Genomic DNA, 71,651 nt, shown 5'->3' with positions numbered 1-71,651 from the left:
ACCCATTAACCAGGGCTTGTGGTGAAGGAACAATCATGCAAAGTAATAAGATCTTGTCCTTGAACACTGCAGTCACTCACCTCATGTGCGTGGATATTTCCTGACATACATATTTCTCATGGAACCAAAGTCAGTGGCCGTTACTGAATTTATGCACAGGTCAAAGAAGGCACATAAAAGTTCCATAGAACATCCTAAAACACACAATAACCTGATAACCTGAGATTATTTCAGATTCATGGAAAGCTATTGATATGATGGGAGAATATTGTTTGTGTCATAGGAAATATAAACAGTAGCTTCACTAATTGTTGATTTTGCCTCGTGCAAGAAATTATAACCTTTATAAGCTAGCATGGTGGAGGTTGAATGCTCTCTGTCTACATAAATCATAATACAAATGTGATGTTAGTATAATGTGCTGCCTTTGTTCAGATAAAATATTTAGAAAAAAACCATGAAATTTTGTATGAATGGGACTGCTATTACATTATGAACCTCGTTTGCAGGTATTTCAAAATATTGGCTGGAACAAATAGTTGCAGCAGTGTTGCTATTAAATTGATCAGTACACTCATATTCATATCAGATTCCATGTTGCAGGAGCATTTAGAAATTACTCTCAATCTCTGATCACAAACCAAGTTCACAATCTGAGGGTGGAGACATTCACCCACTCCCCATGAGCTGCATTTTCTCATCAGCAATTACTTATTGCTCACTCACATGCAGTTTGTATCCTTTCCTGCTAAACAAACAAACAAACAAACAAACAAACAAATAAATATTTTTAAAATTACTTTTTTGCACATCTACAGTGCTGGCCAGCAACAGGTTTCTTACAGAGCTACTTGGAGGTGGAAGTAAAATGATGGTGGGCCAATTCCTCATCCCCTCAAACAGCCCATCAGCAAATTCTGTTGGGAAGAAACCACAACACAGTGGTAGAATATACATTTTACAGCTAAAAGTTCCACCCTTTACTCCCCATAATCTCCAGTTAGAAAAGATTAGGTCACTAGTGATGGGACAGATGTCTGTCAGAGACAGTCTGAGCTAGTCTAGACCAGTGTTATTCAACCTTGGATCCCTAGATGTGCTTGGACTGCAAGTCCCTTCATCTCCAGCCAGCTTAGCTAATGGTCAGGAACAATGGGAATTGTAGTGTACCAACATCTGGGCACCCCAGGCTGAAGAACACTGAGACAAGTAGTCTAATCTGGTATAATGCTTCCCATATTGTTGTTGCAGATTTTTCACCTCTAGATAGGCAACGGGGGAAGGGGTGGGAGAAAGTTCCTCTTTGGTGTCAGGATCTGGCCCAGGGGGAAATCAGTTCCTGGCCTTTAGTCTCTAACATCTCCCAGCCTGTCCCTCAAAGCTGCTCTCCAACCCACCGGACAAAGCATTACCACTGGAGGAGGAAGAGGAGTGCGGGGGGAGTGCACCGCCCCTGGCAGCAAAATCCTGGTGGGGTGCCTTCGTGGCTGCCCCCACACACACTGGGTGCCACGCCCCCAGGAAGTGTGCCAGCCCCCCCCCCCGCTTGCTCTCCACCCCCCCGGTGCCAGAGCGTGAAGCTCCGCCACTGGGCATTACCTGCCTAAGAGGCCATTAAAACACTACTTAGAGCAGAATTAAAAAATGATCTAACCTAGTTATAAAGTGACTGGAGCTGTAGCGGCCCAAGGGGCAGTTACATGGGAGTAATCCCTACTGAACACAGTGGAACTTTCTTCCCAGTAAGCATGCCTAAGATTGTGTGTCCCAACAGAGTGAACAAGTCCAATTGCTTTCAGTCACAACTAACTTCAGCTGAATAGGAAGAAATGTCTTGCAAATCAGAGTACCCACTTGCCTGGGATTAAACTCTATTGAACTCAATGAGATGTACTTCTCCTGAATAGCATGCATATGATCTCACTGTCACTGTTAGATATAAATGAATGAACGAAAGAATATCAAATCCCAGGTTGCTGGGAAGACACATATCTCTTACATGGCTCACCCCCTCTACCCAGATGTAGGGAGCCTTAATGTGGTTAGGAAAGAAAGAAAGAAAGAAAGAAAGAAAGAAAGAAAGAAAGAAAGAAAGAAAGAAAGAAAGAAAAAGTAGAATCAGATGCTTAGAAGCACATTTCCCCAGGCTACTTACAGAAAGATCTTTATTTGGAATAGCAGCCACCAAGCTGCAACTGGGAAGCTTATAAGTGTGGTGTGATGGAGATAAACTCATACCCCGATAGTTTCGGACCAGGGTGTGTAGATGACCACCTGCCTCATCTTCTGGGTGCCACACCTTCTGAGGTCAAGTGGGTGGTGACAAGTAGCAGGATTTCTTACTGGTGGTGTCCTCATTATAGACTGCTCCCCCAGAACATGCCTGCCTGGTGCTGACCTTATTAAGTGCAAGGTGCAGTATGAGAGTGGTGTGGCAAAATAACAAAACAGCTTTCTGTTTCTGTTATTAGTATGTGCACGCGTAGGACCAATGAACCAAAGCACTCAGGGTTAGCAGAAATAGCATCAGACTTTTTTCCATAGGCAATACTGTCCTCTGCTGGCTTTGATATGCTTTAGCACTCAAAGAATTACAAAGAATTTTGTTTAGTTATGGAAGTGCTTGCAAGTGATACAGATATTGCCTTCCACAGATTTCTTTATGTATAGTTTTCCAGTCTCTTTACGTCAGGAATATTTGAAATGTATTGCTATACTTATTTATTTGTTGACATATTTATATAGAGAATTCTTAGACTGTGCTCCTCAAATGCCTTAAACCTGGTCCAATTCAGCCAAACTTGACACTTGGATATCAGTGGTTTCCTTATTGTGAGGAATGGATGAAGGCAATGGGATTTTTGTATTTTTTTACAGCTGGACTTTGGAACAAATAACTATTCTAAATTGTGTGAAACTGTGATTTGCCATGAGACTTTGGATAGAACAACCCTATTCACATCTACTCAGAAGTAAGTACCATTGAGTTCAAAGGTCAGGAAAGATCACCTGACCTTTCTATAGATGCTCTCTCCAGCATCCAGTTTGAAGCAAGGAAATCTGTGTGTGAATGTGTGCTAAGTGATTTAGATTATGTGAATAAAGCTGCCACCGGCTGCCGCAATGTGGACGTACAACGTCGCACGCACATGCCTGCATGTAGTGCATGTGACAACACACACACTACGTGCAGGCGTGTGCATGGGACGTCACATGTCCATGTTGCAGCGGTGGCAGTGGTGGAGGAACCCTCTCCAGCACCCGGGGCAGGATGCCAAGGGGCGGGGCGAACCACCCAGTGGCGCACATGCAGCGTCCGTACGGACTGTGCATGCGCGGCAGTCCATATGGTCGATGCGCGAGAGCAGCAGCCCGTACTGAGTGCACATGTGCGGTATTCCACACGGAGTGCGCACGAGCAGCAGCCTGTACAGACACCCGTATGGATGGTGCATGAGAGCGGCAGCCCGTACAGATGCCCGTATGGATGGCATGTGAGAGCGGCAGCCTGTATGGACGCCGTGCAAGTGGCGCCCATACTGACTGCGTGCGCCCTCAGCAGCTCTACAGCTGGGGGGAGGCAGGGGCCATCTTGTCACCTCCCCAAGAGTGGCACCCGGGGCACACCGCCCCCTCCGCCCCCACTTTGTATGCCCCTGGGCGGTGGGCACCCACAATCCTGAGGGCAAGTTGGCACCCCTGACTGTGATCATCTGCAAGGGATTCCCATGCAGTGGGCTTAATGTTGCCAGTCTTTATATCACATTTGCAGACATCTTTGTAGAGTTGGTCCGCCTGAAGCCAGCTTCCCATCCCTGGGAATCCTGCCATCTTCCATTCTGTGTATATGACCAAGCCAGCATAAATGTCACTGAGACAGAAGTGTGAACATGCTGGACATGTGGGCTTGGGATGAGACTCTGTCCTGCTATCACTCGACACACACTTGAGGTGGTAGACAATTTTGTCAGCCTGGGCTCCACCATAACCAGCAACCTCTCTGTCGATGCTGAGCTGGACAAGCATTTTGGCAAGGCAGCTAAGGAAATGGCTCACCTCTCCAAAAAGGCATGGGAGACTGTGATGCTAACTTCCAAAACCAACAGGCTTGCATGTTGAGTGTACTACTTTATGGAAGTGGCAGGATTTCCTTTCCCAAAAGAACATACCCAAATTATCTTGCTTCTTCTATTTATTTTGTTCACACATAGATATAAGGAAGGCATATATGCCATCTAACATTTTATCTCCCTTAGCTGCCTGGGATAAATAATATGCAGTCAGACACAGAAATGCCAAGGTGCATCTGTGAAGCCTTTCAGGTTGCACTAGAGAAATAACAACTGTGGCCAGAAGAGGGCTACAGAACACAGTGGAATGGCAAAGGGAACACAAATAAAGTACAGTGGTACCTCGGGTTAAGAACTTAATTTGTTTTGGAGGTCCGTTCTTAACCTGAGGTACCACTTTAGCTAATGGGGCCTCCCGCTGCCACCACGCCGTCGGAGCATGATTTCTGTTCTCATCCTGAAGCAAAGTTCTTAACCCGAGGTACTATTTCTGGGTTAGCGGAGTCTGTAACCTGAAGCGTCTGTAACCCGAAGTACCACTGTAGACTGTTCCCACACACCTCCTCCTGTTCCATTAAAAACATCCAGGATTCAACATTACTGTATTCACAAAGTGCCCCAGTATGGACCAAACCTAACTAATCCACAGACTTACAGACAGGCTGCTCTTCTTTATTTCTTTATTTAGAACAAAAATATAAATTGCTTCCATTTAAAAGAATCTCTACAAGAATAATATATAATAATTATCATGGATTAAGTCAGTTAAAATATAAAAGTAAAAATACATAACTAACCTATGAATAGGTTCGCTGGAAATAATAAAATAATAATAATAATAATAATAATTTATTTATACCCCGCCCATCTGGCTGGGTTTCCCCAGCCACTCTGGGCAGCTCCCAACAGAATATTAAAAACACGATAAAACATCAAACATTAAAAACTTCCCTAAACAGGGCTGCCTTCAGATACCTTCTAAGTCAGCTAGTTGCTTATTTCCTTGACATCTGATGAGAGGGTGTTCCACAGGGAGGGTGCAACTACCGAGAAGGCCCTCTGCCTGGTTCCCTGTAACTTGGCTTCTCGCAGTGAGGGAACCACCATAAGGCCTTCGGCGCTGGACTTCAGTGTCCGGACTGAACAATGGGGGTGGAGATGCTCCTTCAGATATACAGGACCGAGGCTGTTTAGGGCTTTAAAGTAAGGTTACCAGATTTTTTTTCAATGAATCCAACTTCAATGGATTTTGTCAGGGGACTGATTTGTAAATCCGGGGACTGTCCCTGGGAAATGGGGACGCCTGGTAACCTTACGTTAAAGGTCAGCACCAACACTTTGAATTTCAGTAGAAATCTAAAACAATATATTGGGGGCACCTGCTTAAAATATCCAGAATAATATTTTTTAAACAGCTTTTTGGTTGTTGCAATGGTTTGTCCACCTTCTCCTCCATGCACTGCATTGCTCCATCAGACAAAAACAGTATTTATATTATTCCATTTTTATCTCTCCCAGGGCATGCTATTCCAACACACATTCATACTTGCGCAAGAGAGAATGAATGACACCGACTCCTGGGAGCTTTGGTGCTGAGCAGGAGATTTGAACCCGGGTTTCCCCAGTCTAGATCAAGTAGTATGATCTAGCACCACAGCACCACAGTGGTATAAGTCCACACCCACACCATACATTGATACCACATTAATGGCTGCTTGTGGGAAAATCCTGGGAACTGTCGTTTCTTATGGATGCTGGGCATTGTAGCTCTGTGAGGTCAATACCCTATACCTCATTACCTGAGAGTGAGCCCTATTGAACCCAGTAGGGCTTACTTCTGAGTTGGCATACAGAGGTTTGTGCTGTGAAGATCCCTCCGGATGAGAGCCAGAAATCCCATTTGGGACAGCCAGGTGAATGAGTGCCTGAATCTCTGTGGAGAAGAGGATATTTCTGCAGGTGTAGCTTTTCACGTGTGGCAGATAATGTATGTATTTTCATGTTTTGTGGTGTTTAATGTGCCTGTTTTGGTTTTAAGGTATTCCATGAGACTAGTTGCCTTGGGGAAAACAGGGGTTAAGTGAAAATGTAACTACAGTTACAGTTCTGGGCAGTCTTGGCAAGCGTTGCCAGGGGAGTCAGAAGTTTGGGTTGTGGGGGAGAGAAAATGGAAAACTAACACAAAAGCTTCAAGGCCAGGTGCAGGAGAAATGATAGTCTTGCAATGGTATTATATACTGGGGAAAAGTCATTTCCCCCCTCATTTATAGTAAAAGCTGCTTTAACAAAGGTCTTTTTGTAGGCTTTGAAATGCTCTTTCTAGAGTGCAAATGAGGAATTTGACTATTCTATCTTTCCCACATCATTTGGCATCATGCGCCACATATGCAATCTGCACCAGCTGACATGCCCACTTTCGACACAACTGTTAAGAGGTCCAGGGGTCCTGTCCTTTTTCTCCTTGGCCCCCTTCCTCAGGGAAACTGCACACTCATGCAGAGCTCTATGGCGCTCAGGTAAACACAGTTTAGTGTTGACTTTGGTTAAAAATAATTTGGGGTGACATTTAAGCAAATGTGCAAGTGACCTTTGTAGACACAATGGCTTCACGCAGCTACCCACCTCCAGAAAGCATGCTGAGTGATAACATAATTAACTGTTGACAGTGTTGCCTTGCAACACGAAATCAAGGGCAGCGACTGAAGCTTCAAAGTGATAGACTGGTTTGGCATCTCCCTTTGGAAGTACAACATCGGTGGAACACGATGTTTTCAAATCACAGTGCCTGGCTCTTTGTCGTTCTCTGTATCTGTAGTTCTGCATCTCTTCCAGCTGTTTTTCACAGGAAATGTCCTAGAACCTACCATAACCAGTTGGCAGTCTCGTTCTGAATGTTGTCGCTGAGATGAGAACAAACTACACATGACATTAAATGTGCTCCCCAGCCCTTTCCCTACATTTGGGGAACCCAGATGAATTTTGTGTCTCAGTTTTAACGACAGATTCTAACCCAATGATCGCAGGGACTAAATCCAAGTTCCATAGTGCAGCCATCAGAAATAGGCCATAAATATTAAAGAGAAGATGAGCTGTGAGTTAAAATTGTCTGTAACTTTAACTATTTTTTATTTTTTTTATAATTTTGTACTACTCTCATTTATTCTCATGTGTTCATGTATGTACATCATGTTTCTTGTTTGCTGTGGTTGTCTTGTTAACCCTACACTGTTTTTATGTTCATGGCCTGAAAACCAAAGAAACTGAACTTGAATTAAACATGGTGCCACTCAAACATTTGATTCTCCTCTCTGCCTCCAAAACATATAGGCAGTGGTGGAAGAAGAGGGGCGAGGGGCAGTCTGCCCTGGGTGCCATTGCTAGAGGGGTGACAAGAAGGCACCCTGCAGGGGGCTCACCCCGCTGACCCAGGAGCGGCAGCAAAAGCCACCGCCATCGTGCCACCGCAGCTGTGTGTGGAGGATCCCTCCACCGTCCATACTTTACCTCCTGAGACAGAGCAGCAAGTGGTGCTCTCCCCGGCCCGGCCCAATCAAGGTGCATAGTAGTTCATGGCTAGCCAAGTTATTTTTGCTCCTGAGACAGAAAATTCCATCAGGGTCTCCATGGGAGTTAAAATGCAACAATATTAAATTCATTCTCCTGCCCTTTTATGAGACTCAAAATCAGCTGCTTGAGGTGGCTACCTCATTCTGCCTAATGGTAGAACCAGCCCTGTGTGGTGGGAGAGAGGGGTTGCTGAACACATGCTGGCTTGGGTGGCAACCACACACCTAATGTAACACCATTTTGACATGATTTGGGCTCTGGTTTCGTGCATATGAAATTATTGCCTAGTTTAAGGAGATCTAAGGGGTTGCATCACAAGGCTGAGCTAGCTTCTGTTCTTTCTTTCTTTCTTTCTTTCTTTCTTTCTTTCTTTCTTTCTTTTTTAAAAAATACAACTCAGATGTATGGAGAAAGATGCCATTGCAGCCGTACAAATGGTGGCAGTGCCTATACCTTTGTGCAGCCCAGCTCATGCTGATACTTCTTTATGTGCTGCTGTACCCAAGAGAAAATAAACGCTCAGCTTGCCTATGTGAACCAACCTAAAGTCTCCATAGCTGGACAGGAGGCACAATAGCTGGACTATATGAGAGGAAGGAAAGTTTCTGTTGTGAGAAGAAAATAGGAAACATCAAGAGTCATGGGACTGGGCAATGCAGGCAGGAGAAAACGCCCAGAATAGATCAACAGCTTTTGCCTGCACCTGTCTCTGGAAGTGGCAGGGGGTGATTGGCAGGACTGGTGCTTCCAGAGACAGGTGCAGGCAGAAGCTCCATCCTTTTTCTTCTGCTTGCATCTCTTTCTTCAGCTTCTCTCTGTGGCGATCACACAGGGTCCCCGGACGTTTCACCGTCTATTGATCCCTGTGCCACCACTTGATTTCTCGCTGCCACCACCCAGACCCTACCTGGTACAATACTGAGTCCAGTCAGGTTTAAATTGGAACATAAACTTCTGTTTATTTATTGCAGTTTAACAAGCGTGTGGTTTCATAAACGGTATCGGTCAATTACAACCATAGGGTGCCTATCCAGACCTATAACTTCCGCTACCTGCTCTCACTCAGTAAACCACTTCTCAGATATTTATTTGTCTTCCTAGCTCCTAACTGTTCCTGACTCAGCTTATTTCGCTACACTAACTCAACCCATAGCTGTCAATTTACAGATTTGAAAATAAGGGACCAGCAGCCTTGAAAATAAGGGACCAGCAGCCAAAATAAGGGACGTGCAGCCTCACCTGTTCCAGGCACTCTAGTCTTCCTGTCCTCCTGCAGTCTGGTCAAACTCGTGCTGGTAGCTTCGAGAACACTGTCCAATCAACTTTGTAACCAGAAGTTCAACTGACTAGAATCTGAATCACATGCACCACAAGGCCTATGCAGCCTCAACTTAAGATGGCTCCCCGGCCTGGCTTTGCACTGCAAAGTTTGCAGCAGCACGTGCAACAAAATGGCATCCAGCATTCAAAAACCCCCTCAGCTTGCATTAACTAGCCTCACACAAGGCATGCAAGCTCCACCCCCCTAGTTGTTCTTAGACTTCTTATTGGGTGAGCAACACAGCCAAGCAACACAGTTGGAGCCTCCTTCCTCCCTGGCCAGCAGGGAGGGACGGAGAGGAGCTGCTTCCTTTGAAATTTAAGGGGCATCATTTAAGGGACATTTAAGGACATCCATCAATAAGGGACAGCAGCAGGGCATGGTGCTGGAATAAGGGACTGTCCCTTCAAATAAGGGACACTTGACAACTATGATTCAACCTACCCACAGACTCTATCCCAATTCACTCCCACTCCAACCAACCTCCCAACTCCCAACTAACTCCCCCTTCGCCCCTCCCAGAGCTGGTTTTATAGTCCCTCTGACTCCACCCCCCCGGGTTCTGATTGGGTAACTTGTTTAACTATTTTACCTCCAGCACTCTCCTATGTTAACGTCACACTCTCCTCTTGCCTTTCGCCTTTGTCTCTTCCCCATTGTTGATTCCCTGCGGGTCATGGCAGCTGAGAAAGTCAGGTACTCTGTACTCTTTCCTGTCTCCACAATCCCTGTTTTTGATTTTTTAACATTAGGGTGTGCTTTGGCACACACCAAATACCCTGTGTACACTCCCATAGTGATAAAGAAGATAGCATGATATTATTAAAACATTGTGACGCTACAGATGGTTTGGTTCTCATGAAAGCATTTTTTTTAATACTTGCAACAATGGTTGATTTGGCCTCAGAGGGTTAAAATATTAAGTGCTGTGAGTTTACAAAACGTTCACTCATAAGCAGATTTATTGAAAACATGGTAGATTTGCGGATTGCCTCCCAAACCTTTGGATTGCAGTTCATAAATGGTAATATAGTACCAGTTTGTTTCTTTGCATTCAGCTTTAAAAATAACTAAATTAGCAACTGCTGAAAAGGTAAAAATGAATCTGATGTGACCAAACAAAGGAAGGGGGAGTGTTTGGGGATTATTCATTCACAGACAGAGTATATGATTATTTTAAATAAGAAGAGTGTGGTACTTTGTGGTAGAGTCCTACAATATTACAGAAATATTTATTATACAGTTTCTGTAGGAATGGCAGATCATAATCAGCCAGTGTTGCTGCCTATCATAGGCTGTGCCTTGCTGTAACGGCTGACTAGCCTTCTTTTGTTCCGTTCTCAGTTCTGTCACAAACAAGACAGTTATTGTATAATGTGTGATGCATCTATGTAAACAGGGTAAGCGAGAGGCCTCTAGTGAGAAGCAATGTTGTCTCTGGAAAGGCTCTATTCACTTAGGTAAAGAGCAGAGATACATAACTATCGCTAGTGATAAACAGAATTAAAAAAGAAACAGCCAGAAAAGGATGTAAATAATGTTCATAACAGAGCCAGAATGAATTGTGTGTTGACATTTGGAATTAAAATGCTGGCAGGAACTTAACTAAATACTGAATCCCTGCTGGAGGAGCCAATTTACCCTGGATATAGTCACACCAAGACTCTGGTGCATGCTTTGGGAAAATAAGAAAGCTACATTTACTGTAGGAAATACATGCTTGATAGGAAAGACCCATCTAACTAAGGTGGAAATGCAATGAGCCATGCTTACTCAGCAGGAAAGACAAAGGAAGATGTCTCCTCTCCCAATATGAGGATGAAGATGTAGGAAGTGAGATCAGTAACCCTAAGGATATAAGGAGGAATCTACACACATACTAAAAACGCTGTGAAAATTCTTTTTTAAAAAAAGTTTTGAAAAAACATTGAATTTGGCATAGCTCACCATCTCCATCTAGTGTCACATTTGTATATAGAACTTTACAACACATTTAAACCATTTTATTTGCAGCTGTATAGTTGAGTCTAGCATCTGATAGGAGGTCAGCACTGGTTAGCTCAGAAATGATAGTCTAGATAACTTGGGGATTCCTCTATCTACTTTCCCCCATGCAGACACATCAGCCTTCAGTGCAAGCTGAGTTGCATCTTAATCCTTCCAGTATTAAGGATATATTGTTCTGCAGTTGAAATACAGGTACTGTACATAGTGACTTGGTATATTTACTTCCTTTGAAGGGCTCCTCCCACTGCTTTCACTCAAGAAAACTCATGGTTTAGTTCTGAATCGGAACAGGCAGGCTTTTCCATACATTGCTATTTGCTCTGATTTAGCGCCAGTGTTTTTTTTTGGGGGGGGGGGAGAAAGGCAAAATCCCTAAAAAACCTTATGTTTGAACCCCTGATCTATAAGAAGCAGCATCACTTAACAGACATACCTGAAAATCATCTTCATGTTACTTACTTGCCACAGTTATGCCATGGTGGCTGAGCTATTATGAAGATACTTATTCAAGAAACTCATCAATATTTCAGAGATCCCAGATCAGAGGCAAGGTAAAATAAGACCCAAAGAGCCCTTTTAGGAGTACCAAGGCTTATACACCTTGAGACATGTTACCTTTCCCTGCACCACAAAACAATTCCTTATATTTGGGTAAGGATGTTTCAAGCTACTCCAAGTTAATTTGGGGAGGAGGGTTTGGCTGGTCAAATGGCATAAGAGCAGCTCATGGAAGGAGCTCAAAAGCACCATCATAAGTGCAGAGCTCAGCACCTGCTTGTTGGATTGAAGCCAAATACTGCATTGCTTCACTCAGTCTTATACATTCAATTAGAGCATTCACAGGGTTGGAGCTGAAGTGTTTATTTCCAAAACAGAGATGTATACCAATGTCCAATTATAACACCTTTCTGAAGCAGACCTGTAATGAATAGGAATGAGGTACTCACATTTTGAGGTAGTAATTGTTGCTGTAACCACTTGCTTTTCAGTGTTTTCCCCAAGTTAGTCAAAACAAAACTGTGCCAGAAGAAATCCGGAAGAAATGTTTAGCATAAGTGTCACCAGTCACCCTGTTTCCCACATACATGCTTTACTTATAGGAGCGTCTTAAAAAGTGATGCCTGCAATCTTAAGTGGTCCATCCCATTTAATCTCCTCAAATCTTGCCAGCCTCATCCTGCTACATTTGTAGACCCAGCACAAACTTCACGGAACAAGGTAGAACTTCATGGGATATCTGGGGATAGTTGCTGGAGAAACTTCCCACTCCTTGTCATGAGATTCACCAAGTGTTAAACACAAAAGTGAGGAAAGAATGTGCTGTCTTCAGCTTTGCAGTCCCCCTGGGCAACACATCTATGGAAATCTAGGGAGCAAAAAGCATCTAGGGGGAGTCATTTGGATTGTAGAAGTGGCTGGGAGGGGAAAAGATTCCCCTCTGCTTCTGAGCTCCAAATTGTTCCTTCTGATGCATCTCTGTCTGTCTGTCTGTCTCTGTTGGGCTTAAGATAACATAAGAAAATGAGCAGCACTTCCCCAGTTGTGTTTCCCAGCAACTGGTATTCAGAGGCATAATGGACACCCTCACTTAAGTAGGGTGCTGGGTAACATGGTTGCCATAGGAACCATCTCCTAGGGGCCATGGGGGCTTTGGCTCCCACAATAAACTATTTTAGGGGGCCAGGCCCCCACAAAGTTGATGGGCATTTCCATTCAAATGATGTGTGTGCACTGCGTCATGTGATCGATCACGTGGAGGAGGACTCACCTGGGCGCCCACAATATTTTACTCAAGTGGGCAGCCCTGATAATTGCTTTTTTAGGTGTATTATTAGATAAATCTCACCCTCCATTCCCACAGCAGAAGTTCCCAATTAACTCTTTGCGGTAGCATTTATGTTGATCCAGCAGCAAAGTATTAGTTAGATGGAGGGGAACCTGTGACTGCTGAATCGTCACCCAGAGTAAGGATGAGGCGCTTTTAGAACAAAACAAGAATTTTGTTTATGCTCAAAGAGATTATTGTTTAGTGAGAAGTTTTTTAACACTTTGTTTCTTTTTTTAAAAAAACACCCTTTACAGAGATATTTAGGATATTCCTTAACTTCATGCTTTAAACCTGTCACTGGACAGATTATTTCTAGGATGACTACTGCCTTGCACTACCTGTAAAACATTCCCAGCACCTTCTAGAGCCCTAAACTTCACCAGGTAGTTAGAACTTTGCCCACAGACAATTCCATCTTTAACAGAGAGCCAATTTGCTGTCCCCGCTGACAAATAATCCCTATTTGAGTGCTCAAATAGCCAGACAAGCCTTCTGCCCACCCAGACAGAATGTTTCTATCTCTAATCCCAGATCCCTGTCTAACTCACAATCTCTGCCTGTGCTCTCTCAGGTAGCCCCTATCTGACTGTTAACTTAAATTCTGTTTCCTGATTGCCCAATGGACTGGCCAGCTCCCACTGGTTGCTGGGTCACCAGGAAGCAGAGTCAGATCCTCTCTATCCACAAATGCCTCTGACATTAGAGGTGGAACACAGGTATCGGTATCCTTGCTAATAGCCATTGATAGCCTTATCCTCCATAAATCCGTCTAACCCTCTTTGAAAACCACTCAATTTAGTGCCCATTACTGCATCTGGTGAGAGTGAATTCACACAGCCCACCATTAAATGAAGCAAAAGAACACTCTGATCCTATCCACTGACCACATATGCCACCAACAGCTATTATCAGCAGGGGAAGATCAGGTGGGCCTGAACTGGGTATAAATAACCAACACTTCTTTTTGCTTAGATCTGGCCTTCAACTGTTCTCCTTCTTTTGCCTTTCCCCTTCCTTTCTGTTTCTTTGTAAGCCTGATGACAGTGCTTTGTCTGTCTCTCTCTCTCCCTGTTAATTGATGTGAGTCGCTTGGGATATGATAATAGTCTGAAAAGTGGGGTTCAGAATAAATAGCTGCAAAAACACAGTTGGAACCCGGCACGAAGAGGCAGCTTAGAGGTGAATTTGGAGTGAAGTGTTAGGCGAGGATTGGAATGAATTTAATACCCCAGCTGATTCTCCATTCCTGAAGCGGTAAGGAAAAGAAAATACATTTGGGTTTGTTACACATATTGGCAGATACTGTTTAGGCCATAAATTGACCCAAGAGACAGAGTACCGGCTCAGAAACCCTAATTTTAACTGATGGAATAAAGAAAGCAGTGTTCTTTCTTCATCTCTTGTGTTGACTTGCACTGTAGAAGAACAATGGAGCAATTCAGTATTCCAGCAACATTTTGTTTTTTTTTTTATAAATTTTTTTATTGCTTTTTTCCAGAATCTAAATCCATCATCAATAACACAACAAAAGCGGTTTTACAGAAAGAAAAAGAAATTAAACAAAAAAAAATTCATTTTTCGAAGTCTTTTTTTTTTTTTTTCATCATCCACTGGACTTCCCCATCTCCTCCATCCCTGCATTCTTTATAATAAATATAAACAGCAAATTAATACCTTGTTTCCTGTGTTTTTGTATTTTCATCTAATTATTCACTCTGAAATTAAAACTTTTCTCAATCATTAACTTTGTTTCTATCAACTCCGAATTTCAATACTGAAGCATATTTACCTCAAACCTTAGCAAATTTTTAACATTCATATATCTTATAATGTTTTTGTAAATAGTCCTTAAATTTTTTCCAATCCTCTTCCGCAGCCTCTTCTCCCAGGTCTCGGATTCTGCCAGTCATTTCGGCTAGTTGCATATAGTCCATCAGTTGTGTGTGCCATTCTTCCAGTGTGGGTAGCTCCTGTGCCTTCCAGTATTTAGCTATGAGAATTCTTGCTGCAGTCGTTGCATATAGAAAGAAGGTTCTGTCTTTCTTAGGTATCCTCTGGCCCACAATGCCCAAGAGGAAGGCCTCTGGTTTCTTCTGAAAGGTATACTTAAATACCTTTTTCAACTCGTTATAAATCATTTCCCAGAAGGCCTTCACCCTCGGGCATGTCCACCAGAGGTGGTAAAAAGTTCCTTCAGCCTCCTTACATTTCCAACATTTATTATCAGACAAATGGTATATCTTTGCAAGTTTGACTGGGGTCATGTACCACCTGTACATCATTTTCATAATATTTTCCTTTAAGGCACTACATGCCGTAAATTTCATACCGGTGGTCCATAACCTTTCCCAGTCCTCAAACATAATGTTGTATCCAATATCTTGTGCCCATTTTATCATGGCTGATTTGACTGTCTCATCTTGAGTATTCCATTTAAGCAGCAAGTTGTACATTCTTGAAAGCACTTTCGTCTTAGGTTCAAGTAATTCTAGTTCTAATTTTGATTTTTCCACCTGGAAACCAATTTTTTTATCTTTTTTAAAGATCTCTAAAATTTGGGCATAGTGAAACCAGTCTCGCACCTTCCCTTTCAATTTTTCAAAGCTCTGCAACCTCCAAGTGTCACCCACTCTTTCTATTATTTCACAGTATTTTGCCCAGCCACCCCCCATATTAAGTATTTTTGTGGCTTTAGCCTCCATCGGTGATAACCACCTCGGAGTCTTGTTTTCAAATAAGTCCTTGTATTTAGTCCAGACAGAAAACAGAGATTTCCTTACAATATGGTTTTTAAACAACTTATGAGACTTTACCTTGTCGTACCACAAATATGCATGCCACCCAAAAGCATTGTTGAACCCTTCCAGATCTAGGACATCAGTGTTTTCTAGCAAAAACCAATCTTTCAGCCAGCAGAGGGATGCAGCTTCATAATACAACCTTAAGTCCGGCAGGGCAAAACCCCCTCTTTCCTTTGCATCTGTTAATATTTTAAATTTTATTCGGGGCTTTTTGCCCTGCCAGACAAACTTCATAATGTCCCTCTGCCACTTTCCAAAACATTCCACTCTGTCCACGATCTGTAGGGTCTGGAACAGAAACAGCATTTTTGGCAATACATTCATCTTTACTGCTACAATTCTTCCCAACAAGGAAAGTTTCAATCTTGACCAGATTTCTAGATCCTTTTTAATTTCAGACCAACATTTTTCATAATTATCTTTAAACAGATTCAAATTTTTCCCAGTCAAGTTGACCCCCAGGTATTTCACTTTATTAACAACATTTAGTTCTGTTTCCTTCTGAAACCCATCTATTTCTAAAGGTGTCAAGTTTTTTGCCAAAACCTTAGTTTTTTGTTTGTTTAACTTGAATCCCGCCACCCGACCAAACTCAGAAATTAATTCCAATACTCTTTTTGTGCTGGACACCGGCTCCTGTAATGTCAAAACCAAGTCATCTGCAAAGGCCTTCAGTTTATATTGTTTTCCTCCGACCTGTATTCCTTCCACCTGCTGATCCTTCCTGATCAAATTTAGCAAAACCTCAAGGACAGAAATAAATAGCAAGGGTGATAGGGGGCACCCCTGTCGTGTTCCTTTTTCAATTTTAAACTCTTCTGTCACCACATTGTTTACTATCAATTTAGCCTTTTGTTCTGAATATATTGCATCTATGCCATTTTGGAACGCCCTTCCCACTCCCATCCCTTCCAAATTCTTCTTCATAAATTTCCAAGATATATTGTCAAAGGCCTTCTCCGCGTCTATAAATATCAAAACTGCTTTTGTATTCAAATTTGTCTGTAGAAGTTCCAGAACGTCAACAATGTTCCTAGTATTATCTGACAAATGCCTGCCAGGGAGAAAGCCTGCTTGGTCTTTATGAATAACTCCATTTAAGACTTTTTTCAATCTATTTGCCAAAATGTCAGCAAAAATCTTGTAATCCACGTTTAGGAGTGAGATGGGACGGTAGTTCTTAAGTTGAGTCTTTTCAGATTCCAATTTTGGTATCAAAGTGATGAATGCCTCTTTCCACGATTCTGGTGCCCCCTTCCCTTCCATAATTTGATTACATACCTCCATCAATGGCTGAGTCAGGTATTCCTTCAATATCTTATAGTATTTGGAGGTAAGTCCATCTGGGCCCGGGGATTTGCCTAGTTGCATGTTCTGAATGGCATTTTCGATTTCCTGTTGGGTTATTTTATAATTCAGGTCAGTTTGTTTGTCTTGTGTTAGTTTTTGTAGGCCATAGCTTTTTAAAAATTTATTTATTTCAGTCTCCACTTGGGGTCCTTGGGAAAACAATTTTTTAAAATATCTCTGGAAACACTTTCTAATTTCCTCTGGTTTCTGAATACATTCTCCTTCAACCTCTAGATTGGTAACAAAGTTCAGTTTTTGTCTCTTTTTCAGCTGCCATGATAGCAGCTTCCCACATTTATTTGCCGATTCAAATGATCTTTGTTTCATCTGTTTGATTTTCCATTCAACTTCTTGATTTATCAGTTTTGCATATTGTGCTTGATGGAATTTTATTTCTCTCAAAACTTCTTTTGATTTTGGATTTAGTCTCAACTTTTTCTCTCCGTCTTTTATCCTTTCCAAGATCTTGTCCTTTTTACCGTTCCAGAGTTTTTTCTTAATAGAATTCTGCTGTATCAGAAACCCTCTCATAACAGCTTTGCTTGCGTCCCAGATTGTTTTTTTTTCCACCGAAGTGTTCAAATTTAGTTCAAAGTAGTCTTTCATCGTCTTTTGGGCCTTCTTCACTATCTCCTGGTCTCTAAACAATGCATCATTCATTCTCCATCTGAAGGATCCAGCTGGTGTAAGTCTCAAGTCCATTTTCAAGGGGTTATGGTCGGAGCAAGTTTTAGGGCAGATCTCTACTTTTTTGGTCTTGGGTGCCAGTCCTCTAGATATCCAGATTTGGTCGATTCTTGTCCAGGATAGGTGGGCCTCAGAAAAGAATGTTCCCTCTCTACCTAGGGGGTTCTTTGTCCTCCAGATATCAATCAAGTCCATATTGTCTGTGAGTTCAAAAAAAGTCTTTGGTAGTCTGCCATCTTTAGTCACATTTTGATTTTGTGACTTATCCATGTGTGTGGAGACAACCCCATTCATATCTCCCATCAGAATGATGTTATTATAGTCCATATGGTCCAGCATTGTCTCATGCAGCTTCCCATAAAATTCAGATTTCCCCTCATTTGGTGCATAAATTCCAATTATCAAAAATTTTTCTCCTTGTGATTGTATTTCGATCGCCAAAATTCTTCCTTGTTCATCTTTGAACACAAATTTTGGTGCTAGGCTCTCCTTTGCATATATCACGACTCCCCTTTTCTTTTCTTTAGCTGATGAAATAAATTCTTGGCCTAGTCGCTTGTTTATTAGCACTCTTCTGTGGAGCCTAGTCACATGGGTTTCCTGGAGACAAATGACGTCTAGTTGTTCTTTCCTCAAGATGTGAAAAATCCTTTTCCTTTTTTCAGGGGAATTTGCCCCATGGATATTCCAACTAAAAAGCTGCAGAGACATCCTGGATCAGCTTGTTAGCCGATGGGGTTGTCTCCCTTCTCGTCTATGTCTGGAGGTGGATCTTTTGTACCAGGCGTGGGGGGTGGCCAGGTACCTGCTGTCCCTTTTCGAAGGTCCTCCCCGTGATCGTTTAGGAATTTTTCTTGCTCTTCTGCTGTTCTGATTCTCACCTTCTTCCCTTTCAAATTAAAAGATAATCCTTGGGGGAATTCCCACCTGTAAGGGATTGTGTTGTTTCTTAATAATCTTGCCAGATCCTTGTATGTAGTTCTTAAGTCCAACAATTGTTTTGGTATGTCTCTGAAGATTTCTGCTGTCTTTCCCTGTATCACCAATGGGTTTTTAAAATGTAGGCCAAGTATGTTGTCTTTTTCTTGCTTGTATCTCAATATGATCAAGCAATCCCTTGGTTTATCTTTCTTGGCCACTCTTCCCAATCTAAAAGCGGTGACGATTTTGAAGTCTTTCTCTTCTGCCAAACCCCAGAACTTGGATATTTCTGCAGTCAAAAAGCCAGCCAAATCTTCCTTTTCTAGTTCTGGAATATTTCTAATCCTAAGATTACTTTCCCGGTTTTTCAGCTCCGCCATAGACAGATAGGCCTGTTGTTCAGTGACCTGTCTACTCAGTGGTCTTACTTCCCCTCTTAATTCCTCAATCCTTTTTTTGTTTTGGTCTGCTTTCGTGTTTGCGTCCTCAGCTAATTTTCGGTTCTCTGATATAGTCTTTTCAAAATTTCCTATCGCCTGTGTGTTTTGAGCAACTTGGTCTGTCAACTTATTAATCGTTGCTGTAACCTGGTCAAATTTAGCCGCTTGTTCATCAGCTTTCTTATTTAATGCTGCCAGTTGATCCAATATTTCTTTAGAAATAGGGTCTAATCCTCCTGCAGCCATATCCTCCAAAACTGGCTGTTTAAATTGTCCTTCTTGCAGACCTGTCACAATTGGAACAGATGATCTACGTGGCTGCACAGGCAAAGTTGATTGCAATAGTTCAGTTTGTTTTGCTTTCTTGGCAGCCCTTGTTTTTCCTGCCACACTCATTCCACAACTGTCTAGGTTTCAAGGTCAAATTGTAAATCCCATGGGAAAAGCAATCATCCAGACAAAAAGATTTCCAAAACAACCAGCAGTTCTCAGAGGTTTATATTTCCACAATCCAGCAGGGGGAGCTCCCCAAAAGTTTCCACCATTTAATTCCCAAATATGGTAAAATCCAAAATAAGGGGGGGAAACCCTCTAAATTCACTTTAAACTGCAGATGATAAAGGTTCTTTGCGAAGGTGTGAACAACAGTTCCTTTTTTGTAACTGCAAAGTAGCCCAATGTAACTTTATGTCTCTATACACAGTTGCCACAGTCTGATGTTACTTTGTATCCAGGCAGCCCGTGAGCTGGGGCTTATAACTTTATAATCCACAAAATATAGAGAGGTATAGCACAGTCTCACAATCAAATCCAAACTTGCAGGGTAAGTTCCAACTTCTTTTAAACTCCTTTCAACGCTTCCGCTTTAAAAAAACTTTGCTCAGTACTTTAAACAGGGACGGAAGACTGACTTCCTTTTTAGCGTCTCCCGCTTTCAGCCGAAATTCACCAATTTGATGTCCAAATAAAGCCTCAAATTTCTTACTCACGAGTTTGTTGTTTCCAATCAAATGTTCAAAGAAGAAAGGTCAGCGCTCATCAGCAGCAGCCGCGCGGCTTCGCTTCCGCGGAAAGAGCGATGGATTCACAGCACCGCTACCCCCTCCACGTTCCGGAGCCCCTTACGGGGTCCCTTCTGCGTATCCGAGGTCGCTCCTGGTGCCCGCCGAATCCCACGGCCACGGGCTCACTCTACCCGTGGTTTTCCAGCAACATTTTGTATCCCTAGAAGACCTTAAAGCTTGGCATAGTACAATGGGACCCTATTCTCTCCCTTCCCTTTTGACCTGCTTGCTACTGGGCTGAGGACAACAATAAAGTCTCCCAGAAGGAGAAAAACTTGTAATTCTTTGGCATATTTATTGGGGCTATTGGGTTTCTTTCTCTTTTCTTGACTCAGGGAATTTCAACATCAGATTTATTATTAGAGTTGATAAATAATAAAAATTATATACCACTTACTGTACTAAAACCTCCAAGCAAAAAATTCCAAACACACCACACATTAAATATATCAGTAATAGACAGTTAAAACAGATAGTTAAAACATTAAAAAAATTAAACTCAACCATAAGCAAAATAAGAATTTATATAAAATATTTGTATACTGCAATATCATAAAAATATATCCAAGCAGTTTACAGCAGTAAAAACATAAAATCAATAGTCTGCAAACACACAGTGTTGTTTAATGTTCCTGCAAATGGCAAATGAACCAGGATGAAAATTGATTTGCATACACAAATTTTCAGGGAGATTAAACAGCACCAGTTACTTATTGAGCTTTCTGATTTGCCACATAGATTATATGACGTTGCATCAAGCAAATTTGTACCCCACACTCCCCAGTCCATTTTCTCATCACTTTCATTATTGCAAAAAAGGGTCCGCTTTTTGTGTGTGGTGAGGGAAGCACGTTTTCACACAACAATGATAAATAAACTTTTAATAGAACAACCTGAGTTTATATACACAGAAACACATATACTTTTTATTATTTATTTTTTTAAAAGGTTATACAAGATTCTGCAAAATACCGGTATGTTATGAAACAGGATCTGGTGACAATATATGTAGTTTGTATATAAATACTGACAGAAAGGGAAACTAAATGAACTATGGTTATGTGAATGCATGGAAGGTAGCGACTAGAACTGCATTTTGATGGCAGAAAGTGGTTCTGTTGCACAGGAATGCCAAGCCCACTCTAACTGTGGAGCCTGGATGCTATGGGATATCCAGCCTGTAATGATGGTGATGATGATGTTGATGATGTTGATGATAATGGTAAGAGCTGTTTTGACAGTGGAATGGCCTCCATCGGAAAGTGGTGGACTCTCCATCCTTGGAGGTTTTTAAGCAGAGGTTGGATGGCCACCTGTCCTAATGCTTCAGTTGAGATTCCTACATTGCAGGGGGTTGGACTAGATGACCCTCGGAGGTCCCTTCCAAATTCTAAGGGCAACGAGGCCCAGTTTAAACTTACGAGCACTCTTACTTTTTGCCGTGAAGCTACAAAGCCCCGCTGGACGAAGCGGGAGACGGTCAACCAAACCCCAACACCAACGTGCCGCTTCCCCTCCAACAGAGCACGGGCGGCCAGCACCTGGCGCTGAAGGAAAGGCCTCCTTCCGCCCCTCCCTCCCCGGTTTCGTTTTTCCCGCCGGCTTGTCACCATGGCAACAAGCCCAAGCAAGGCCTGGCCTGGCGGGCCGCGCAGGCGCACCCGCGGCGCTTCTTTTGTTCGGAGGCCGCTCCTCTTGGCTTCGCCTCGCCTTTTCAAGAAGCCGCCGCCTGGAAGGCGGGACGGGCCCTCCCATCCCTCGGGCCTTCCCCAATGCCGGCCGGGCCCGGCGCGGAGAGGAGGTCCGGGAGCGCCGGATGGGGGGTTTCTCCGCCCCGCCGCCGCCGCCTCAGAAGCCGACCGTGACGAGGTGGGTTCGCTTCCGCCGCTTCGCAGGATATACTCCCGCGGCGTCTACCTCCCCCCCGCCACAACCGGAGGGGGCGGCTCCCCGAGGCGAGGCTCTCCCCAGCCAGCCTCGCAGCTCCCCCGCTTCCGCTTCCTCGGTTTTCGGAGCCCTGAGTTGCACCTCTCCTCCCCCACCACCTATAAGCTTTTCTCCCACCCCACAGACGGCTTCCTCCGCTGCCCCTGTGCGCTTCTCAGGTGGCCTTCAGGGATGCTGCTGTGTGGGTCACTCACACGCTGGCTGGCCACCTGTCATGGATGCTCGGGTTGCGAGTCCTGCATTGCAGGGGGTTGGACTAGATGACCCTGGGGGTTCCCTTTCAAACTCAACGATGCTATGATTCCATGACCCACCCACTCATCTTCCAGGCTGCTTCCCCATATAGGTAGGGTTTACCTTTAGTTCCTAGGCAGCGTCTCACTCCAAACAGGGGAACCCTCGCCCCTTCAGTGATATGCTCAAAAAAGCTTGGGGTGGGGGGAAACAAACCCAAACTAAATCGGGAAATCTGGAGACAAGAGGATGAGGGTTCCTCTCCTCCTTCTGAAGAGGCACGGTGGCTGCTTGGACTCATGCACTTTGGCAATCGGGTGCTTCAGGCTTTTTGTGTTGTTTCAGAGAATTGGCCACCAGATGACAGTGGAAAGATAGAAGCTGTGGAAAGCAAAAACCTTTTCAGACAACTTAACACTCCTAAAATACTGTCTCCTGTCTGATCAGAAGGTACTTTGTCACCTGCCTTTGTCAAGATGCAAGGGATGTAAGTTGCATTAAACTTGCATTAAATCCATTTAGTGTGGATAACATAGGTATTTAGGGGATGTTTTCTACGGACAAATAAAAATGCTGTGTAATCCTTTATGTGATGAAATGATAGGAGGGGGTACCTTTTTGTATTATTTGCAAAAATATCCAAGCACTGAATATGCAGTGCACTCTAAGGCAGGGGTGGGGAACCTTTTTGAGCATGAGGGTTCCCTCCCCTCATGGGTGAGGCTCTTGTGCTGGTAATGGGCAGAGTAACAAATATAAATTTACCTTTCTGCAGTAGACTAGTTTATTCACATAAAAACATGCAGTTCTAAGAATTTTGTTGGAGTAGAAAACCTATAACTGCCTTGAAAAAAATAACTGATAATTACTATTTCTTTAAACTTTAACACCTATGCATTTCTAGAGAAGCCAAGATAAATGTTATGGGTGATATCCAACTAAGTCATACTCAGAATAGACCTATTGAAATTAATGGACTTGATTAATTTCACTCTACTCGGAGGCCATGTACAATGTAGCCTTTGCGAATCACAGGGCTCATTTTCTTACAGTGTTCCTTTATACATAGTGGTTTGCAATTGTACACACCTTCCTGTGATAGTGTCATCTAAAATGACAGCTCCTATCTGTGTTGTCTGTACATGTTTTCAAACTAGAGTGCAAACTATTCCCTTCCCCTCATTTGGTATTTCCACAGACTTTAGAAAGAGAGGGTCTGGAAACTGGTATATTGATGTACAGATGATATATGGTACACAGAGGCAGCTAATAGTGGCCACTATTGAAAAACAATGGGTTGTATTCAATGAAGTAGCCCTGCTCAGAGTAGCCCTAAAGAAATTAATCGACCTAACTTAGTCAATATTCATTAATTTCAGTGGTTCTCATCTGCACTTAAGTTATTTGTCAGCAGGACAGAGAGAAGGACCTCTCTAGAAGATCTCAATGCCTAGACAGGCTTGCAAGGAACAAGATGGTCCTCCAGCTAGCTGTTGAGAAGCCCTTGGACATACTTGGGAGTTATTTCTTACATGCTAGCAATTTAAAGTCATCTAAAAGCTATAGACAACTCTTTGTGTTTGTGGTTTTTCATCAACTCTGATAATTTAACTATTTTTTTACAGTTTATGAAGGAAATGGGCTTAGGTAAGGAAATTGATTCAAACAAGATCAGTTTTTACTTTTGCGTATTTGACAGCTCACAGCTTTACTGGCAGTGTCAAAAGCCTGATTTTATTTGTATCTCACTAATGGCTATGGGAAGTGTGTTCTGCTTAAGTTAAAGCTTTTCCTTTACATGTTCACTGATTATACTTGTGCTTTTAAAAACAACTTGCATCTGCCCAATTCTGCCAGTAATTTTTCCTGTAGTCTAGCAGAAGCTTTTTAACTTCAGAACCAATCGCGCTAACATTAGACATGTTAAAAGTCCCATGATTTCAGTGGGAGATAAGCACACATTTTGTTCTCATGTTGAGATAAATTAGATTTAGAAATGCTTAATCTGGATAGAATTGTACCACTGTTTGACAATTTTAATGATGAGTTACCATGGCCTCCCAATAGGGTTAGTGACTGCACTGGTGGGATTTAGCAGCACTGAAGTATTGTGCTTACTCAAATAAGTAGCTATGACCTAAGACACAGGGAGTACACATCTTGGGTAAGCATATGTGGTATTATTACATAATAGCTTTTCTTCTTGAATCCTTTGCTCTGGAAAAAAACATGTTTTTCATTTGTTGATATTTGTGTTTGTGCTTGTGGTATTAGAGCTCTTGAGGCTAAATGTTGTGCTTGCTTAACCTAGTTTTGTTTGACAGAGCTATTAGAAAATAAATAAAAAGTGAGTGTTTTCACATATACATTGTTTTTGCTAATTAATAACAAAAATTAGTTATCTGGTTTTGGTTTCTGCCTTGATTTTTTTTTTTACTGTTATTCACATAATAGCAGCAATAAAACTGATTAGCTTCCTAGCTGATTATGTGGAGCTAATTATTTTTTTCTTCTGCACTGTTCCCTTGACTCTTGGTGCTTAGAAAGAACTTATTGTTTCTAGCAAGCTTTCATCCCAGTTAGTAAAAATTGGGCCCCTGGCCTGTGGGATAATTAATCCCAGGGTGATATATACAAGCAATATATATAAGGTGATACATACAATTGCTTTTGAAGCAATTTTCTTTCCCTTCTTTCTCTTATCAACAGTTTCTGTAAAGTCCTTTATGGTAGCAAGGGAATATATAAACAAGTGACGCAATGCTTCAAATTTCAGAATTGGCTGGATGCAACCAAAGTTCTGAAGTGCATTGTTAGCTCTCTCTTTTTAATCCATTTTTTAAAAAGTTGCAGGTTAGTTCTGTATGCAGTTGACTGTTCTCATTTTAATATGTTTGAACTGCATAATTATCTCAAAGAGATTTCTTTTTTAAATTTTTATTTATAAAGTACAAAAGTACAAAATACAGAACTGAAAAACAAAAGAAAAAAATGAAAGAAAAATAAAGAAAAAAGAGAGACTGATATTTGATCACTATCCTGTTTAGGTATAAGTGTAATATATGCAATGACCCAATAATTTCAGTTGTTTATAATCCCAGTGTCTTTGCTGGCCGGTCAAATATAAGCATTTAGCTGACACACTATTTTCCAGTCTTATTTGCTGTTCAAGCTTAGGTCTTGGGCAGGAGTTTTCTTGCTTGCATAAAACGAATAGATATCTCCTCCTAAGGTTCTGTGAATATAGTTACTGTATTCCAAAGAGAGTAGGCTATGGTGAATACAGTGGCAACTATGTGCTTTATCAGCTGTAGAAAAGGAGCAGCCGGAAGGTCAAATAAAACAGTGCAGTAAAGTTCACTTCTGTAGTGTGTAGAAGAGTCACAATTTCAGCCAGTAGGAGTTCAGACTAGGACTGGGGAGACACAAGTTAAAATCCCCACTGTGCCATTAAGCTCTTTCTGAGTTGCCTTGAGCCAACCACTAGCTTATTTTACTGCCCAGGGCAGCAGACACTAATAAAAAGACAATTAACAACAAAATAAAAACATATTTAAAACATGCATCGTCTTGTACCATCTTTGCTGTGAGTCCTGGAAGACCCGCTCCATGCCTTGCAGATCTTTTCCCACCTGGCCTGGGAGAGCAGGGCCCTGACTGATTCCAGCTACAAAACCTGAGGCTATTGAACAGACTCTTGGGCTGGGGGGTTTAGGGAGTTTTGTTGGTTTTTTCAGCTATTGCTGTTAATTATTTGTATCTTTATTTTAGATCTTATGATTTATGTGGAAATTGTTTGATTTGGTTGTGTATTTTTATATTTATTTAGTGTTTATGACTACTTTATTATGTTGTAATTATTTATTTTTTCCACTTTGTAAGACGTCTTGAGCATGGGTTGAACTATGGAAAGGCGGTATGCAAATAAAATTATGTATGTATGCAGTCATTTGTTTTCTGAGGCTAACTTGGCTAATACCTGCTCTGTGTTTTATCTGCTGCTGACTCAAATTACTGGTGACGTTTTGGTTTTATTGTATATTTTACTGCTTTATTTCTTATACCACCCAGGAATGTATTGAATGAAGGGCAGTATACAAATGTTTTTAAAATAGAAGAGAATGAATTAATGCATTTACCAAAGGGATGCCTTACAAACTTGCCTTATCAGATGCTGGCAGCTGCAGTTTTAAAAAAACAAAAACAAAATACCAGCCTGTTATTTAAGCAGCTGCCTAGTAGCCATGAGGTGAGTTAGTGGCTTAGTGGAAAAGGGAGGACCTTTTTTTTGCCCAACAGACTGCTGGAAGAGGGTCTGAGCTCTCCATCGCTCCTGTGCCAGCCCCCAACAGGCAAGTAACATTTATAGGGATATATACGAGGTTGCTTTTACCATGCTCAGCCTAGTTAACTTAGCTTTATCTTCCAAATTCTGTGTTTAAAAAGTCACAGGAGGAAGCAAAACAGTCTAGAGACATAGTACGAAAACATAATCTGTTTTAATATAAATATTATATTATAAATATTAGAGTGTGAAACTATAATCACTGTTCCAAAGTGGTAAACTTCATTTACCTCTTAAGAATAAAGGGGTGCTTTCTAGATAAGAAAGGCATTCTTATTTCAAAATGGTTAACTTCATTTTCCTTTTCATTATTAACTTTCAATACAAGTGTTCATCAAGAAATGCTTGTTGGATACCTAAAATTACTGAATTAAGGTATGTATCTTAACTGGCAGTTTTGAATTAATTAACTTCAAAAATAACAAGGAAGAATACTGCATTGCAATGACTTACTATGACCTGTTTGTTTAAAACCTATTTATAATATAGGCCAGGCCCAAGAAAGCAGTATTTGGGATAATTATCTACATAGCACATTTAGTGTTCCGCATGTAGGTTGAAGAGAAAGTAGGCTGCTACTGGCTCCTCCCAGATTACCATTTACAAATCCAATTAACAACAGTGGAAACTGCAGCACCCAGCAGAACCCTTCTGTATTTCTACACTGTGCTGTTCTTGTGATTGGTCAAAACTGGTAGTAATGAAAGGATCAACTATAACCAATTCTTTTTACTGGGTTACAGGTAAGGCTAGCAAGCTGCAATTACTGTGAATGATCTGCTTGTAAAATAAGAGGTTAACTGTAATTCTGGGCATTTGAAATGTTCAAATACAAGAGAACTGTAAGCATAGAGGACAGTTCTAAAACAAGTTTTATGATAAAGCTATTTAATACATTTAATCGTAGAACATAATTATTTTAATTCCCCTGGAAAAGGTGGAAAATGTCAGCTTTTTTGTTTGTTTTTGAAGCAGTTAATGTATTCAGTTTTCCACACTCTTTTGTTACAGTTTTCTGTGTTAATTACTGGCTGGAAGCCTGTTCAAGATACTGTAAAATATTTGAAAATTGTTATGTTGCGTCCTGCCATAATGATACTGACAGTGGATTACTTACTGCTAATTAATTTCTGTCATTTAGCATTCAAGTTCTTGCTGTTAATACATGGCAGTTTGAAACACTGAACTATCATAGAACACCACGTATCACCAATTAAATTGCATGTCTTTATTCCTTTTGTCTGCATTTGGTGCATATAAGCAGCCCTGGCTCTACCTAAACATGGTGCTTACTGATTAAGTGAAAATCAGTTGTGACTAAAACAGATGGTGAATGGTTTTTCAGCAAATCAAAGACAATTTTCAACTTTTCTTCTGGTCCTTGTCTTACACATAGTGATTATTTTTCTGCCACCATCTTACATGATTAACCTAGATATTTAGTCTTGTACCTTGTCTTTCATCTTATGACAGGGATTGTACTGTGGCTGGAATGTTCCTTTTTTAAAAAAAAGTTGGGTACATAAGCTTCAAGAATTGTAGTTTATGTACTTCCAGTTTTGTAATTGTGAGACTGAGGGGCTATAGCTGTGTATATAGAGCTTGGGCACAATGGTTCTTTTGCTGACCCTCACCTCAACACACCAATATTTCTGCTCTAGAAATGGATTTCTCTGACAGATGTGGCACAACAACTATTAGCAAGCCAAGAAAAGGACTCAGGAAGTTCACGTTCCATTTACGTGTGTCCTAGTGACCTTTTGGCCAGTATTGAGCCAGCTATGATTCTTAAGCTCACTTTAACAGCTGGCAGGCAGCGTTGCAAGCGTGCACCTTTGGCACTTGCCTTATTTAAACTGCTGTTGCTATAGATGTATCACCATCTGTTCTTTCCGTCAGTTGCAGCTGTATTAGCTAATATCTTTTCAGCGAATCTCTCTGGCAGCAGAGTACTGTGCCCCCCTAAAACTCTTTCCTTTGGAAGGCCCTCCAGAGCAACTTGAGAGACTTCTGCTAGAAGGAAAAAATAAGTTGCTGGGGTGAGAAAAGGCCCCCATGGACTCTGGCACTGGCTTCCCATTGCCTGCAGCAGTGGTTTGATTCAGCCCTGGTGAGATGCCTTATGGTGGCTTCCTCCTTCTGCTGCCATGGCTTTGCTTCTCCCCATTTGCCATTGTTTCAGTGTAACTGCCCTTTCCTGCTCTGCTCGTCTACCCAACTGCTTGCTTGGTGAATGGAGCAGCGGACCACACTTTTCTCTAGGAAAGTGGTAGTAGCCGTCTGGGTGCTCCGCTACCAAATGGAAAATGGCGCTGGCAGGAAGTCAGAAAACAACTCTTTTATGTGATCGCACAATGCATAAGTTCCTTTCCCACTTCCTGTCAGTACCATTTGCGAAACAGATGACAAGTAGTTGGTTGCTCAGGCTGCAATAGCAGTAAAACCTCTATCTGAAGCTGTGCAGCTGGATTTTAAATTGCATTCCTTGGAACTTCATCACTTCCAAGCAGTGGTTCTCCTGAGATATTTAACAAAAGCATAGCAAGACCAAAAGCCCATCTGGTCTAGCATCCTGTTGCTACAGTGATGGACCAGATGCCTATGGAAACCTGCAAGCGGGATAAGAGCCCCATAGCACTCTTCCCATTTGTGTCTTCCTTTATTTTACTCAATACAGTATACACACACACAAAATAAACAAATATCGCATTATTCTCTGAACTGTCCTGAGACCTCCGGGTATAGGGAGGTATATAAATTCAATAAATAAATAATAAATAACATCATTTTACATAACCTTAGGGCATTAATGGTCAGGATAGGCTCTCTATAGACATGTTTGTGAAATTAGTGGGAGAGATTTGCTATCAACTTCCCTTATGTAAGAAAAAAAGGGGGACCAGGTTTCATCATTATAACACCTTTTGCTACTGTTCTAAGCCCAGTTAATCGCTCTGAAATAGCCACGTTCCAGATATTTTTGAATCAAACTTCAAGGGGTAGCTCAGCCTGGGATTTCCAAAAATACACTATCACCAAATGTGCAGCCGTCAGTAAAAAGAAAATTGGATCTTTATGTTGAATAGTAAGATCAGAATCTAGATTTAATGAGAGCAGGGCTAAAGCTAGATTTGGCGAGAGAGGTGTAGCAATTTTAGAAATGATACTGAAGACCTTTGTCCAAAATGTGTGGACAAATTTACATTCCCACCAAGCATGAAAATATGTTCCCCTATTCCCACATCCCCTCCCACAAAGAGGGAATAAGGATTTGTTGATTTTTGCTAAGCGAACTGGAGTCCAATGCCACCAGAGGACAACCTACAAAGAAGCTTCTTGAAGGTGAGATGAAATGGTTCTTAAAGGTGGGGTTCTCCATATGCCTTCCGACTCATTATCATTGATTTCTTTCCCTATTACAGTCTCTCATACTATGTGCAAACCTTTTTCATTCCCAATGTAATATTCCATGAGCACACCATAAATCAATGAAACCACACCTTTCATATCACAGTGGGATTCAATACACCTTGTTTCAAATGTCATAAGAGAACAAACAACTGCAAATGAACAATATTGGAGAATCTGGAGCCAGTTGGGGTGCAGATCATTTAGATTTTCCTTCAACCTTTCTTTACCTATTGCTTTGCCTTTATAGAGTGAGTATAAGCCTCTGTTTTTCCATTCTTTGTATGCCAATATTTATCTTCTTGATAAATGGCAGATAAATTTATCTGCCTTGATAAAAGGCAGGATGGTCTAGAAAGGGAGTTACCGTAATGGAGATGTTCCAGGGGCCAACATTTTCCTTTGATTTTTCCATGTCAAGATTGTAGTTTTTTAAAAAGGGGCTCAGTTCCCTTTATCACCGAATCTAATAATTTTAAGAAGGGAAGTGCTCAGAATGCTGGCATGATGGGGGCAAGTTCAGTATGGCCCCAAGGATCTTCTGTTTGGTCCCAATCAGTGGGATTAATGATTTCATTTGAAATGCCACTTTATTTACAACATGCTGTTACATGTGTAGAGTTTGTGTGTTCTTCACACATGACCCTAAAACATGCTTTGAGAGATGGGGACTTTTATAATAATTTAAGAATAGTTTATTATTTATACTCTGCCAATCTGGCTGAGTTTCCACAGCCACTCTGGGCGGCTCCCAATCGAGTGTTAAAAACAATACAGCATTAAATATTAAAAACTTCCCTAAACAGGGCTGCCTTCAGATGTCTTTTAAAAATAGGATATCTGCTTATTTCCTTGACATCTGATGGGAGGGCGTTCCAGAGGGCGGGCACCACTACTGAGAAGGTCCTCTGTCTGGTTCTCTGTAACCTTTTGCAGGAGTCACAACTGAGTGCCGTTCAAAAGATCTGTTTGAACAGTTCATTCATACCACACCAAAGGTTTCTTTGATGCTAAAGAGAAGCATCCATTTATTATATAAACAACAAAAGAAATAACGGTGCAGCATAAATATAAAATCACAGGTGTTTTTGAACCAATGTCTTAACACATCCATACTCTAAAGAAATAAGCGGCCCTAATCTACAATAGAAATAAAGCAGTGGACCAATTGCCCGACTCAGTAAAAGGCAGTTCCCTGTGTTACTTGTTCTTCTATATGCTCGGGTTATTATCTGTTTGATAATGCTTTCCGCTATTTTACCAGGAACAGCCTGTCATTTCCTGGATATTCCCTGGATCCCTTTTAAAAAAAATGGTTCTATATTGGCCACTTTCCAATCCTCAGGTATGGAAGCTGATCTTAGGGATGTGTTACTTTAAGAACTCTGAGGATTTGTTCATTTTTAATTTATTGGTAAGGTGAGAACTGCTTACCACTGTTTGCTTCAGTTCAGGCACAAGAATCTGGCCTACGTTTTCTGCAGTGAAAACAGATGCAAAGAATTCAACCAGTTTCTGATTTTAGAAGTCTGGAACTGAAAGTGAAAATAAATAGCTGTGACTATGGACTGGCCAGTACAGTTAAGCACACTTTAAGCCCATTGAAATCAGTCAGCTTAAGCAGGCTTAACTCTGTGCTGGACTGTAGCCGGTGAGACTTGCATCCCATGATATGACTTGTATGATAAGGCTGCACTGTTTCGTTGCCTAGCTATATTAACAGCAAGGATACTACTGCTTAGTGCTAACAAATAAAATATATAAAATAGATATTTGGAGAGTTAATTAAATTATATGGGTATTAATGGTAAGACAACAAAAATGGATTTTGTGAATTCTTGCAGTAATAAAGAAGAGCCTTGGAGGATAAATACCCACCATTTATTACGCAGTGGCGGGAAGACCTTCATATCCTTGCTACCTATTTGGATGGCTTATATTGAGCTATATGTGTAAACTAAGATGCGTGTATTGAAAGTTATTGTATTGTTTTCCTTTTATTTCCTTTTAATAATTTTTCAATAAAAAAGCAAAAGAAATTACTTTCTTGTGTTTTAAATAGTATCCCATATGACCTATTTTGATTTCTAAGATTGTGTGTAAGCATTTTTTTATACTGTCTGTATGAATCACTGAGAGTAAGTGGAGGTGTGTAGACTTGACCCAACCATGGATGAGTAAAAAAAGAAAGAGGTAATGTGATTTATTTATTGTTTTATTTTCTTACATTTATTTCTGACCTTTCTTCCATCATGCAACCCAAGATAAAGTCTGTGTGGTTTTGAGGTAGTCTCCCAACCAGGCACTGCCCAAACTCAGTCCTGTGTGGCTTCAGCAAGGTGCCATACCATACCCTGAGAACATCATGATTCTTGTCTGTTATATAACATCTCTATTATCATTACCCAAAATGTTAGATATATGGATACGGATTGATACATTGTGGATTTATAATTTGTTGAGATAATCAGTAGGTAACTGAAAATAAATTCAGTAATTTTTCACCAGTTCCATTTTTGGAGGGTAAATTCTGACTCAGATGCCTTTTGCCTGCTAACTAGCACTCTCCTTGTGCGCCAATCCAGCCAGGTGCTCCATGCTTGTGGAAGCAGACTTCTGTGTTGTGCATCCCTTGTAAGATAGAGTTGTCAGCAGCTGGACTGAGGAGGAATGGTGGGGTTCGCCCCCTCCCCGAACCTTCCCAAGAACAGGAGGACAGTATAGATTTATAACAGTGTTTTGCAGAAGGTCATAGTTCAGAGACTGCAGAGGGGAGAAGCTGGGAAATAATGGGAGAGGAACAGCAGGAAGAGGATGCACCAGGGGAGAGACAGCTGACAGACTCAGTGTCTTTAGAAATATTCCTGCCCCCCTCCCCCGGGACCAGGCAGGCATTGAGAGTAGTAGAACAGAAAGCTCAGAGGCAGAAAACTCAGATCAGCCGACGCAGGGATGACGCAGAATAGAAGAGATTGAGGGGGTGTGACTTGGAGTAACGCCATTATCTAAGAGAAACTGCTTTTCTTCGTCTCTCTGTGAATATTGAATAAAATATTTGGTAAGAACTCTTCTTGTTTATCTGCTTCTTGGCTGCCACCGTGGGAGGGATTTGATTTCCTGAAGCCTGACAAGAATTGTGCTTGTGGCAGAGGAATTCAAACCCCAGCCAGGCAGGGGTGGGAGATGATGCAGTGGCATAACCACCACAGCATCCACAGCGGCACTGCTCATGTTGACCCGGGTGGAAGGCAGGGTAGGCAAAAGCCTGCTCTGGACAACACCAATCTGGAGTTGGCATAGTCACTGGGCCTGGTGCTGTTGGGTGAGGGCAGTGGGGCTGGTTGGGGATCCAGGAAAGCCCATACCAGTTCAGCCCCATCCCTGGAGCTTTCCATGGGCTACTGCCAGTGGGAAGCCTGCCAGACATCAGAGCAGCGGCTGGAATGTGGAGCAGGGAGCAGTGCAGTAATCCTGGGCTAGGTGGAGGGAGACCTCCACTCCATCCGCATGCATTCTAACCCAGCAGATCATGGTTTTGGATTGCATTTGCAGCCCGCCCAGTCTAACAGCAGAGCAATGTATGTAGCCCTTTCAAATAACCACAGTTCTACTGATCAGGTCAATGGGTTGTTGAAAGTTCCCTCTTTCCGTGCTTAACAGCAGATCAGTGGAACTTCGTCTATAAAGGCACAATTCGGCTGCTCCTTGCAGATTCTGTTGGATCAGAGAACTGGGACACATGTGGACCTGCTTTGATTGAAATAAATAGAGCAAGGTTACAGCCTTGGTAAAATACGGTAATCTCTCAATTTATAAAGACTGAAGCGGAGTTTCCATTAAGCAATTGAGTCTTGAATTTTGATTTCTGACTCTTTGCTCTTTCAAAAAATACTCTCAAAATTGTTCACTAAATGGATGAGGGATAAAGAAGGAAGTGCTATCAGTAAAGAAGTAGGATTAGAACAGTTGGCCACTTGTGCCCCTGCTCAGAGACTCTTGCCTTAATATATAGGAACCTCTCAGCATCATTTGCCACAGAAGCAGGGGTAATCTAGGATTTAACATATAACCTCTTTAATTATAGGAGTGAATCATTAGTTTAGCCCTGCAGCCTATGCAAAACCAGGAAATTATCTGGCTAGGCATTAAAGTTTAAGACCAATTGTTAAAAACAAAACAAGGAGTAGTGAGTCCATTATGTTGTAATGAAGTAATAAGAGCAATACCAGTGCTGTAATCTTTATCTTGTTTGGATAACTTCAAGAATGATGAAAATAATCTGAAGACTAGATTGTCCAAGAGGGAGAACAGCCACCCGATACAAATTCTGTCCATTAATATGTCCCATTAATTAGTTCCAAGGAAGAGAGCAGCATGTTAGTGAAATGTTTGCTGAATGGTAGCTAGACACAAGCAGTGGAATAATGTTCTATTACAAACCATTTGATAGTATGCTGTTTCTTAAGAATAGCACAATAGGTGCCCTGACCATAAGTGATGTGTTTGTTCATGAGGTAAATAGGTAATGCATATATGTATTTGTATGCTTTATTTCCATTACATGTGTTAAATCAACAATGTGGGGAGGGTGTAGTTCAAAGTGAGGTGACACGTTTCTATTTAACCATGCTCCCGAGATTAATGTTTCTTAACTGTCATGGCAATGGAGGTGCATGTTGCATGGATAAATGTAGTTGATCTGATTAGTCCAATAACCTGACTATCTAGAGCCATGTGGCTTTATTAGCTCTGCAGGAGAATTAGGAACATGGCCTGAAATAACATGGAACATTGTTGTCTAATTATTCAATACCTTCCAAAATTATTTACATAAATACGTAATGAAACATTTGTTGATGCAAACCTTTTGTTGGTAAATATAAATAATATCTGTTTATACTCTTTCTGTTCAAGAAAAAAAAAGACTTTTTGTAACATAAAAAAAGATACTTCATTTTATAATAATAAATAAATGCAACTTTCATTGATACCTTCCTGGCCGCCCCAAGAAAACCATCACTCCTCCATTTCTGAGATTGGGCTGGCACAGTCCATTTTCCAGCCACTGTATGACGTTCATAGAATTGTAGTGCTGGAAGACACCCCAAGGGCCACCTAGTCCAGCCCCATGTAATTCCCAAATCTCAACTAAAGCATCTATGACAGATGGCCATCCAACCTATGCTTAAAAACCTCCACTGAAGGAGGGTTCACCACCTCTTGTGGGAATCTGTTCTACTGTCAAACAGCTCTTACTGTCAGAAAGTTATTCCCGATGTTTAGTCAGAATCTCCTTTCTTATAACTTAAATCCATTTGTTCAAGTGGGAGAAATCAAGCCTGCTCAGTCTTCCATGTGGCAGCCCCTTACATATCTCCTCTCAGTCTCTCCTTTTCCAGACTAAATATACCCAGCTCCTTCAATGGCTCCTCATAAGTCTTGGTTTACGTTGTCTTATGCAGAGTCAGACTACTGGTTTTTCTAGCTGTATTCTGACAAGCAGTGGCTTCCCAAGGTCTCCTGCACAAGCCTTTCCCATCATCATGTACCTGGCCATTTAGGTATTCAAAACGAGAGCTACCTGGACAGTAAGCTGTATGTCCCCCACATCAGTCTTCCCTTGTATTGCCCTGTAGTAGAGGCTGTTAGTTAGTGTTATTGTGTTAGCCCAGGATATTTTGCTGCATGAAGCTGAGTCCAAATGGTGCCTCTCCTATTAGGGCTAACACTTTGCAAAGTCTTGCTGCACCATTCAGGCACTGGTTCCTGCCTGGATCTTTGACTTGCCACTACTGCCACAGTGCTGTCTGAGATAGGTTACTTCACCTTTCTGCATAACACGGCCTGCCCCTGAGCCTTCATGTTCTCCATCTCAAGAAATAAAAAATACCCCTCTCAGACTTTACTACCCATCAGGGTTTTTTGATAACACATGTATTATATTTCAGCTATGCGTGTTTGAAGAAATGTAGCATCTTTGACAACTGTTAGTGAGGATGAAACATCTTTATATATAGATAATAACTGAGCAATGCTACAAGAGGGGGGAATTGTGTTTCCTGACAATTTTTGATGTGGATATGCAAGTGAAGTTCTAAAGAGCTCTTGTTTTCCGTTGTGATTAGTCATCACACTTTCCTTTCTCATATAAATGCAGAGGTTGAGCATTACTCATAGTACAGAAATTGGAACTGGTTTGACAGTAAATTCATCTCTCTCTATATATATATATATATATATTTGAACCAAAACTTTGTAGGTTTCTGGAAGCCATTAAATAGCATTGTCTGTATAAAAGAAAATGCATATTTAGGAGTGAGGGTAGAAGAAAATAAATCCAAATTTCTGTAAATCTTATTTATTTATCCCCTGCATTTCCAAAGTGGCAAACGATACATAGGGCTAGTTTGCATGACCCGGTATGTCTTCTTTTACATAATGGGGCCACACAGATGTGCAGGCTCCTGGAAGGGCGCTCATAGAAACTTTGCACCCCCCCCATCCTTTTTCTTTTTCATTTTTATTATTATTTCTAATATAGAAATAAACAAATATCCATCACCTCCTAGCAACTAAAAAAGAAAGAAAGGAAAAACAACAATAACAACACATTAAATAGTGCTCATAATACGTTTAACATAAAAGTGACTTTTTTTCTATATAACTGAATTCCATTCTACTCCTTACTTCTATTTCTCATCAATTATTCACTGCCATATTATAACAGGTTTTGGTTTTGATATTATTTATTCTATCGGTTTTCCATCAAACTTAAAACTCCTGCTGAAGTTATTCAAATGCTGCTACAGACTTCAAACTGTCATTACTATTTTTCAGATAAATTTTAAAAACTTCCCATTTTGAGATAAATACTTCCTTTGATTTATTTTTTATTCTTTCTGATAAGTTATCTAATTCCGCATATTCAATCATTTTTTGAGTCTACTCTGATCTAGAAGGGACTTCTTTGCTTTTCCAATTTGTCGCAATGAGTATTCTTGCTGCAACCGTAGCATAAGGAAAACGTTCCTTTGCTTCTTTTAGGGATATCCAAATCTGTGATTCCCAGTAGGTAAGCCTCTGGTTTTTTGCTGAAAGATATTTTAAACATTTTTCCAATCCTTTTTCCACCTAGCCATGCTGAGACTGTAGCGAGTTGTCTGAACCAGGGTTTTTGGTTAATCTCTCTCCTAACCATGAGCTGCCATCAAGAAGAAACCATAGTTTGGCTTAATGTGTTGTGCAAATCAGGCCAATGTAAAATATGTAATTATCTTTCCAACCCATTAGAGAACAAACATACTAAAACTCTTTAATCGTAGGTGTATTTTTTCATGGAACTAGTAGTCAGCACTGAGAAATGCACATTAAATACTATTCTGGGTACTTCTACTGATTTTATGCTTTTTAAATCACATGTTCATCCTTCCTTTCCTCCAGAGGAGCTTTCAAGTGCCTCTTGTTCGTTCTCACATGTATGTAAACGTGACAGAGCGGCTCTTAAAGAGAGTCTGCAAACTTGTTGCAATATAATGTGACTCTTTCAGTAGAGAGCAATTGACTGTGTTCTCTGCTATGGGAAAAGCTTCCATGTGCAAATCCTCTGGGGATGTGATGTTTCAGGTGACAGGACCTTTTTTAGATGCATCTAGATCAGATCTAAAATTGGCATAAAATTTGCCTTCTTAAGTTAAGAGACTTTATTGTGCCTTACCATATTTAATTTGGAATCGCAGCTCAAGCCTCACACTTTCTGAACTAGCACAAAAGTGCTTCTTAAGAGTTTAAGAAGGGACAGAGTGGTCATCTACTGCATTAAATTCATTGGCAATAGATTCAGGACTAAGAAAATACTTCTTCCCTTAACGCAATTCATTTACGTGGTTTCACTCAGCAGTTTCTACACATTGCACCATCTTTTGCTTATAGTATTGATATGAGTTTGTAGATGCCATACACCCACAATCATGTTGTTGTTTAGTCGTTTAGTCGTGTCCGACTCTTCGTGACCCCATGGACCAGAGCACGCCAGGCACTTCTGTCTTCCACTGCCTCCCGCAGTTTGGTCAAACTCATGCTAGTAGCTTCGAGAACACTGTCCAACCATCTCGTCCTCTGTCGTCCCCTTCTCCTTGTGCCCTCCATCTTTCCCAATATCAGGGTCTTTTCCAGGGAGTCTTCTCTTCTCATGAGGTGGCCAAAGTATTGGAGCCTCAGCTTCACGATCTGTCCTTCCAGTGAGCACTCAGGGCTGATTTCCTTAAGAATGGATAGGTTTGATCTTTTTGCAGTCCATGGGACTCTCAAGAGTCTCCTCCAGCACCAACCCATAATCATAGCAAGTGTTAAAAGCTAATCAAGCCAGGCTAGCTTCCTGACGAGGTAACCGCCTGGGTGATGTGTCATTAAGAGAACAAAGAAAAGAGTCCTCTCTGCCAGATGACGAATGGGTGGGGCCCCTCATCCAGTGCTTAGACAGTTGGAAGGACAAAGCCTGAGTCTTTGAAGGGAGAGTTGGCTGTGATGTGATCTAGAGGAAAAAGAAGCAGGCTGGAAAGTCAAAAGAGAAAGTCATGGCTGATTTCTGCTGGCATCCAAGGCTGTGGGACCAAGAGCCTTTTGGGGTGTTGATGCTGTGAACTCTCCTTCGTAGGTTCAGGTTATATACGTGTGTTTAAATAAACCTTGTATCAAAAAGGTCTCTGCTGTTCCTCATTCCAAAGGAACAGTCTCTGCTGTCCCTCATTCCAAAGGAAACACAGATCCTGGGTAAGCGCTTGAACCCCCTGGAATCTTGCACTGCTCAGAGATTGGGGTGGTGTGCAACAGTACGTTCTACCTTGGCTTTCCTCCTCTGGCTATTTTTGAAGATATGCAACAAACCACAACTAAGGCTAATGTGGCAAATGTTTCAACAGGTACTGCGATGGCTGCAGGAGTCCTGTTGGAAAATGAATTACCCTACTGTTCTCTGGTATCAAGCAGTGCATATCTTGCAACCATGAGTTCAGGTAAGTGGGCTTTTTGGGGGGAGGAGTTACTTTTAGTAAATTAAAATGTGGGATAAAACAATGAAAAAAACCCCAGGCTATTCTTGCAAATTGTGATGTTGAAAACCAGATATCGCCCAGCCCTAGTCCCACACCCACACATAATTTGGATTTGTATATAAGGAGCAACATTGGTCTTTCCCATAGATGTTCCTGTTTGTGTTTTCCCTGCTTTTAAATTTGTTGATTCTAATCTGTTGAACCTGTGTTGTTGTTTTTAAAAAAAAAACCCTGCCCAAGAGTTGTGTAAAAGTACGCAGTCAAGCAATTGTAAATTTGTTTCTGCAGTTTTCTGGTTTTGTGCAAGTTTAGAGATATAGATATTACCCAATGGAAGAGGTTCCCCCTGTTTCTCCTCCAGTACACTTCATAGGAGGGACTAGGGTGGAAAATCAGCAGCTGCCCCAGACGCAGTGCTGGAATAATAGCAGAATGCAACAGAGGGAGGATATTGACAATGCAGGATAACAAATGACCATTGTCATGACTTGTAATTCTGATTCATCATTTTGGCAGAGTGCTTTTAAGGTCAGTGAATTAAGAAAACAAAAGTTGCAGAATATGATTAGGCCTTTTTTCTCATGTCCGAATCTCATGTCCCTAATTGTCCAAAAAAAAAAAAAATTGATCGGAGACCTGGGATAAGAACTCTCTCCACCTTGCTACCACAGGGAGCTACTTTGGATAGCACTGTGATCGCTATTTGCTGTTGATTCAGCAATATCATGCCAGGCTCTGGGCACCACTAAATATTACAATTAAATGTTTTACATTTTTTTTTAATGAGAGAGAGATTGTTTTTGTTCTGTGGAGAAGTCTGTACCTTTTGGGTTTCTTCGATTATTGTTTCACCTGATTTCTGTTCCTTCAAAAAGGATGGGCAGGGGGAGAAATGACATAAGTACGAGCTCCTGAGGATTGGGCACCAGTATGACTGCTCCAGGTTATGCATGACTTCCTACACATGGCTGTGCTGAGAGGGCCATTTGGGTTGGGAAATGTATAAACTGGGGTGTAGACAAAAAGGAAGTTGAAAGCTATGTAAACCAGTTGGCACAGCTACAAGATTTCCAGTAACTCCATTTGTGAAGTAGTCGAACACCTTTTAAAGTGAATTAAAAGACTTGTCCTGTTTTGCCATTAAATTATAGTTAAGAACCTCAGTTGGACTGAAAGAATATGAGTGACTTCTAGTGGTTTCTGGTGGAAATTGTAAGGTATATTCACAGAAATTCTCTGGTGGTGCAATGTGCTGTGACAGGCATGTACTTAAAAGTGCAGTCTGTTGTGTATCTGCTTATGCATTGGGAAGTCGCGGTGTAGAAATTCCTGCTGGAGACTAAGTAAGCAAATGAATAAATCCATTTTTGGATTGCTGACATATTCTTTGATGTAAAGTGCTCCCAGATACTGGCAGGACCGCTTTGGCTTGCTTTGTTGTTGTTCATACTATGAGGAATTATTTTACCCCTCATCTGTTTCCTTCACCCTTCAAGTAGTATCTATACATTCTTTTACAGATCTCATAAAATAGCAGGATAACTTTTTTTTTTAAGAGTAGTGTTGCTTTTTATTCCTGCTGATAAAATACTTTACAGATCTTAGTGTTTCTTTAGAAAGCTTTATTTCTACACTAGCATTAAAATTAAAAGGCATGATAGTTATTTTGCTGGGGAAATGAGTGTGTTATATAATTTCTCTCCAAGAAAAGGTTAATTCCCCTTTTCATCCTTTTACATAAGGCTCTCCACGCACTTCTGATTTTCATCTTCCAATCCGGCATGGGATGTTCGTTGACACCTTAGTCACGATTTCTTGAATTGTATTAATTTCTGAGGGTGTTTTTTTTAATAAAAAGATAAAGCAGCCTCTTCTTGTCCAGGCTGTTGAGGTCTGTACTTCAAATTCCAGAAACCTTTCCTGTTCATAGTAAACTATTTGGGAGTCCTGCTCCAGTTTGGAATGATCTGCTTCAAGTGATTCTAATCCTCATCGGCAGTGGAACAGTTTGTCCCACACAGAATCAATGTATATAGAATTCAGCTGCCAAAAGGGTAGCTGCCACTAGTGAGTTCATTGTTGGTTTCTATGGAGACAGAGCAGCCTATCCTGAACAGCTATTAGATCATACAGAAAGATGCATGTCTCTGTGCAAGTTCAGTACTGAGCAAGTCAGACTTCTCATTCAGTTTGACTTCCTACAGCATTTCTAAACTGCTACAAGTAGTGGGTGACCATGCAAGGCTCACCCAGAAGACGCTTGACAGTGAATATTTTTAGCAACTTCTTTCAGGGCCGGAGACATTCCTCCTCTGATCCTCTTCTCCGCATACTCCAAAGGCGACGGAGCTCTGTTGTGGAGGTCCTCTCGACTTCTACGCATAGAGTTATGGTGGCCATTTCCTCTGTAAGCCCCGAGGAGCTAAATGCTGCTTTCCATGAGAAAAAAAGTAAAGTATTGGCAATTTCCTTTCTATAAACTGGACTTGGGTTTTATGGCAATGTGTCTAATCTTGTTCTCATAACTAATCATAGATGAAGTTCTTGACTCTTTACTTATCAGTTTATACCATCATAAAAGCTTAATGTTATTTTTCATGGAATTTTAGTTGAGAAAAAAGCATTTGCTGCTTCTAGATAATGACTGACAATTACTTTATTCAGGAGCTGCTACATACAAAGACCCTTGAGAGGGAAACGTTAAGACAGAAGCCAGTTTTCAGTAAATGTTTTAATGATCCTGATGGCTTTGCCTGCTTTGAAATATATACTGCATACATTCGTTTCTATATGATTCACAAAAGTTGTATGATGAAAGATTTTACTTGGTCTTGCCTTTTGTGTTGCAGGAAGGTCTAGGCGTCCGACTGCGAAATACACAAAAGTTGGAGAACGCCTTCGCCATGTCATTCCTGGTCATATGCAGTGTTCTATGGCATGCGGTGGTCGTGCTTGCAAATATGAAAATCCAACTCGGTGGAGTGACCAAGAACAGGCTGTGAAAGGGCTTTACTCTTCCTGGTAATGTGAAGCAATTAGCTTCTACTAGATGTCTAAAAATGTTGCTTTTATATGTCAAAGGTTACCCAGAGTTACTTGTAAGCAAGTCACATTGAATTCCATTGAACTTCTGAGTAAACAAGTTTAGAATCAGGCTCCACAGTCAGTGAAAGACAACTAGTTTGTTTTAGATGTGCAGACCAGCTTAAATACAGTGCTAGTAATCATATTTTACATGAACTACATATGTGAAACAGGTAGGTTCCTTTTGAATTCTGTGTCTTTGACGTATGCTCAAAATGTGTATGTTAAAATTCTGTTGGTAGCATTGGCTTTTGCTTTTTGTAGCATGGTTTTAATTTCAGAATTTTTTTACCACAAACCATATTTTAATTTAATTGAAATTTTAGAATTGAATAGTAAGATTTAGATGCAATGCTAGCATTCCCAAGCACTAGAGTGCTATTTTATAAAGCTGTTAAAAGAACATTTTAAAGAAATGTATAGTTATTTTGTGCATGGATATAGAAATAGAAATCTGAATATTCTGTGCTATCTACATTCTTATCACAGTATCTTGCACCATAATGTAATTTTGTTACATAACGTTTTTTAACTAGAGATAATAGACATTAAATGGTTTAAAAGCACATAGTTATCTAAGGTGGCATGGTTTGTTATTAGAAAATTACAGCTGAACACCAGCTAGGAAGTATTTTAACCCATAACTGCTCACTTCTTCTCTTCCTGCTCCTTTCCAGGATAACAGATAACATTTTAGCCATGTCTCGACCATCAACAGAACTTATTGAAAAATATAATATTATCGAGCAGTTTCAAAGGTAAAAGAAATAGACTGGTAATGAATTATTGCAGTTCTTACAGCTGTAAAGCTGACCTATTATTTCTTTTCTGTGTTGGTTTGGAACTGTTCATAACAATTCTGAAGTAAGAAAGAACGTTGGTGGGGATATTGATTGTGGAAAAGCATGCACAGCTCAATAATGTGCCTTCTTTTTCTTTGCCTAAGATGTGGCATAAAAACAGTAATTAACCTTCAGCGTCCTGGAGAACACGCTAGCTGCGGGAATCCACTGGAACAAGAGAGTGGTTTCACCTACCTTCCTGAAGCTTTCATGGAGGCGGGAAGTAAGTTTGCTCCTGCTGTTGTTCCTTGTTAATTATAAAGTGTGGTGCTTACAGGCTGTTTCTGCCACCTACTTCTTGGTGGCAGCTAGCTGAGAAATGTTTGCCAAAGAAAATAACTTGCACCTAATGAGAAAGTTGAAGAAATACACAGCTCCACTATGGAGCATTATAGATACGAAATCTCATAAACAGCCATAAAATAAGCAGCTGAGAATGGATAGCTGTGTTTAGTATCTGCAGCTGTGCATTTCGCACATTGGCAAAGCAATAGATTTGCATGTGGATTTTATTGCCTCCGCTGCAATCGAAAGACTTTCCCTTCCAACGAAAAGACGCTGTTGCTCATTTCGGTAAGATTGACAGCTGCTAAGAAAGTGGGGATTCTGTTACTTCCCAAAACATTATGTTACATATTGTGTGTGTGTGTGTGTGTGTGCGCGCACACACACACACACACACACACACACACACACACAGAGCAAAATCCTTACTTGTTACAGGTTTGATATGCCATGTTTTGTGTGAAATGCCTTGACCAATTTGCAATGTGGCATTTGCAGTTCTCTTAAGACGACATACTAAAATGGAGGAAGACAAATACAGGCTAAAAATTCTGAAAAGCTTTCTTAAAACAGATCCTAATATTTTTGTTGCAATATGAATACAATGAGCTATGTATGGTCTTTTGATAATAATGATGTTCTAAACTGTTTTTTCTAGTTTATTTTTATAACTTTGGATGGAAGGATTATGGTGTGGCTTCTCTCACTACTATCCTCGATATGGTAAAAGTGATGACTTTTGCCTTACAGGAAGGGAGAGTAGCTATTCATTGTCATGCAGGACTTGGCAGAACAGGTAAAAATGCTCAACTACAAATTCACTGAGAATGTATTGTTATAAAATGCAAAATAATGATAATTTAGATTCCTTGATTCCTTTGTAGATTCCTTGATACATTCATATAATGAAGTCTATTCTGATAGAAATGCTAGCACAACGTCCTCATTGTTTCAAAGGCTGCATGCATGCATTTTTCACAATTTTCTTCTCAGATGTGCCACACAACTCCCAAACTGGTCTTTGTGTTCAAAGGATTTGGCATGAGAGCTTTTGTAAAGGGGAAATCGGAGGTGGGGATAGCATTTCTAGAGGCACTTGCTATTTAAGAAGCTTTTGTGCCATATCCATGAAGTGCCTTTTCAACACCATCCCACTTTCCATGCTCATACTTAAAAAACCCTACTTAATTCTTTTCCAAAGTATCCCTGAGGCATAAGTGTATTCATCTAGCCCTTTTTGTAAAAAACCCAAAATGTGGTAACAGGAACAAGGCCACTCCTTCCTTCCCCTTATAGGCACCAATGCCTTGTAATTTTTGCAGATATTTTGCTTTATTATTGTTAAGAACTGCTTTCTCATTCCTCTAAATCAGGGGAAGCACTGCTAGAAAAGCTCAGTATGTGCCTTCCCTGACCTCCATTCATCCGCTAGTAAAGACCTATTGGTTTCCAAAACAATTTCCCAATTTTTTCATCTCCCGTTTTGGGTGATGATGTAATCCTTAAGTCAATTTGTTGCCGCCTACTCAGTGTAGATGTTTCAAGGTTGTTGGTTTCTAATAATTTTTTGTTCTGGAAGCTGTTCTATGTTTCTATAGCAAGTAAATGTGCAATTCTTTATATAAATAAACAAGTATGGTGCAGTGGGGGGGGAAATAATCTGGAGGAGCTCCTACAAGGCAGAATTGATTTTCATAACTGGTGGCAGCTTCAGCTAGCCTGCTCTATTGGAAGGAACATGAACCTGCATCCGTACGCTCTGTGCTATTTTGATAATTACATTTTTGTTTTCACCTAACAAATTTAACATTTCCTCCTTTTTTGTCCTTTACTTACCTTCCAGGTGTTTTAATAGCTTGTTACTTGGTTTTTGCCACACGAATGACAGCAGACCAAGCAATCCTTTTTGTCAGGGCGAAAAGGCCTAACTCTATCCAAACCAGAGGACAGCTGTTGTGTGTACGGGAGTTTTCCCAGTTCTTGATTCCTCTCAGGAATGTTTTTGCATCCTGTGAACCCAAAGCACACGCTGTCACTCTTTCCCAGTACCTGATCCGGCAGCGGCATTTGCTCCACGGTTATGAGAGCAGAAACCTCAAGTATGTGCCAAAGCTTATTCATCTGGTTTGCAAATTGCTCTTGGACTTGGCTGAAAACCGGCACGTGATAGAGGAACTTGTGGACCTTCCAGACCTGTCCGCTGAGATTGAAGAGACTGTTTCTCAGCTAGCTTCCACGCAGCTTGATAAAGAGCTGACAAGGCAAGACAGTAGTGCTTCAGAGCCGTTTTCTCTCTCGGGAGCCAATCCTCTTCATCCCAATGAACATGAATGTGATCCTCTTTGGAAGAGGAGGAACGTTGATTGCCTTCAGCCTCTGGCTCGTGCAAAAAGGCGCCTGAGCTACAGCGACTCAGATTTGAGAAGAGCGGTGTTTGTCTGTGAGCAAGGAGAGACCCCCTGGTCGGTGCCTGTGCAAGTGCCACTCTGCAGCAAAACAAACCCGCCGAACAATTGCCAGACTCTCAAGGTTGATTTAACCCAAGAACTCTTAATCCGTAGTACATTTACTTTCTCGTGTCAGGACAGGACGCCTTTAGATGGAAAAGAAGCTAATTCTCCATTTTTCCATAAAAGCAGGTATCCCGGAGAAGTGCAGCGTAGCCAAACCTTTTCTTCGGGCCTTTCGAGTGATCGGAAGGAAGAGGAGGCGGAGGAAGACGAAGAAGAGCTAAAAGCACTAAACTATAATTGTGGCAGAAAAGCTAATAGCTATGGCAAAAAAATGTGGTCCTCTGAGGACTCGGACGCTTCGAAAGCAGAGCATGAGATCCGCAATATTCGGGATCTCTGTGAATCAATCCCCCATATCGTTGTGCAATCAGAACTAACTCTGGAGGCACGAAGAACGTTGGCAGCCAAGGCCCTGGCAGATGTGAATGAGTTTATGGGATCAGAAGAAAAAGAGAAAAAAGTGGAGATGTGGCAGGTATTTTCATTTTGTAAATGTTGCACATGTGTCTAGTTCAGGCGAGCACCTCCAGGAAGGGGAGGGAGAGAGGCGGGAATCCTATAACATCTTTGCTTTCAGAGAGCATAAAGTCATACCAGTAAAGGCCATTCTTCCTACTGAAGCTTATGCTATCAAAAATATAAAGCTATAGAGAGAGAGCCAGTGTGGTGTAGTGGTTAAGATTAGTGGACTCGTAATCTGGGGAACTGGGTTCGCGTCTCCGCTCCTCCACATGCAGCTGCTGGGTGACCTTGGGCTAGTCACACTTCTTTGAAGTCTCTCAGCCCCACTCACTTCACAGAGTGTTTGTTGTGGGGGAGGAAGGGAAAAGGAGATTGTCAGCCGCTTTGAGACTCCTTCAGGTAGTGATAAAGCAGGATATCAAATCCAAACTCTTCTTCTATAAAGAGAACATACTCAGGGGTGCTTACTATGCCCTACTTCATGCCCTTCAACGATAAGACGCTGTAGCCACTAGCTTTGTTGTATTTGCTTAATCTAGGGACAAGCAGGTGTTCTTGTTGTACACATGCAATTAACGTGCAAAGCTGGGCTCTAGAACCAGACTTATGGCATCTGTAAAAAGACTACTGCTCCTCTTTCAGTTGCGGCAAAGTGAGTACTTCATCAAATTGGTGCACACTCCCCTTCAGTGCTCCTTCATAATACTTGAGCAGATATTTTGAGGAACATGGGAATCAGCTCTTTACCAAAACACAGCCTGAAACCAAAATGGGCATGCAATTGCAAAAGGTTTTAAGCAGTGACAAACCCTTTGATTTTTGTATGAATGTGATGCAGTCTAAGGGCAAACTTCCTGCTTATGAGTCAACACAGGGTCCTAAACTCTCTGCTTACATTAAATCCTAAAACAAGAGCAAGGCATTGGTAAGAAAGACTGTGTCTGAAGCAGCAGGTGCTTTAACACATACCTCCCAGCCATTCCCCCCTTGCAGTTGTCCTGGGCAGCGAGGTAGGGATTGAAGGCCAGTCGTGGGCTCTTTGCATGGGGTACCCAAGAAGGTAGGGATGCGGGTGGCGCTGTGGTCTAAACCACTGAGCCTAGGGCTTGCTGATCAGAAGGTCGACGGTTCGAATCCCTGCAACAGGGTGAGCTCCTGTTGCTTGGTCCCAGCGCCTGCCAACCTAGCAGAAAGCATATCAAAGTTCAAGTAGATAAATAGGTACCACTCTGGCGGGAAGGTAAACGGTGTTTCCATGCTCTGCTCTGGTTTCGCCAGATGTGGCTTAGTCATGCTGGCCACATGACCCAGAAAAACTGCGGACAAACGTCGGCTCCCTCAGCCAGTAAAGTGAGATGAGCGCCGCAACCCCAGAGTCGTTTGCAACTGGACTTAACTGTCAGGGGTCCTTTACCTTTATCTTTTACCCAAGAAGGTCAAGGGCACTGCGCCCTTGGTCTTACATGACTTGTCTCATCCAGGTCAAGGAAGCCTACGAAGAATGCATTGGCTGAAGGGGGCCCAGATCCTGGAGCTGGCACCACGAATGCATCCAGGGTTGTTGAATCTGTTTGCTTCTAAACTGGACCCAGAAAGTGGAAGGCTTTGGGGAAACTAGTTTGACAGTCCCCAACAAATGCTCTCTGCCCCATATCCCCATTATCTTCTCTCTCTCTCTCTCTCTCTCTCTCACACACACACACACACACACACACACACAGAGAGAGAGAGAGAGAGAGAGAGAGAGAGAGAGAGACTACATAAGCTGCCTGAAGGCATTATTTTCCATACAATTGTAAATGTGTGGAGAAAGAGAGCAGGTCTGCCTCTGCTGCTCCTGTCACATTCCCAACAACCCCCCTCCCTGAAGACCACGGTCACATAGAGTGCTAAATCACAAATGGAACAAATGCTCTTCAGACATTTCATCCCCCATGCATGTATGGCAGGCAGGGATTTGGGAATGGGACAAAATTGCCTTTCTTCCTTCCTCTGTGTGATTATACCAAAAGGGGTCTGTGTTTATAGAATTCTACCCTAACGTTACTAAAGCAAAGACAATTTATAGAAAGTTGACAAGGATTTCTTTCTTCTTTATCTTTAGAAAGAACTGAATTCTCAGAATGGAGCCTGGGATAGGATATGCAGTGAGACAGATCCTTTTATCCTCAGTAGTTTGATGTGGTCCTGGATAGAGCAACTTAAAGAACCTCTTCTAACCAAAAATGATGTAGATGTGTTAGCAAAAAACAACGTAGACCCTCAAGAAGCACTTAAATTGTTAGACAAGGTAAGCATTTAATGTATTAAGGCAGTTATCTACCACTTTTCAGGAAGACCTCACAAAGCATTTTGCATGAGATGACACAAATACGGCATACACATCTCCTTGCCTTTGGTTGCTTCCAGACGTCATGATTTATTTGCACATAGTTTGCAGGAAGTTTGTGATGTCAGCTATTTATTGAGCATTCATTCTAATTTGCTTGTTCAGAGGTTATACAATGTTGCATAAATGGTTACCCTATACTTCCCAGTGTATTTTCCTGTCACTTTCCTTATCACAAAAAGTACAGCGTAACAAATGTACATTCACTAAGGCCTCTTCTTTCATGGTACTTGTATCTGTCCCTACATTTCTGCTTACCCTCTTTCATATTATCCCAATGTGGGTTCCTTGGCTATTTATATTTTGCACGACCCTTAAGAGTAATGTTTGCATTTCGCCCCCTCCTGCGTATTTCTACACCACTATGAAAATATGTCCACCCTTCATTTTGCCTCCTATACCATGTCACTCTCTGACTTTAAACATGTTCATGTTCTCCTTTTACTAATAGCTTTTACTTTCTTTTCTTGACAAAACAAAAAAATTTTTTCCTTACAGTAGCACCTTAAAGACCAACTAAGTTAGTTCTTGGTATGAGCTTTCGTGTGCATGCACACTTCTTCAGACTTCACACTTTGTAACTCACAGACTAGCCTAGAACGCTGACCATAATTAACCTGATGGTAAACTATTTCAAACATTGCACTTCATGCAAAGAATCTGAACCAAATGCAAAGAATCTGAACCAAATTTCTTTTCTTGGTAACTTATAATGGCTGGGTGGGAGAGCCCTATAAGTGCATGCTGTATTACATATCACTTACCTTTTTTTTTTGCTACCGATCTAGAGGTATTATAAAAACTATTTTTTGTCCAGTCTACTGGGTGGCAAATGTTAGTGGGGCAGTATTTAAGAGAAATGTTCTTTTCCATGTATGCTAGTCACCTGTGCTCAGAATTTGTAAATTTTTGATGGGAAACCTTTTTGTTTGTTACATTTGAATACATAATTCAAGTGGACATAATTTACTGAGTAGCCTATATTCAGGGCTGGATTAAGATCCTTAGAGGCCCTAAGCACTTAAGAGATTTTGGTGCCCCCATTTATATCAAATTCAAAATATAAACCACAGTAAACCATAAAATAAAAATTTATTTTTCAAAATGAAATGGAACCTACAGTAGGATGGAAAATAATGCTTAGTTTTCTATATTTGTATAAATAATGTTTATTTTTGTTCAGGTGGTAAATCTGGCAGTTGGGAATTTTCTGTGGTGCCCCCCTTCCCTTGATGCCCTAAGCATGTGCTTATTTTTGCTTTATGGTTAATCCAGACCTGCCTACATTTGCTATGAGTGAATACTGTTGATAAATGCCACTGACTTTAACAGGCTTAAAGGGGAGGAGCACCTGTGGCTCTGCAGATGTTCCTGGACTACAGTTTCCATCATCTCTGATCATTGGCCATGCTGGTTAGGGCTGATAGGAACTGGAATCCAGCATCCTCCAAAGGGCCACAGATTCTCCACCCTTTTATAGAGGACATTTTGTGCTTATGCAGAAGAGGGCATTTCAGCAGGTGTAGTTTGCTCTTTCACTAGTGGAAATCACAAAGGTGATTGTGAAGGAGAGTTCACGCTCTCTTTATAGAATCGTATAGCTTCAAGCATGCCAAATGCTGTTGGATTGTGGTCGGTATCTCCTCCACGTTGGTGTCTTTAAAAAATTTCCTACCTAACAATGTCTTTCCGCTCCCCATCAGGGAAAATATCACACTATACTGTGCATTTTAAACTGCGTGGTGCAATTGCAGACCATACCAATGTACGTGGAGGACCTTCTCCTTGATCGTGCCATTAAAGCATTTACAAAGGCAAGTGGAATGTGAAATTGTGATCTTTTGTAACTCACAGACTAGCCTAGAACGCTGACCATAATTAACCTGATGGTAAACTATTTCAAACATTGCACTTCATGCAAAGAATCTGAACCAAAGGTACTGTACGCTGGAACCAATTAATGCGTGGGTGCACACCTACAGAGGGCTATAGAATTCTGGTGTCAATCAGTGTCCACATGGAGCTTGCTTGCTTGCTAGGGGTGGGCACCACAAAACAAGATTTGTTTTGGACCTTGATCTGGCGATTTGGAAAGCAAACTCATTCAGCTCCGACTGCTTCAGAAGCCACCCACTTGGCCTCTGCTCCCAATTACAACCTTGCTTTGGGGGGGAAATGAAGCTCTGTGTCTCCCTATGCTTTGAGAGATTGGTTCTTCAACACCTTAGGACATGTTTTCGCCGGATTTTGATGAACACCAGTTCGCTTATAGGAGAAATAGGTCAACAGATGATGCCATAGCCACAGCTTTTCACCTTGCAGCGAATCATCTGGAGAGACCGGGGAATTATGTCAGAATGCTGTTTACCTCGGGTTACATGCACTTCAGGTTACATACACTTCAGGTTACAGACTCCGCTAACCCAGAAATAGTGCTTCAGGTTAAGAACTTTGCTTCAGGATGAGAACAGAAATCGCGGGGTGGCAGCGGGGCAGCAGCAGGAGGCCCCATTAACTAAAGTGGTGCTTCAGGTTAAGAACAGTTTCAGATTAAGTACGCACCTCCAGAATGAATTAAGTACTCAACCTGAGGTGTCACTGTACTGATTATAGCTCGGCTTTTAATACCATCCTTCCGGACATTCTTATTAAAAAGCTGAAGGACCTGGACCTTTCCCCTACCATCTGTGATTGGATTAAAGACTTTCTGAGGGATCGCACACAAATAGTGAGGACTGGACCTGTTACATCTACCTCTCTGAAGCTCAGCACTGGCACCCCACAGGGATGTGTGCTGAGTCCCTACCTGTACTTGTTGTATACATATGACTGTATTTTATCTGATCCATCTACTGCAGTTATTAAGTTTGCAGATGATACCACCATAATGGGTCTAATTACAGGTGGAGATGAATTAGCGTAAAGGGAGGAGGTTCAGAAAGTCTCCACATGGTGCCTAGAGAAAACCTTGCACCTAATTTTTAATCTTTGTTGGATGCTGCCCAGAGTGGCTGGGGAAACACAGCCAGATGGGCGGGGTACAAATAATAAATTATTATTATTATTAAATATCAGCAAGCCAAAGGAGATGGTGTTGGACTTTCGGAAGAAGAGAGGGGAACTAGCCCCGTTGTATATCAGGGAGGGCTGTGTGGAGAGAGTCTCTTCCTTTAAATTCCTGGGAGTTTACCTTAGTGAAGACCTCACTTGGAAAATCAATACAACCCAGGTGGTTAGGAGGGCCCAAGAGAGACTCCATTTCCTCAGGGTCTTGTGAAGGAACAATGTCAAACAAAAATTGATGATCTCCTTTTACCGGGCCACAGTGGAAAGTGTCCTTTCATACTGTATTATAGTGTGGTATGCTGGTTTGACAGTCACGGACAGGAAGTCCCTACAGAGGGTGGTGAACACAGCACATGATATCATGGGCTATCCCCGGAGTTTGCTAAATGACATCGTGGGAGACCGCTGCCTCAGGAGAGCGAGGATAATTGTTAGGGACGACTCACACCCTGGCCAGCACCATTTTAATATCCTACCTTCGGGCAGGAGATACAGAAGTATAGTCAGCTGCACCAACAGGTTAAAGAACAGTTTTTATCCGTGAGCTGTTGGGCTGCTGAATGGAAAAAAATAGTGGTGCGATTGACTTCCGACAAGCACACAGAGCGCAGACAAGACTGAGTGTATGTGGGGGGGCTCGTTTAATTTCACTGCACACAGGTGGTGTAGTGAAAATAAAGGTTTATTATTTATTTATTCGCTCACTCACTATTATGGGAGCAGTCGGGGGCGGGGGACACAACCGCAGCTGTAACAATTTACTTTTTGACAAAACTGCATCCATAGCAGTTCACAATAGATTTGAACAGCTAATTTTGCAAGCACTGTTCTCTATTTAGCTCCTGCTACTCCGTTTTATAAACTACATCTAATAGTTCAAGTGGTAGTTCAAGTGGTAAATTTCAGATATTATTCTAGTACCAGGTAAAATGAGACAATCTGAATTTCTATATGCAGGATTCCATATGTAGTATTTATATTTCATTTTCTGTAGACACTATTGTGTTTTGAATTAGACAGTACTGTATTTCGATAAAGCCTGATATGTATGTGTTATAATTTTATTAACTTTAAGTTTGCTTCCGGCAGGTGAGTTCTGATTCGGAAGGTGGCTTGGACATTTACAGCATTCTGAAGAATATTTTTAAACAGATATTGGAACACCAAAGACAATACTCCAGAGACCAAACAGAAACCCTCTTTTGATGTTTACATGCTAAGCTAGTTTTCTGCAGCTTTCCAAGACCATCTTTCCTTTACCATCCATTGTTATATTTTGTATTCCTTGGTTCATGTTAACTAATAACGTTGGTTATTAAATAACCACAACTAATTCTATCTGGCTGTGTACATAAGTTAATATTTAATGAGTTGCCATTTTGTGTCTGTACTGTGGCATTTTGTATTTAATTTATTGATTTTAGAAAGTTTATCATTAATAAGCTATTTTTTTCACACTGAGCTATTGCCATAATTTCAGTGCCATGATACGCAATGGTTTATTCCATTAAATGTTTGCATATTAACACTAAGTATACAATATGAAGTTTACGACAATGGTATTACATTTTATTTTGTGGTGAGTAAACATTGGCTTCTATTAATGACTGTTGTACAAATGTACAGCTTTTCCTCTGTAATGCCAAAACAAACATGTAGGGGGAAATAGAAACTTGACGTGCAGCACCAAGATCATTTGCTCATAGATCCTTTTTAGAAAATTGAGAATTTTGACTTTATAACACCATATAAATTTATAATTCTCACATTTGTTGGGAAAACTGAAATGTGAGACCTGTATTATAGTGTCATGGAGATAAATAAAAAAGAAAGTTATTGTTTTAAAGTCTCTTTATTTCCTACATAGATTATTGACTGGGGAGATGGTGAGTGTTGCTGGTGACTCTTAAGAAAAAAATTGTATGTTGTGAACATACAAATCAAATCAGTCAATATGTCCAGAGCCTTAAAACTGGAATATTCCAAAATATCATCTCATTCAGACCTTGTTGAGGCAGAATAAGATGCGGACAGTTTTATCTGTCTTCCTAGGGTTAGATTGCTGCTTCAGATTTTGAGAAGTTCTGACACCTTTACTTAAAAGAAATATTGTTTAACAGAAGATGGATATTAACATGGACTAAAAGTTTTAAGTAAAATTTTTTTAAAAAAAATTTATGAAACCGGCAGATGGAAAATCAAAAGTTTTCTTTTTGCATCTTTTTCTAATGTTTCTCTCTCTTGCTCTCTCCCTCTCCTTTTTATTGTCCCATTCCCTTTTCTGTTTCCCGTCTTCGTTTCTCTTCTTTTTCTTTCTTTGGAGTCCAATGTTTGGGGGGTGGTAGATGGTTGATGGAGGACCCTGGGGAAGAGATAGGAAAAGGTTGGTTTCCCAGTATGAGAAGCTGGGATGAGAAAGGAAAGATCCCAGGTGAGCTGGGAGGAGCTACTGAGGGTAGTAAGGACTAAGAATTACTTTTAAGAGAAGACTCTATTCTACTTATTCAATCCACCTCCGGTTTTTTTGTAGTTGTAATTTGACTATATTGTGGGGAGAAATGAATAGATTTTTTTAAAAAAAGGAGATCATTTTGAGAAGCTTTTAAAACTGCCGCGTGTGTTTCCATGCTATTTTACTTGGCGGTGGGGGTGGGGGTGTTGCTGCTGCAGTGGAATTTGCTTGCCATGAAAAATCATGTGAGAAGGGTCAGCAGGCAGAGATTAAAATGGAGAGAATATTATCAGGCCTGGTGTGTTCTTATGTATCTAAATTTACCAATCAGGGACTCGAGCTCAAACACAACTGTCCTATCTGGCTGATGAAATAGCAAACAGACCCGATGGCTATGATATCCATTGCTATGATATCCATCCAGAGCAATCACTAGTGGTGAGGTGGGATTCAGTAGTCTCTGCTTGCTGTGGGTCGGAATAAGTCAATTAACTGAAGCAGTCAGTTACCTCATAAGCAAATTGTATTTTTTCAACTCTTGGCTACGGTGTATGATTCTATGCCTTGCTAGACAGGGGGTGGGGGGGCAGGAGATAGATTGAGTTATATCTTCCCCTGGCTGGGAGGAAATGCAGATCTTCAGTTCACCACCACCAATATTATTATTATTATTATCATCATCAGGACTTCAAAGCAAACATCAATTGTAAGTTTCTCCGCTGGAAATAAATCTAGTGACAAAAACAAACCCCTGTGTTGCAATACAGAATAATCTGCTAATGGCTAATGAATATAGTAAATGTGTTATTATTAGTAGTAGAATGTCATCCAAAATGAAATGAATTGCTGGTTAGCTACACTGGTTAGTGAGTTCTTATCCACAAGTATTACATTTACCTGTATGGATATTCTATCGAAAACTATTTGCTGATGAAGATTCATCTTCGAAACAGTTGATTCAGTCTGGATATACTGTCTTGGACATCATCCATTGAAAGACGTCGTGGTGTTCCCCACCAGCAATTCATTTCATTGACTACTTGGCTATGGACTGATATATATATTATTTTGAAGTTACTGAATTGTAAATTTTGGATGACATTCTACTACTAATAATAGCACATTTACTATATTCATTAGCCATGTGTTGTGGCTGTAGTTGAGCAGGAAATAAATCTAGAACAGCAACTCCTGTCAGAGGCAATGTGGTAGTGCTTTTACCAGACAAAAACAGCACTGAATCTAACCCTTCATCTGTCAGCAGGCCCACTGCTGCTTTGGAAAGAGAATGCACTGTGGGAGTCAGGTGGGATTGCTATCAGAAATTATTGTCAATGGCTCAAACCCAGTCAAAGCAATGCTTTCATTGCTGACACAATAGCTTGCTTCATTTTTCATAATTCCTCATCGCTATCCCACCTGACCCCCACAATGTACCACTAAGATGTTAACAAGAAATTCATCTGGCTTTACTGAGATACTGAGGTGAATTTAAAACTGCAAATTGATCAGTGCATCCTTCCCTTGTAAAAACTTTGGCCAAATAAAAACAAAACTATTGGATTGTTTGATTGGATCTGTAGTCCTTTACGGTGTTTCTTACTGAAATTATGCTAAACATCCTGGGAATATATTAAACTTGTAACATCACTACTGCACCAGGAGAATATGAATATTGAGACAGCATTTAAATGGATCAGGAGGCATTTGCAAGAAATGTGAAATAATTGTTTTCAGCACTTTTGTTGAAGCATATGAATCTGCTGAACATGAAGCACCATCAGAACGACTTTGTTAATTCCCACAGAGGTTTTCTGACAGTATTGTTAACAGTGATGCTATTCATTTTGAAAGAAGTAGTGAAAATGAACCTTAGTGAGAAGGCCTTATAACAGTGTTATTGACCGTTGCACTCACGAATTGGAAAACAGATTCAGGGAGAGACAATTCTGTTATAATAGCAGCTTGCAAGCATTTGCTCCAGTATGGGAATGAGGATAGTTTGAATCAACTGTCTGAAATATTGAAACATTAGCCAGACAACTGCAAAAAGCTAGGAAACTTAAAACCTGAGCTTAAGTTGGCAAAACTCCTTATTAAAGAAATATATTTGGCACAATCTGCAAATGAGCTCTCAAAACACGAACCTGCATTTCTGGGACTTTTTGGTCAAGACTGTGCTGGCACTTTCAAACAATAGTGCAACAGTCAAAAGCTGCTTTTCAAAGTCAGTTTCAGGCCCACAGCAATGGTCAACGCCACATGATGAATATAAGCCAATCTCATTCTTTTAAGTTAATAAATGAAATCAGAAAACACAGACTAAGTCAGTGAAGTCCTACTCCAAGTAGACCCATTGGAACGAATGAACCTAAGTCCTGTCCATTAATTTCAATAGCTTTACTTTGAGTGGGAACAGCATTGGATGTGACCATAAATACTGAGAATTTTGTGTTTCCATGGTTTGGCAATGACAGACCACAATTCTCAAAGGTCTTCTGCAAAAGTGTGAAACTGTTGAGTTTATGTTGCTATGGAGCTGCTGTGACATGCCTCTGGAAAGGCCTTCAGTGCCATTCTAGAACTTAAATGAGAATGCTGCTAGAAGAGAAGGCAAGTTGAGGCTCTGTTCTTTTGAGTGCAGCCATGTCATGGAGGCATTAGCACAGGTGCTTTCATGTTCGGTGTGCTTAGAGTTGTTCACTCCCCCCGTGCTGGTCCTATCCTGCGCTCACAATTTCTGCAAGAAGTGCCTGGAGAAGATCCTCGTCAGCCAGAACTGTAGCCATGTCAATGGACAGTTCTCCTGCCCAATGTGCAGAAAAGTAAGTTAGAGAGAGCTTTGTTTTGCCCTCTGAAATCTGCTTACAGATTGCCCTCTCCGATAGTACGAGTGGGTTTCCGACTGCCCACATTCACGCTACAAGATGAACGGCGAAATATTAAAGCAGAAGCCGGCAGTTAGAGGTATAGCAACTGGGCAGACGTATATAGCAGTAGCACTATCGCAAGAAACATACTGCCTCTGCAGATAGCGACATTCCTCATGTAGCAGTTCTAGAGCTGCACTGTAAACTCGGTGCAAGCTCACAGGGATCTGTATGACTTTTTCATTCCTAATGGGTTGTGTTCAGTGTGCAGTGCAGTGTGCCTGTGTGCAGTGCTCAGGCAAGGGGGATTCCATGCGCCTCTCCACCTCATTTCAGCCCCCTGCATGACCTGTGGGAGCAGGAATCGGAGAATATTGGACATGAAGAAGCTTTTTGTGGTAACAGCAAGAGCCACTGTAGGGAGCAGGGGACAGGGGACCCCCCTTGGGCATATGCTGCAGTGGATACAACCCAACATTTACAAATTGCATGTACAAAATATATAACCACAGGCAAGAAAGGACCAAAAATAGAATCACATTTATCTCCCCACTTTGCATGCCCAACAAGCTTGTTTTAACTACAGTGGTACCTCTGATTAAGAACTTAATTTGTTCCAGAGGTCTGTTCTTAACCTGAAACTGTTCTTAACCTGAGGTACCACTTTAGCTAATGGGGCCTCCAACTGCTGCCACGCGATTTCTGTTCTCATCCTGAGGTAAAGTTCTTAACCCGAGGTACTACTTCCGGGTTAGTGGAGTCTGTAACCCGAACTGTTTGTAACCCGAGGTGTTTGTAACCCGAGGTACCACTGTAATACATACGCCAATGGCCACATTTTAACATTACATTTTAAAAATCTATCATTCAAATAGTCTATTTGCAAAAGACCACATTTCATGACAAACTGGAATTGCCCTTAATCGGCCCAGTTGAGAGTGTGTCATTACTCCCTACCTTGTTCCCTATCATGGCATAAAATATTTTGTGTAGCTGCTCCTGTAAATATGGAACTTCACTTGGTTTTCCTGTGTTTTGCAATTTCTATTATTGCTCCCACTATCATGTAGATCAAGAGTTTCTCTATTACCTTCATGTATCTCTATTACCTTTAAATTGACATCTCCAATCATTTATAAGGAACATTTTAGCTCACAAGAATTGGCAACCCAGAAGGAAACACATACAGTAGTACTAAAAAGAAACTGATATGCATACCGCATAGTTGCAGCATTTAATTTACCTTCACATTATGTTGATTGATAGAAAATCTGGGTACAGAACAATTACGTCATTTCCCCACATTAAACCTTCGAAGCAAAATGTTACAGGATGCATTTGATGATTTCATCTCACTTTCAGATCATACCCTTGAGAGGGAGAGGAATCATTGGCTTGCCAAGAAATATTCTGGTGGAGAGTATTTTGGAAAAATATAAGTATGAGCTTGAAAATGTGCATGCCAAAGAACAAGACCAATTGTCCCAAATATGTGAAGAACATGGAGAGCGTATGAATTTGGTATAATTCCACCACTCCTTTTTTTCCTATTCCTTAATGAAACTAACTTAACTGCAGTGCTTTACTTTATTTTCAATTGTTAATTTGGAATATGTATAAACTGCTAAACATTGCAAAATACCGCACCAGTGTATAACAATAACAACACATCAGATAAAAAGAGAAAAGCAATTCTTTAAAGAGAAATCTGATGCTAGCTGATTAAAAGGCACATTTACTTCAGGGCAAACTCAAGATATTCTGCTGCCTGAGGCAAAAGACATTATGGCGCCTTACAATTTTACAGAAGAGAAGGTGACTTTCGGGGCACAGCTGGGCCTGTCAGCACTGTCCCCCAGCTTCTGCTGCCTGAGACAGTCACCACACTCTAATAGTGGGGCCCAGCCCTGATTAACGCTAAAAGTGAGGGCTCCCCCCCTGCCCCTTCCAATATGATGGAAATTTACATGATCCTCTAGATTGGGTAAGAGTAAGGCACTATGCGCTGCTCTGGTTCACCAGAAGCAGCTTAGTCATGCTGGCCACATGACCTGGAAGCTGTATGCCGGCTCCCTCAGCCAATAAAGCGAGATGAGCGCCGCAACCCCAGAGTCGGCCACGACTGTACCTAATGGTCAGGAATCCCTTTACCTTTACAACACTATGCAAAACGCATCAGGCTGGGGAAAGTGTTCTCTGCCGAACATCATCCGGGCACCGAGGAATTGCTTCAGTTGTGGTCTATTGCATTTCTGCAGCTAACATAGCCACCGCTTTTTCAAGTGATGTCTCAACGTTATGTGAGCATTGTGCCATACTGCACCTATTGGGTACTCCTTGTGACACCACAGCTCCTCCTGACTGTGCCCACACAGTTTGGTGACCTTTTAAAAAGGTGTCCTTGTTCCTTTAGAGGTCAAATGCCTTTGTAGCACCCAGGTACAAGACCAGATCCTAATCAACACATTTAATGGAAAAAGGGGGAAAGCAACAAGCACCAGTGTTATCTGCATCCCCTTCCCTTGCAGCGAAATCACCTCATTTAACAATTGATTTGCTTAAAAAAAGAAGAGAGGGTTGTATTCAGCTAAGCCATAATCAGAGTAGACCCGCTGAAATCAATGGACCTGGCTAACCTAAATCACTTTATTTCAACGGGTCTTTTCTCAATATGACTTGGTTGGAGACAGCTCTTTATTTGAACTATATGTGCTTCCATGTTCAAACATTTGTGCTTTAAAAAATAATAATAATCAGTATCTTCCTGCAGCAAGATTACAGGATATAATTCAGTGAGTACTAGACTGGTGCAAGAGTAAATGAAAATAAAATATGAGTCTTTTTAATTTTAACAACAGAAACAGAAGAAAGCTCCATTAAGTTCAGTAGGACTTATTCCCAGGTTAGTATGTAAGGATTGCAGCCTAAGATACAGTTAGCTGACAGCTCTGAGGCAATGTCTTATTTAGATGCTTAAAAAGTGGTGTAAATTTTTTGCTGTGCTGGACAATGACATGACATATGTGACCCATTCTCATCAAGGTATGCCTGACTGATGATAAGCCGATATGCGCCACCTGCAAACTCTTTGGAGAGCATGAGTCCCACAACGTAGCAAAACTATCTGAAGTTTACTCAGAGAGGAAAAAGAGATTGATCAAAGATTTAGAATGGGTAAACCAACAATCTGAACATGCTGAACAAGCTAAGAAGGTGCAGTAAAAGAAGCTTGATATTTTTAAAAAAAATCTCACCTGCATTAACAAAAACAATTTTTAATTTTCATGCTGAGTGATTTTTCCCCCCTTTACATTTCCAACAAGGCAATAATAATTTGATATTCTTTCTGGTTTGGCCCTGACTTATAGGACTTTCAGTGTTAGCTATAGCTAGTATGCTATTTGTTCTTTTCCAAAAGGTCACACTTTTAATGCCTCTGAATGGATACTCGTTACAGATACCAGGTTAACAAGTTAATTTTAGTGTGCTGGGTAAAATTGTCCTGACTATTTATAAGAACAGATTTTAATCTGTCCATAAGAGAGAAGTTACCTTCAAAGACAGCACATATAGTAGTCTACCCAGAGTATAGGTAAATGTGGCCAAGATTTCTCTAAGGCCACAAGTAGGTTATTGGCCTAAGTTGATGGAAAGCCATGGCTGCCACCTGGCCATTTAGAGCAATGACCAGAACTAACACCACCCCTGTGAATTTGATCGTAATTGGGGTTGGGTGTGTTGTCATATCCACATAGTGCTCCTTTTGTGTCTGGACTGAGATTCACTTGTAGCCCTCACCCAGTCCAGTGCTGACCTATTTTCGGAACTCCCAGTGCCTCATCCATGTCCACTGAAAACTGGCCATTGAAAGAACCTGGCAACACCACTTAGTGCCCGAGCTTGCTAGTTTTTGTCTCCCCTCTCCAACCCGTCTGTGTCATGTCTTTTTAGTCTGTAGGCCTGGGGGCAGAGACTGTGCTATTCTGTTTTTCAAAATTGATTTGCAATCTGCTCTGGAAACTTTTCCAGCTGAAGAGTGGGGGAAACATCTTCTGAATGAAAGAATGAATGAAATTGGCTACTACTCTTAAGACTAGTTAGGAGAGGAGGAACTGGTGAAACCGGATGTGGAAGAAACTGGGTGTCTGTTTGTGAAACTACAAACAATATGATTACATGACCATATTGTTCTAGCACTAGGAGCAGTGTACATTACCACATTTGTGGTTTACTTTGGGCCAGAAAAGTGATGTTTCCCCCCTTTTCAGATATAGTGTCATAGCGCCTTCATTAAAAGCCATTTGGAGTTTTGTTATGGCAAAATATCAACCCATGAGAAATGTAATTGCTTTGCTGCTGCCCCCTTACCTCAGACCACCCCATGTGAGAGAAGCAAAACAGCAGTATCTGCAAAGCTAGGAGGCGGCTCAAAGCAAAAACCAAACCAAACTGGCAAGGCAGCAATGTTACTGCCAGGCAACACCTTGGCAGTCAACTCACTGAGTGTTACAAGGGAAGGGGATAAATAAAAGCTCTTGGACACTTGGGCAGCTGTCAGGAAGCACAACCCAAGTCCCTTTCTGGATTTTCTTGGGACTGGATATGAATAGGGATTGGTGGGTGAGGCATACCCGCCTGCAGTGCACTGCAGGAGCCAGTGTGGTGTAGTGGTTAAGAGCGGTAGTCACGTAATCTGGGGAACCGGGATCGCGTCTCCGCTCCTCCACATGCAGCTGCTGGGTGACCTTGGGCCAGTCACACTTCTTTGAAGTCTCTCAGCCCCACTCACCTCACAGAGTGTTTGTTGTGGGGGAGGAAGGGAAAGGAGATTGTTAGCCGCTTTGAAACTCCTGAAGGGGAGTGAAAGGCGGGATATCAAATCCAAACTCTTCTTCTTCTTCATCCATCTCACTGGCCCAGCCCTGCGAGTCCAGGGATTCTTCCTGGAAGGCAGCAAAACACACTTCTTCTCTTCATCTTCTCTGACTATTCTGGTTTTTGAGTTAGAGGACAATAACAGTGGCATAAAGTTAAGATTTCTCAAATATTGGCAACTTTTCCTTCTCCTTTTGTGAAGATGTTATACATTTTCTGTCACCGTATGCCATTCCCATATATGGGCAACCACATAGGCAGACTGCACAAAGTCACAGTTGTCTGTAGGTGGCTAGAGAGTATAACTTCTAAGCTAACTCGTGATTGTTTTGTTAAAGAACAGCATGCTGCCTTTTCAGTAGCAGAATTTGAGTGCACAGTCTTTTAGAGACTCATAGATGCCTCCAGAAAAGATTATGCTATTATATCCTTGATATAAGCCAAAGGGCTTTCTTTGCAATGTATCTGGGGATTACTATTTACCAATAATTGCTTTGAATAATGAAGCTGAAGTAGTTTTAAAAATGTTTAAATTGTACTTTCTGGGCATTACTAAGAAATTCTATATCATACTTCAACAGGAAATTGAAATGCTGATCAATGAACTTACGGATACTGCTGCTGAAGTCAAGGTTGTTATCGATGCCACTGGAGCAGGCTTACTGAAAGGGATCCGACGGAGAATGACTGAACTCAAAGCAATATTAGGCAAAGAGTATTCTATGAAAGTAGAAAACCTTCAGCAGCTGGCAAATGAGCTTGAAGTCCCAAGAAACCTTTATCAAGAAATGAAAACTCTCTTGGAACAGCATTCAAATTCAGTGCATTTTCTCCAAGAGGATAAAATACTCAGAAGCAAGATAGAGAAACTTGCAAAAGGAAATTCCTTATACCCAAACAAAAAAGATTACCATATTTCCGTTGGGCAATATTTTAAAGACTTGATCAAAGCCACCCATATCAACAACTATGTCTCCTCTAATTCCGATGAAACACCTACAAGGTCAGATGAGCTCCCTGATGTGTTCAGGCCAGAATGTCCCACATTTTCTTTTTCTGAAGAAATGTCTAATGAGTCCTTCTACGAAAAATTAATGGTTTTTTTCCAAAAAGCAAACGAAACAAAGCAAGATCTTAATCAAAATGTCTCCCATAGGGATAACAATAGTACACCAAATAGGAATGACATCTAATTGGAAACAGAATCAATATCAAGGCAAGCCATGGAATAGGTAAAGCTTTAGAAACAAGACCACCAAGAGCAAAATAATTTATTAAAAAAAGAAACAAACAAATGTTCTTCTAATCGATTTTCACTACTCATTAGCAAATAAAATATTTATAGATGCAACATGGCATGGCATTTGACACATATTGTGTTGGGCCCTGCTAATTAATCATCATCACCCTTACATAATTATTTGAAAGTTTGGAAAAAAAGGTCACTGGTAAAATTCAAGAGGATACAACAATGCTTAAATAATGGCTACAGGATTGTACTTTTAATATTGCTGTCATCTGGCCTTACTAGTTAACTTGTAGACTAATTGTTAGAAACCCAAACTCTCTACAACTCCAGTTTACTTTGCTTAGAAGAACCTTCCATAGCCAGGACTATGACCTTGAAGCTTCTAGAAAACTGATTTTGACAGATAAATTTGAGTAAAGAGAATTCATTTCACATATGCTTTAGGACATTTCCACACAAGACTCAGTGTGATCTTAATGTGGAATGCAAAGTGGAAGAGATGTTCAAAATTATAATATACGTTTGGGTCAGTATAGACTTTTTATTCTCACCACAAAGTGATTAAATACTCATCATTAGCAGCAACTGTAGAATGCCAGATAAAATCAGCTCCAAAAGAAATAGACAAGTCAGTCATATGCTGCAACATCATAGCCACACAACATTTTCAGCATTTCAACATTTGCTGCCTATCTCCCTTTGGGTGATCTGAGGCAACAAAATGGTTTTCTGTTAGTGAGTTTACGTCTTCAGTGAGACAGATGTAGTGATTTACTGATGAAGGGAACATTGAAATTGTAGTGAGCCAACTCATTATTGTCTCAAACATATGGTGCCAAGGTTTTCAGGTGCAAATGACACATTTTGAGGTATACTGCAGTCACAAAAATGTCACTGCTGGTTATTCTTACAGATGTCCTGTATTTCACAAAATGAAACCACAATTTGAAAAACTGAAGTATTTCTGAGCATTGTATGAAAAACACTTGGTCTTAGTTCTTTCTTAACCACAGTGTAATAATTTTTTGGGGGGGAGAGGGGACTGTTTTTGTGTGTGCACAATTGTACACATCAGATATAGCGTATATATTTCGTAAATCAAGCTTTGTTTTATTTGTGCCTTCCAGAGCTGGGTCTCCTTTTCAAATACATGAATGCTGCAGACATCCATAAATTAATTTTCCATTTAAAATGCAATTTATATTTTCTTGATTACTACGTGCATGCATCTCAAAACTAGAAGTTGTGGTTTATATGTAAGTGTGAAAAATATGCTGGTCATGATAAGACACAACTCTTATTTCCAAAGTGTGGCAGAATGAATGGAAGTTACTGTTGACAGTAAACCTGATCTTTTAGCTAGCATTTTATACTTAAAGCTGAAAAGCCTAGTTATAAAACCTACCTTATCTATGGCAATGGACACATCATTGGTTTGGTTCTTAATATACCTTCTATGAATGTAACACAGTTCATGTTCACAGAACAGGACTTTCCCCTTCTGCCCCTTACTGTTGCAGCCCCCTGCCCCAATCCCTCCCCAACCAGATCCTGGGGACCCAAGCCATTCTTCCACTTCAATTCTCCACCCTCTACAACAGAGTACTGATCTACTTCACTAGACTGCTGTAAGGCTGAAATATTGCAAGAAGAGCAATGGAAAAATAGCAAAATTACAGATTAGGTAGCAGTGGTGTGGCCTGGGGCATAAAAATACTGGATTGAGAGGATTAAAATGATATAGGGTTTCTTCCTTTTTGAAAAAGAATCCTTGGTCCTCTATGTGTAAAGTGATCACCTGAGAGATTATTACAAACATTGCTGTAACAGCTGCAAAACAACTGTAAAGTGCTTGTTAAGCAATTAGTCATAACAGTGGCAAGTATCCATATTGAGAGAGAGAGTGAGTAGCCTAGGTTTTGGACAATCCACTCTGCCAGAACAGCAGATTCCATGTCTTAATCTGTGTTCTGCTGTGTTAGTACAGTACTTAGTCTGCTGTTTGATAAAAACGAACCAAGCAGTTTTAAAAACAACTTATTTCAAATATTTATTTTTAAATTACTGACAGTTTAGTAAAACCCCTTAAATTATATGAGCAACTATATTTTAGAACGAAATTACTACTGCAGATTACTTTATGACTGGGCAAGGTACAGAACAATGGTGTATATACAACAGAAATAGAGGTTCTATTAATTCAATAGTGACTAATTGTCACTCCTTGCTGAGTCAGCTTCCATTCATCTATTGATAGGCTCAAACTAATATATTCAGTGAACAAAAATTTTCCACTCCAAAAATATACTGTTACCTGTTACTCTATTAAAAATTATTTTTCTCTAGTTCAGCATGTGATATGGCAACAGGAAACCATTTTCCTATTGTACCAATTTGTCACCAATGCTATAATTTCATAGCCAAAAGATAATTTGGCTTATACTATCAGCAAAATTTACTAACGTGAAGTAAAATGATATTGCTTAGTATATAAAGCATTATCTCTTCTCATTCTGGCAAGGGAGTTTACAGGGGCATTTATTTCGTCTTAATTATATATCTCCAAAATTAGGTGCAAATGCGAATATTTCTGCTTGTAGGTGTTTATAGTTCTTATTAGGGTAAGGTTCAAGTTTCAAGTCTGAATCAGAATCATTCAGCTGAAATGACCAGCACATAGCTGTCAACTTTTCCCTTTTCTTGCGAGGAATCCTATTCGGAATAAGGGAATTTCCCTTTAAAAAAGGGAAACATTGACAGCTATGGACCAGAAGCTCATCACATCTAACCCAATTGATCCAAGGCATGATCCTTAATGAACAAGCTCTTCTCTACATGCATGCATGCATAATACATGCAGCTACACACCTCTTCAGCAATATGGGACTCATGCTCCCTCTTGTGATAGAAAACAGAACTGAAGTTGCACTACCTTGCTTTCCAACAATTCAGAGTACTGTAGTTTAACCCACTCCTGCACTGACACAGCAGTTCATGTAATGAAATGGTCCCAGCAGGGACACAAGAGTGCGGCTTACGCATTTGAACCAGTCCAGAGTCTCACCCAAGGCACAAGAATGAAGGTAACAATTTGTATTAAATTATCTCAGGAGCGGGTATGGTTAGGTAGCCATACTCCTTGCTATTTGGGCAAGTAGTTGCCCAACTACTTGATCTGAGGAGGCAGACCTCACACCTATTGTGGATCACAGAGCCCTCATACTAGTTTTGTTCTCTCTTGCCTTGTATGCTCAGTGGCGTAGCGTGGGTTGTCAGCACCCGGGGCAAGGCAAGTAATTTGCGCCCCCTAACCCATGGATTTGCGCCCCCTAACCCTAACCCCCAGATGTTGCGCCCGGCCCCCCTGCACCCCCCACGCTACGCCACTGTGTATGCTACCCCTAGGAGCTATTTCAGAGAAGTTCGTTTTGCCTGCTGATTCTTGCATCTATCCTCAAGGGTTGAGGCTATTAAGTACATGTTAAAAGATGCTGAGAATAGTAAATCATCTTGAAGTTCTCAGTGTTTACATAAGTGGCCTTTTTAATGTCTTTTTCTTGTCTGGTCCATGTCTTGGCCTGAGCTCAAATCCAGTCCTAGTCCTAAACTAAATCCTGCTGTCAATCCAATGTTTTCTGTTCCCGATTCTATATCCTTGTTTTCTGCAATTCTCAGAACTCTGTTCTCTCAACAATTCTGCAGTAGTGAGCCAACACCTCATAATCAATAACAGAAAATGCCACAGAACTGCTGGTAAGATTGATGGGGCACACTGAGCTTCACGTGGAAATGACAGGTGCAGTTCAGCTCTCCATAACCAGATAATAATGCCAGGCTACAAGGTTTCACTTTAACGACTAATTAACTTAAAGTAAGGCAGAGGGAAAACGGAATTTAATATATGGGGTGGAGAAATGCACTTTGCAAAAAAAGGGGAAGGAGGTAAATCAAGGAAGCCCAACCACAATAGTTTGTGTTCCCTCATGTGAACTTCTGCTTCCCTGCCCACAACATGTGCTACAGCAATCTTGGTATTTCATAAGGTTGCAGTCAAAATCCCATATTCTGAGAAGTGAGCTTGGAACTAAGAAATAATGTTGGTTTCTTTTGCCCTTAACTGTTGCATGAAGTAGAGCACTTGCAGGAAGCATGAAATATAAAGCGCAAAAGTCATGCAGTTTGAGGATGGGAAGAGCACCAACTTTTAGACTAACCATGAGAATTGAGCCCATAAATGTGGTACACCCTGCATATGCAGAGTGTCTTTACAATCTCCGAATTTGCCATGTATTAGGTAAACTGTAGGTGGTGCTGTATATCTTTTAAATACCAGGTGCAAAGAATGGACACAACAGAAATCCTCCTCAAAATGTATCACGTATGATACATTTATCTCTGATTATTCTCCTGCAATACACTGGCAGAGCTGGCACCCTCCCCACCCCTTGCCACTGCCTTACAGATTAGGCAAGTGGAAGAGAGTTTATCCTTAGGCAAGTTACAACAGAAGAGATGGGAAAACCAGACGCTGTTGGCCTGCAACCCTCATCACCTCTGACCATTTAGATTCCTCACTGACGGCAGCCTAAGCATCTTGCACTGCCCGAAAGGCTAACAAATTTAAAGCTGCATCTCTTCACTGCACTTCTGAGGAAACATGCATAGGGTCGTGTCTATTAACGATGCCCTGGTCAAGTCTCCACGAGACTCCTCGGCTGCTTCTAACTCCTCCTCAGCACAGCCGGCTGCCAGCAGCCTTTGTCAGAGTGAGACCAAAGCCGCGGCAGCTATCAATTCTGGCGCCTGCAGACTTGAGAGGAAGGTGGGCGGGTTTTAGCTCCGAGGAAGGACGCAGAGAGGACGGGCGAGAAGGCAGTACGTGACTCGCCGGCCAGTCCTCGTTCCCTCCGAGCGGGCAAAGCCGAGGGCGCTCTCCCATTAGGAGAGGGCGGAGCAGGGGCCAAGGAATTTGAGCATCAAGCAGGTAGGGTAGGCTGACACAGGAGCCCGCACTCCTCCAATCAGAAGACACGATCTTGCACTAGGGCGGGGACACGGGCTGCGTGCTCCAATGACAGCGGGCAAGCGTGGGAGACGGACGGGTCACGCTCCTTCCCTTAACTCGGCACACGCCGCGGGGGCGGAGTTCTTCCATTCTTCCGAGGTGGGGGGGGCGGCGTCATCAGTCTTTTTTTCCCGTGATCCACTGCGGGGAAAGGCGGTAGCGCTGCTGCAGGAGCAGCACCATCGACGGCGGTTCTTCCATCCGGGTCTTGGGTGGCGCTGGGTCATCCTTTTGCAGGTACCGGTGTGTGTGTGTGTGAGAGAGAGAGATGGGGGAATAAGGGAGGGAGCGCTGAGGGAAGAAGCAGCAGCGGTCTTTCCACTGAGGGAGCCGGCGCTGTTCTCGTGCGCGCGGGAGAGGGAAGAGCCCCTCAGGTTACCCCCGAGCTCCCCGCTGCGGAGGAGTGGGACAGAACCTCCGCTCTCCCCCTCCGCGTTCCAGTCACAGATCCTCTCCGCCTCCTCCTTCCCCGTCAGCTTCTCTAGCCCGCTTCCCCGCTCTCTTCCATTCTCTCTCCCCCTCCACCCCTCCCATTGCCGCCGCGCCTTCCCTGACAAACCTGAGGCTCCGGGAAACCCCGCCCACTAAGCGACCGCCGATTGGCTGCTCGGCGGTCACCCTCGGTTGCTGTTGGCCGAGGGCGCTTGGCTTGTACGTGTCGCGTCACTTCCCGTAGCAAGTTCGCGGTGGGCAAGAGAGAGAGAGAGACCTTGGCTTGTGTGAGGGCGGGATGGAAGGGAAGAGAGAAAGTGGGTGGGGCGCGAGGTGATGCTGCGGCGGGGACTCCCGAGTAAGATGGGGGAAAGCCCCGCCCCGTCTCTCTCCCTCTCGGCACCCCTTTTTCCCGCCTACTGCCGGCCGAAAACCGTCGCTGCTTCCTTCTCGCGCTCATCCTCCTGCGCGCCCCCCCCCTCGCCGCTTCAACGTTCCCTCCCTCCCTCCCATTGGCTGGAACGTTGGGCCCCGAGAGCCCCTAGGCGAAGAAAGGCCTGCGAGGCGGGCGCCCCCCCCCCGGGGCATTCTACGGTGGACGGGAGGGAGGGAGGCAGGGGAGGAGCAGGAGGTGGGCTGTTTCTTGGCAAGCGGCTCCCTTACCACGAGGCGCGCCGCCTCTTCTTCCCGCGCGTTCTCCTCCCTCCCTTGTGCCTGGCATCGCAGGCTGAGGGCAAGGATCGTGCGCCCGCCGGCTTACCTCCGAGTAAACCGCCGTCCTAGCACCTCAATAGCTCTTCCTTCGGCATCAAATGCCCGTTCTGAGACTGGCAGCAGAGTAGGGCGGGACTGCGGGGTGGTCTCCTGCATGTCCTTGGGGGCTGGAAGGCTGCATTAACTTTGTATGTGTGTGTATGTACCGGTATGTATGTTAACTTTGGAAATCGGGGAAGGTGAGTGGCTTTCCCATGCTGTGGCCGCTGACTCTCTTTGTTTTACCACCGAGTTGCTGGTGGTTAGGAGGGAGAAAGGGTAGGACGGTTTTGGAAGGTGGCACCTCTGGCACAGCTTAATCCTCAAATTCCCAATTTTAGATAGTGGCTTATGGCAGTTGTTAGAGCTACATGTTCCAAAGCTTCAGACCTCTTCCTGATATGTGTTTTGACCCTTGCAATTCTGCTGCTGGGCTGCATTCCTTGTTTCCCATATCCCATTTGTGGGTAGGTAGAAAGGTTGCAAAGCGACTCATTCGCTTTCTCTGGCAAAACATAAATTGCATTGGTAGGAAAATATGATCATGTAGATTGACAGTCTGTAATAATATCTGCTTCTTTACAGTTGAGGAAGGAGAAACATTAGCCTCAGATGTGGTGACTGGACTTGGCATTGAAGATGATAAAGGAAAGTACTTGGAAACAGTTTTATGGGGTTTGTAAATCCTTGGGGGTAGTTGGTTTGTTAAGCAGTTTGCTGAACTTCTCCAGCTGTCTTGTGTGTGGGAAAATGGGAAGACAGAAAGCACAAAGTTTCAGAAGAAGGGAAGGAAGCTCAGAGATGATAGACTTCAGGAAACAACTGCCTTCTGGGATACTTGAATAAACATACTGTAGATTGTTAGAAGCAATTTATTTCTTTAGAATTTGATATATATTTAGTTGATAAAATTGTTATTACCAAACTACATTTCATTGATGGACATTAATCAGTTGAAAGTGTAATCTGTGCTTAACGTTAGGTCAGATAAAATTGAGTTTATGAATGGCATTGATAAACAGTATAGAGGAGCTAGTGATATATCTTTTATATACTTGATGCGTTTTGTAGTACAGTCCTCCACCAACCTGATGTTCTCCATGTGTTCCAACTGTAACAGCTATAACTCATTGTCCCTGACTAATGAGTGTGCTGTTTGGGGGCAATGTTCATTGAGAGTCCAAAAAATCTTGAAGGACACTGGGCTGGGGAAGGCTGCTGTAGTGCTACACTGCAGTAAAATTTGTATTTTCCTAAGATGCAAGTGCTGATCTATGTAAACATAATAAAATTGGCTTTGATGCTGGAGACGTTCATTCAGTTTTAGAACTTGCAAAACTGAATATAGGGTGCTTGAGACAATTCCATCTCTGACTAAGCAGGGTTGGAACTGACAAGAAGCTAAACAGAAGACTGGAGAATAAAGTTTGTATAGCAGCTTTCACAGTAGTAGTTGGGTCATTAAATTATGTGTGTTTCAAGAAATAATAAACTAGTGCAAAGCAGGGTAAAACTTTGCAAGGCAAACTAGGGCCAAATGGTTACTTTTGATTTTAACATGAATTAATTAATGTGAGTTGGGTTTAGTCTAGACTTTGGGCATCTGCCTGAGAACTCATAGATTATGACGCCAGTGCTGCATCTACTGTTTCTCCCAGCCTGGTTCTTACTGCTGTTAAATTTCTTGGAGTAACACATTAGGGTACTGTGGGAACTCCAAATGGTCAGTGTTTCACAGCCACTTTAGATTATTCCACTGCTACTGCCAGTAAACCTGTTTTGGGTGTGTCTCCATTGGTATACTTCCCCCATCTTCTTCCCAGGGCATGTGGGGATGGCAGGAGGCTTTTTTAGGTCTCATCTGCCCTGCGAACACTCCCCCATTTTCCTCTCTGCCTTTAGAGTACTCACAGTGGAGGCCTAATACTGATAGTCCTCTTCATAACAGCTAAGATGGGACTTTTATTCTGGGAATGGGCCTCCCTCTCCACCTGCAGAGGGAGATGTGAAAAATTTTGTTGCTATCCACACAATAATACAGAATTGCTTTAAAATATTTTAGGTACTATTATTTGAGTCATCATCAAGGCCCAGTGCTTCAATTTCTGTGCATGTCTAATGAGAACAATTTAAGAAAATGCACAAGAAATTGTAGCTGTTTTAATTTAAAAAGCAGTTGTTCAGTAAGGAGATGTGATTGAATCATACTGTAAAATAATCATTTTAAAAGTCAATTTAACTGCATATGATAAATGCTTCCAATTATTTTTGTTC

General features: G+C 41.6%; 2 protein-coding genes and 1 long non-coding RNA gene across 6 annotated transcripts in view; all 3 read left to right on the top strand.

Annotated features, from left to right (window-relative positions):
* The first annotated feature begins 21,715 nt into the window (after positions 1–21,715).
* Positions 21,716–53,530, top strand: PTPDC1 (protein tyrosine phosphatase domain containing 1). 4 transcript variants are annotated; one of them, XM_053377759.1, is made up of 10 exons: positions 21,716–21,925; positions 38,909–39,001; positions 41,890–42,061; positions 42,802–42,882; positions 43,071–43,189; positions 43,910–44,047; positions 45,095–46,239; positions 48,331–48,516; positions 50,319–50,429; positions 52,771–53,530. In XM_053377759.1, the coding sequence occupies exons 2-10, from the start codon at positions 38,917–38,919 to the stop codon at positions 52,885–52,887; spliced, it is 2,154 nt and encodes a 717-aa protein (XP_053233734.1). In that variant the 5' UTR covers positions 21,716–21,925; positions 38,909–38,916; the 3' UTR covers positions 52,888–53,530. The 4 variants fall into 4 exon arrangements, with proteins under 4 accessions (XP_053233734.1, XP_053233736.1, XP_053233733.1 ...); XM_053377761.1 differs by lacking the exon at positions 21,716–21,925 and adding an exon at positions 41,334–41,490; XM_053377758.1 differs by lacking the exons at positions 21,716–21,925; positions 38,909–39,001 and adding an exon at positions 40,461–41,490.
* A 3,198-nt stretch (positions 53,531–56,728) lies between these two features.
* On the top strand, positions 56,729–63,657 carry LOC128408287 (tripartite motif-containing protein 54-like). Its single transcript, XM_053377756.1, has 4 exons — positions 56,729–56,958; positions 58,366–58,524; positions 60,046–60,216; positions 62,460–63,657. The coding sequence occupies exons 1-4, from the start codon at positions 56,785–56,787 to the stop codon at positions 63,069–63,071; spliced, it is 1,116 nt and encodes a 371-aa protein (XP_053233731.1). The 5' UTR covers positions 56,729–56,784; the 3' UTR covers positions 63,072–63,657.
* A 4,681-nt stretch (positions 63,658–68,338) lies between these two features.
* LOC128408288 (uncharacterized) overlaps positions 68,339–71,651 on the top strand; it is a 6,195-nt gene continuing 2,882 nt past the window's right edge. Inside the window, exons 1-2 of the long non-coding RNA XR_008329022.1 lie at positions 68,339–68,429; positions 69,963–70,230. This is a non-coding gene — a long non-coding RNA (uncharacterized LOC128408288). The remainder of the gene's footprint in view (positions 68,430–69,962; positions 70,231–71,651) is intronic.

The sequence above is a fragment of the Podarcis raffonei genome, chromosome 2, assembly GCF_027172205.1.
Source record: "Podarcis raffonei isolate rPodRaf1 chromosome 2, rPodRaf1.pri, whole genome shotgun sequence".
NCBI lineage: Eukaryota > Metazoa > Chordata > Lepidosauria > Squamata > Lacertidae > Podarcis > Podarcis raffonei.
This window is presented reverse-complemented; position numbering and strand designations above follow the sequence as displayed.

What these genes read in the sequence shown, in the direction of transcription:
- PTPDC1 (XM_053377758.1), top strand. Translation starts at nt 41,277, where the DNA reads ATGCAAGGCTCACCCAGAAGACGCTTGACAGTGAATATTTTTAGCAAC. An exon ending in ATTATCGAGCAGTTTCAAAG is followed by an intron (nt 42,883 to 43,070) that starts GTAAAAGAAATA and finishes TCTTTGCCTAAG; the next exon opens with ATGTGGCATAAAAACAGTAA. An exon ending in AAAAAGTGGAGATGTGGCAG is followed by an intron (nt 46,240 to 48,330) that starts GTATTTTCATTT and finishes CTTTATCTTTAG; the next exon opens with AAAGAACTGAATTCTCAGAA.
- LOC128408287 (XM_053377756.1), top strand. Translation starts at nt 56,785, where the DNA reads ATGGAGGCATTAGCACAGGTGCTTTCATGTTCGGTGTGCTTAGAGTTG. An exon ending in CCTGCCCAATGTGCAGAAAA is followed by an intron (nt 56,959 to 58,365) that starts GTAAGTTAGAGA and finishes TCTCACTTTCAG; the next exon opens with ATCATACCCTTGAGAGGGAG. An exon ending in ATGCTGAACAAGCTAAGAAG is followed by an intron (nt 60,217 to 62,459) that starts GTGCAGTAAAAG and finishes ATACTTCAACAG; the next exon opens with GAAATTGAAATGCTGATCAA.